This window comes from Pinus tabuliformis, chromosome 5_1 (genome assembly GCF_031772625.1).
Source record: "Pinus tabuliformis cultivar Carrire ecotype Pingquan chromosome 5_1, CPIR1, whole genome shotgun sequence".
NCBI lineage: Eukaryota > Viridiplantae > Streptophyta > Pinopsida > Pinales > Pinaceae > Pinus > Pinus tabuliformis.
The window spans coordinates 661,730,871-661,802,959 of record NC_142305.1 but is presented as its reverse complement, the minus strand read 5'-3'; the positions used below and the strand labels follow the sequence as shown (position 1 = coordinate 661,802,959).

Here is a 72,089-nt window from a genome sequence, read left to right as displayed (position 1 = left end):
GGATATTGTCATACTTAATGTGACCAAAATGAGCATGCCATAATAAACTCGAAGAAATTGTATCACTTTGTTGTACTAAAAGAGTAGAACTATCAGGATAATTAACTACAGTAGATGATGTACCATTTTGTTTTAAAAGTGTACCTTCTTTAACACCAGTCATAATGACTACATTACCATATTCTCTATGTATCTCAATGATGCCATCGAGGATATGTATGGAACACTCTTTTTGTCGAATATGTATACGAGACATTAAATTTCTTTGAAAATATGGAATATAAAGAATATCATGTAGAACATAATCTATGAGTTTTAGTATCTTCAAATTAACATATCCAATCCTTGAAGGCTTAATTTGAGATTTGTCAACAAAGTAAACTACATCATCAACTTGGTCACTGAATGTTTCAAATAAATATCTTCTAAAATTCATATGACATGTATCTCATGAATGTGAAATCCAACTGTCTTTCCATGAAGAAAATGCAGTACTAAAAACATCATTAATGTTGAAATTGCTAAGGATGCTTCTATTAAAATTCAATCATAGGTTATATAATCCAATTGTTTTATAAATATAAATCCTAAGGTTTAATATTATTTCGTGGGTTTAATATATAATATTCTATTTTATGATATTAATGGCTAACGTGTATAATAATATATTAGACTTTATAATTCAAGGGTTTATAATATTAATCTTAGGTTTTATATATTAATATTAGGGTTTAATATTAATCCTAGGGCTTATAATATTAATCTTGGTGTTTAATATTAATCCCTTAGGTTTATAATATTACTAATATGTTAGGTTTACTAATCCCTTGGATTTATAATATTTATCTTTTGGGTTTATTAATCCCATAAGTTTATAATATTAATCTCAAAGGTTTATAATATTTATTCCCTGTGTTTACAATGTTAATCTCTCGAGTTTATAATATTAATCCATTAGGTTTATAATATTAATCACTTAGGTTTATTGATCAATTGGGTTTAAAATATTAATAACCTCTTTATTTTATAGTATTAATCCCTTGTGTTTATAACATTAATAATTCCTTGGATTTAATAATCTCTTGCATTTATAATAGTAATCCCAAGAGTTCATAAAATTCGTCCCTGGGGTTTATTAATATATTTTTTTTTTAATATTGATCCCTTGGCTTTATAATATTATTCCCTTGCATTTACTAATTCCTTGGGTTTATAATATTAAACTCTTGGGTTTATTGGTACTTTGGGTTTATAATGATGGGTGCAATATCAATTTCTTGCATTTATTAATCTAAGGGTTCATATTCCTAGGGTATAATATTATTCATATGGTTTAATACAAATTCCATGTGTTTCTAATCTTAGTCAACCATGGTCCAATCTCACATTGTGACAAAGATTGTCTCAATATGAAAATCAACCATTCTGAACCATGGTGAACAATGGTCCAATGTCGCATTGTGGCAAAAGTTGTCTTAATGTAAATATCAATCATGGTCCAATGTCACATTATGACAAAGATTGTCTCAATATGAAAACAAACAATGGTCAAGCATTGTCAACCATCGTCAACCATGGTTGATCATGGTTAACCATGGTCCAATGTCACATTGTGACAAATATTGTCTCAATATGAAAATCAACCATGGCCAACCACAAACACCTGTGGTCCAACATCATATTCTCACAAAGATTGTGTGAATGTTAAAATAAACCATGATAAACCATAGTAAACCAGATTTGTTTCAAGGTTTATAGTATTTATGAAACAAGGTTTATAGTATTGATCTATGGGTTTATTTACCTAGGTTTATAATATTAATCCCTTGGCTTAATATTATTCCCTTGGGTTTATAAGCCCTTTCTTTTTTAGTATTGATCCCTTGGGTTTATTATTTCCTTGGGTTTATAATATCTATTTGTTTGATTTATTATTCTAAGGGTTCATATTCATAGGGTATAAAATTATTCATAGGTTTATAATATTAATCCTTGGGTTTAATATAAATCCCTTGGGTTTATAATATTAACAATCCATTGAGTTTTTAATATTGACCCCTTAGGTTTATTGATCCCTTAGGTGTCAAATATTTATCCTTTATGTATATTTATCCCTTAAGTTTATAATCTTTATCCCTTAGGTTTATCATATTTATCCCTTCGGTTTACTAATTCCTAGGGTTTATAACATTAAAACCTTGGGTTTATTAGTCCCTTGGATTTATAATTTAACCCATTGGGTTTGCAAATACCTTCTTTTTTAATATTGATCCCTTGAGTTTGTTGATCCCTTAGGTTTAAAATGTTATTCCCTTATGTATATTTATCCCATGGGTTTATATTATTTATCCCTTAGGTAATATTTATCCCTTGGGTATACTAATTTCTAGGGTTTATAATATTAAACCCTTAGGTTTATTAGTCTCTTGGGTTTATAATATTAATAATTCCTTGGGTTTATAATTTAATCACTTGGGCTTATAATATTAATAATCCCTTGAGTTAAAAATATTAATCCTAGGGTTTATTAATCCATTGGGTTTGTTGATACATTAGGTTTATAATATTTATCGCTTGGGTTTACTATCTTCTTGGGTTTATAATATTATACGTTTTGGTTTATTAGTCACTAGGGTTTATAATTTAATGACATTGTGACCAATATTTTTCAATATGAAAATCAGCCATGGTGGAACGTTGCATTGTGACAAAGGTTGTCTCAATATGAAAATAGACCATGGTCAACCATGTTTATTTTAGGGTTTGTAGTATTTATCTTAGTGTTTCTATGTGTTGCGTGTATAATTTTAATCTCTTGGGTTTAATATTATTCCCTTGGGTTTATATACCTTGGCATTTAAAATATTGATTCATAGGATTTATTAGTCCCTTGTGTTTTTAATATTGATCCCCTCTCTTTGTAGACTCCTCAGGTTTATAATATTTATCCTTTGGGTCTATAATATTTATCTCTTAGGTTTATAATATTAATCCTTGCATTTAATATAAATTTCTTGTGTTTATAATCATCTTCAACAATGGTCAACCATGGTCCAACATTACATTGTGACAAAGATTTTGTCAATATGAAAATGAACTATGCTCGGACGTTGCATTATGACAAAGGTTGTCTCAATATGAAAATGGATAGTATTAATAATCCCTTGAGTTATTAATATTGATCCCTTGGGATTGTTGATCGCTTAGGTTCAAAATATTTATCCCTTAGGTTTATATTATTTATCCCTTACATTTATAATATTTATCCATTGGGTTTATAATATTTATCCATTAGATTTACTAATTTCTTGGGTTTATAATATTTAACCCTTGGGTTTATTATAACATTATGTTTATAATATTTATTCCTTAGGTTTTTAATATTTATAATAGCCACAATAAATATATGTTATTAATAGTAAGTCAATGTTATTATTATGTTATATTTCAATTATATTATAGTTTTAAATATAATTATTAATATATTAGCAAAATTTTATGTAATAATTAATATTAGATTAATATACAAAATGTTAATATAATAACTATAATTATATCCCTTGGAATTTTCTATCCCTTGGGTTTCTAATATTTTTCCCTTGGGTTTATAATATCAAATGCTTGGGTTTTTTCATTCTTCAAGTTTATAATATTAATAATTCCTTTCATTTATCATTTAATCCCTTGGTTTTATAAATCCTCTCAGCTTAAAATATTAATTCCTAAGGTTTATTAATCATTTGGGTTGTTAGTATTAGTTCATTGGGTTTATTGATTCCTTGGGTATATTGATCCCTTGCATTTTTTTTTTATAACATTAATGCTTTGGGTTTGTAATATTAATAATGTCTTGGGTTTATTGATCTCTTTTATTTATAATATTAATAATCCCTTGGTTTTATAAAACCCCAATATTAAGGGTTAAATATTTGTCCAACTATTTATGATTATGCCAATATCACAATAGAGTAATATAATATGGAAATCAAACATGGTAAACCATGGTCAACCATGTTTATTTTAAGGTTTATAATAGTCATGTTAGGGTTTATATACATTGGGTTTATAAATTTTATCCCTTAGGTTTATACTATCAATCCGTTGGGTTTATTGATCTAAGGGTTGATATCCCTAAGGTTTAATATTATTCAACAATGGTCAAGAATAAACAACCATGTTCGACCAAGGTCAACCATGGTCCAACATTGCATTCTGTCAAGGATTGTCTCAATATGAAAATCAACCTTTTCTCAACCATGTTTATTTTAGTAGCTTTAATATTTATCTAAGAGTTTTTATACCTTGGGTTTATAATATTACTCCCTTGGGTTTATAATATTACTCCCTTAGGTTTAGTGTTCTTCTGCTGGGTTCAAAATCCCTTGGGGTTTTAGTATTAATCCGTCATGTTTATTATTCCTTTGCTTTTATAATATAAATCCCTTGGGTTTATTATTCCCTTAGGTTTATAATATCAATCATGATCAACCATTGTCAATCATAGCCAACCATGATCAACCATGGTTGGATATCACATTATGACAAGGATTGTCTCATCATGAAAATAAACCCTGTTTAGTTTAGTGTTTGTAACATTCATTTTCGATTTTAGAAATGTTTGGTTTATAATATTAGTCCCTTGGGTTTAATACTATTTACTTCGGTTCATAATCCCTTGGGGTTTTAGTATTAACCCCTTGGATTTATGTTTCCCTTGGGTTCATAATATCAATCCCTTGGGTTTATTATTAACTTGGGTTCATAATATCAATCATGATCAACCATAGTCAACCATAATGAGCCATGGTCAATCATGGTCAATCATGTTCGGATGTCACATTATGAAAAAAATTATCTACATATAAATATCATGGATAATTATGGAAAATCATGGTCAACCATGGTTGATGATGGTCAAACATGTTTTATAGAATCAAACATGGTCAACCATGCTCAATCGTGGTCAAACATTATTGACTGTTGTGTTGTGACAAGAATTGTCTCAAATGATCAAGCATGGTCCAATGTCGCATTGTGACAAAGATTATTTGGATATGAAACTTAACCATGGTCAACCATGGTTCAACATGGCATTGTGATAAGGATTGTCTCAATATGAAAATCAACCATGACTAACCATGGTCCAATGTCACATTGTGACAAAGATTGTCTCAATATGAAAATTAACCATGGTCAACCATGATCCAACATGGCATTATGATAAGGATTGTCTCAATATGAAAATAAACCATGGTCAATCATGTCTATTTTAGTGTATATAATATTTATCTTAGGGTTTACATATGTTGGGTTTATAATATTAGTCCCTTGGGTTTAATCTTATTCCCTTGGGTTCATAATCCCTTGGGATTTTATTATGAATCCATTGGGTTTGTTTTCCCTTGGGTTTATAATATCAATCCACTAGGTGTATAAATATTAGTCATGGTAAACTATGGTCAATCATAGCCAACAGTGTTCAACCATGGTCAAACCATATGGATATGGAAATCAGCCATGATCCAATGCTGTGTTGTGACAAATATTGTCTCAATATGAAAATCAATCATGGTCAACCATGGTTAACCATGGTCCAACGTTGCGTTGTGACGATGATTGTCTTTATATGAAAATCAACTCTTGGGGTTTTAGTATTAATCCCTTCGGTTTATTTTTCCTTTGGGTTTATCATATCGATTTCTTGGGTTTATTATTCCGTGCTCAACCATGGTTTATTATTATTTCAACCAAGGTCAACCATGGTCCAACATCGAATTATGATAACGATTGTATCAATATGAAAATCAACGATGGTCAGTCATGTTTATTTTAGTGTTTATAATATTTATCTTAGCATTTATATACATCGCGTTTATAATATTAGTCCCTTTAATTTAATATTATTCCCTTGGGGTTTTAGTGTTAATCCCTTGGATTTAAAATATCAATCGATTGGGTCTATAATATTAATCATTGTCAACCATGGTCAATCATAACCAACCATGTTAATCCATGCTCAAAAAAGGCTAGATATGGAAATCAACCATGGTCTAACATTGCATTCTAACAAGTATTGTCTTAATATGAAACCAACCGTGCTCAGCCATGTTTATTTTTAGTACTTTTAATATTTAACATGGGGTTTTTATACCATGCATTTATAATATTAGTCCCTTCGGTTTAATATTATTCCCTTGGATTCATAATCCCTTGGATTTATGATTCCTTTGGGTTTATAATATCAATCTCTTATGATTATTATTCCCTTATGTTTATAATGTCAATCATCGTCAATCATGGGCTTTTACTATTAATCCCCTAGGTTCATAATATCAATCCCTTGTGTTTATTGTTAACTTGGTTTTATAATATCAATCATGGTCATCCATGGTGGGATGTCACATTGTGACAAAAATTGTCTACATATAAAAATTATGGACCATCTTGGTCAACCATGGTCAGGCATGGTTGATCATGGCCAACCATGTTTTATAGAATCAAACATGATCAACTATGGTCAATCGTGGACAAACATGGCCAATCTTGGGTTTTTAGTATTAATCCCAATGGTTTGTTATTCATTTTCGTCAAACATGGTGAATCAAGTCAACCATGGTCAACCATGCTCAAATGTCGCTTTGTGACAAAGATTGTCTCAATATGAAATTCAACCATGGTCAACCATGGCCAACCATGATCCAATGTCATATTGTGACAAAAAATTGATTATTATTATTATTATTAATTATTAACATTATTAATTAATATTATGTAAAAATGAATTAATTATTATTAAATTTATTTGATTAATTAATATTCATATTATATTATATACCAATATTTAATTAAAAAATATTATTATTGTTTAACAATAATGAACTATTTACCTATTATTTATTCATTTTTATTAGTAAATTATTAGTATTTTTATTATAACTTTTATAATAAAATAAAATACAAATATTTATATTTTTTCTAAAAATAATAGTAAAATTTATTTATTTATAATAAAATAAGTAATTTTTTATTTTATTTTTTATAAAATGAGTAATAAATTATTATTATTAATTAGTATTACTAATATTATTATCAGTTAATGTTATTATTATGATATATTATTATTATTATTATTATTATTATTATAATATTAATGGTTAATAATATTAATTAATTAACTAAATAATAATAATAATAATAATTTATTCCTCATTTGATAAAAAACGTAAATAAATAATTATATTATATTATTATAATAACAATATGATATAATTATTAATATTAATATTAATATAATTATTTGTGGAATTGAGGCTTCTGTGATCCATATCAAGTTCTGAGAAGATTTTTTGGCGTAAATCACATTAGAATGCTTTTGTCGACGCGTTTCGAACCAATGAGTGTGGTTCATCGTCAGGACAAGTTGAAGAATCAGATCCTGGCTGCATGATAAATAGATAGAGTAGAACATCCAATGGCTAAATTTGACTAGGCAATGACTATATTGACCTAGGCAACTAGACTGGCTAATGACTATATTTGACTGGAAAACAACTAACTGGACTAGATCAAGGGATAGGGATAGGAAAACAAAATTGGTTAAATAATAAGTGAGTTGGTTATATGCCTATTACCATATTTAAATAAGGTAATGTGTATATAGGAATTAATTAGACTTATATAAAGGTTATATAAATAAATACTAAGTTAGTTGATTTAAGAATTAGTTTAATAACTATTATATATAAATAAAAAAGAATCAAAATTACTAATATTAAACTTATATAAAAGTTATATAGATAGAGTTATATAATTAAATTTTACGTAACTTAAATGTAACTTAGTTTTAATTATATTTAATTTAAAAGGGTTAACATTAAACCCATATGTAATTAATAGTTAATTAAACTTTAGATTAATATCTATTATCATAAGGTAACATATTTAATTAATATGAATCAAAATTAAATTTATAAAAAAGTAATATAATTAGACATTTAATATTATTTTAGAATTATATAATTAAGTATCTAGTTAATTAATTGTAAGTTATTTTTAATTTTATTTAATCCAAAATGGATTAATGTTAAATAAAAATAGTTAATTGTAAGTTAATATTTCCATAACAACTAACTATTGTTAGACCTATTATTAGATCTCATTAATAAAACTATCAAAGTCAACTTAAACATTAAACCTAAAACTATCTAGAGATTATAATAGGAATAATCCATTAAATTGATAACTTATTAAGATAGTTGAATAATGGACCTTCTATGGAGGTTCATTTGTAAGGGGACCATTCATGAGAGACGCTTATGTAAATTTTCTTTCTTTTACATTAATAATTTTCCTGAAGTGGTCGCGTTAGCTTAGGCCATGGAATATTTTCCTCTTTGAGGGTTTTAACCACATCAAGAATACTTGTGTATTGATATATGACCTATTTTTGAGCAGTGTCCTTTGGTGTTCTATCTAAGGAACTTACCCTGTAAATTCTTACATGGTATTAGAGCTATTTGAGTGCCGCATCCATTGGTGATCCAAATGTGAAGCTGGTACAACTAAATATAACAGTCGTTTCCTAGATCTATTGTTTCTGACCACTTTTCGGCCGAGAGGACTGCTCTATTGTGTTAGGAGAATCTGTTAGCGTGAGGAACCCCTTTCGTTTTACGCGAAAAGGTTTATGGTAGCGCTACCTACATCATTTTTAAGATCTGGAGGTATACAATCTTTATTTGCAGTTTTAGTTATTTATCTCTTTGTTTACTTCGGTTTACTTATCTCTCTATTTTTATTGCCGGATTTATACCTTTCATTTCTGTGTATTCTCTTTACCCCGTGACTCTATGAGATCTGGGAAAATTAGAAACAAAACAGAAGGATTTTTCCCATGCATATGCTCTTTTCTGTCGCGCCTTAATGCGATCTCAGAAAATCGTAAACATTGAGGAAAATATTTAGTTTCAGGTAAAATCTAACTTCAAGTTCTAAGGTTTGTTTTTTTTCATGTCCTTTTTGGGTTGTGTGTTTTTTCTTTTTGTGGGAAAAAATGGCTTTCTCAAGTAAGCACGTACTCCAAAGATCCAGTGACTAAAAAAAAAAACCTTCCTCTTTTCCAAAAATTACTAACCTTTTAAACTAGCTCACTTGATCCAAAGTTACTTTATGAGAATAGAGGTCTTGGGTTCAAGTCTTTTTTTTGTTTAGTTACTTTTTTAAAAAGCACATGTAACTTATGTTTTAAAGTTACTTTATGGAAAATTATTCTCACCCATTATAAAAAGTGATTCACTTATAATTCTAAAGTCTCTTTATCTTTTATTTAAGTTAAAATTTAGTGGGTGGCTTATATAGTACCATTGTAAAAGTGGCTTTCACCAATTTATAAACGTGGGTCACATAAATTTCCTTTTAAAGTGAGCTAATTAGATTAAATTTGGAAAGAGGGGAGATATTTTAAAAAAAAATAACATTATCATTCACTTCCGCACATTTATGTACTTTGTCGGCATCTTCAACAACTTTTTTAAAAAAAACCAGAACTTCTTCACCCATAAGCCATTTTCGGAGATGTTTTTCTTAATCGGCTAATTTTTCAACATCTTTCCATTGGAAAACTTAGTTCAAAATCTACAGCTTCAATTTCCATTAAAATGGAAAGTCCATGCGAATTTATCCTTGACAACACCAACTACTTCCAATGGGTGTCCTACATGGAGGACTTACTTAGAAGTAAAGGTCTTTATAGAATAACCTCAGGCCAAGAATCTAAACCTAATGATGAAGATAAGGTAGTCAAATGAGAAAATAAGCAAGACAAGCATGTGGGTTGATAGGGATGTTTATTTCTCTAGACCTTAGATTCCATATCGCAAAACTTGATACCCTTGATGAAGTAATGAAACAACTCAATAAATGTTTTGGAATTAAAATTGAAATTAAAGCCCATCAACTCGAAAATGAGTTGCTTACGTTGGACCCCAATAATTTTTCTTCCATTGATTTTTTTTTCCAAGTTCAAGACCCTTATACTTCTTTTGGATGGTGTTAAGGTTAGGAAATAATATGGTAGCCTTATCTATTGTATTCTTAATAATTTAGGACTAGCCTACTCTGTGTTTGTTTCCACCTTCCATTCTACTAGAGAAGTCTTTATTTCTCAAGGAAAAGCCTACAAGTCCCCCTCTTTTGATGCCTTTCGTGATTCTTTAATAATAGAACAAGAAAAAAAATCTTACATCTTGTTCTTCTTAATTCTGAAAAATCTTCTAAGAAAGTCTTAGCAGCGTAGCAGTAACCAAATTCAAAGAATCCTAAGAAGGAGTATCCTAAAAAGAATGGTACTAAACCAAACAAGGGTCCTAAACACTATCAATCTCAACAAAATGAAAAAGCATATCAACAAAATGATAAGGAAAATAAAAACAAAGGGAAGAAGACTAATAGACATTGCAACTTCTGTAATCAAGATGGCCACTTAGAATGTAAATGCTTTAAGAAGATGGAAGACTTCGAAGCAGAAATGAAGAAACATAACATCCATTTGGAGCACTCTTCAACTTCAACTTCATCTTCAGGGATAACACTTTTTGCATGTGGTTGTCAAGCATCCCATTCTGGTTATGCACAAAATGTATCTTCTTCTTCTCATTCTCATGTGTGTCTCATTGATTTTGGAGCTTCTTATCACATGGCCAAAACCAAAGCCATGCTTTCTTCCTTAAATGATTGTAACACCAAAAATATATATTTTGGTGATGATAGATCTCTTAGTGTTGTAGGGACTAGAACTATTCATCTAGACAATGGTCAATTTAATGATGTATTATGTGTTAAAACCTTATCCTGCAATCTTCTATCTGTATATCAGATAACTCATTCAGGTGAAGCAAAACCGTTGAATTTTCACCTCATGATGTTGTAATTAAGGACCTAAGAGATCCTATACAGATTTTAGCTACTGGAATTAGTGATGGTTCTACAAGGTTGTATAAGTTTAATAACTTTGGGTCATAAACTCTTCCCTCGATATTTGTTGCTCATAATGATGAAGTGAGAAAACTTTGGCATGAGCGATTTGGTCAGTTAAAAAATCTCTCCCTTCAAAATCTATGAAAGAAAATATGGCGACAGATCTTCCTATGGTATCTTGCAGAGATGGTGTTTGTTCAGGATCTGTAATCCAAAAACATCATCGAGACAGTTTTGAAAAACGTGCCTCTTGGCACATCTCATCCCCTTTATAGCTTGTGCATAGTGGTTTATGTGGTCCACTTCCAGTTGTTTCATTCTCTAGCTACAAGTATTTCTTAACTTTCATTGATGATTTCTCCAGACACACTTGGGTATACTTCTTAAAACTCAAGAGTGAGTATTTAACATGTTCTTGGCCTTTAAGGCCTTTGTTGAGAAACAATCCGTACATCAAATTCTTAAGCTAAGATCTGATAATGGCGGAGAATATGTTAACAAGAATTTCATCAACTTTTGCCCTGAGCATGAGGTTCAAATGCAACATATTGTTCCATATACTCCACAACAAAATGGTTTATCTGAAAGGAAATATCACATCTTAAGGGAAATGGCTAATTGTATCCTTCAATCTAAAGGACATAGTCTTAATTTTCAGGCAGAAGAAATTAACTGTGCAAATTACATATTAAATCACACTCCTACTAAGGTTTTAAATAATATCACTCTAGAAGAAGCATGGAGCTCAATTAAACCATATGTAAGTCACTTTCATGTTTTTGGAAGTGAACCATAGGCCCATATTCCAGATGAGAAACATAAAGCCTTAGAACCTAAGAGTGAAAATTTTATATTTTTTGGATATTCTTAAGATGTCAAAGGATATAGACTTCTTCCACCTAAATAAAAAAATCTTATGATTAGAAAAGATGTAAATTTTGCTAAAAATATATCATCCTATGAGCCTAGTTCGGCAGATGTGCCACCTCTCTCCATCCCTTCTACTTATGAAAATATTTCTTCTTTAGATGATGACAACGAGGATGAAAATCCTTCCCCACCTTCTCACGGTCCTCCTTCAGCTCCTCATCTTCAAAAATGGGTCTGTGTTACTCAAGATGCAGCAGGTTCTCTTACAGGTGATCCTACAGATCAACGACGTACACATTCTCAGTTCGTAGAGCCTCTTCTTTACTGGCTCAAGCTTCAATGAATTATGATCTTGAGAACTTTGCAGAAGCTTTAGGCCATCCAGATTGGGGTGTAGCTATGAATGACGAATATCGTTCATTATTGGAAAATGATACATGGGATCTTGTTCCTCTTCCAAAGGGACAAAAGCTTGTTAGATGCAAATGGGTTTACGGAACCAAGTTTGGACTAGATGGAGAAGTTGATAAACATGAAGCTTGTCTTCTTGCTAAGGGTTCTTCACAAGTTGAAGGCATTGACTATACTGAAGCCTTCTCCCCTGTTGCCAAAATGAACTCTATCCACTTTGTTCTTTCCCTTGCTACATATTTCAAATGGGAATTCCATCAGATGGATGTTAAATATTCCTTCTTGCATGGGGACCTACATGAAGAAATCTATGTTGAACAATCTCCTGGCTTTATACTAAGAGACTCCAGCCTTGTATGTCGACTTAAGAAATCCCTTTATGGTCTCAATCAAGCCTCTCAAGCTTGGTATGCCAAAATGGATAGCTTTCTTTTAGATATTGGCTTTTCTAGCTGTCATTCTAAAAATACTGTCTACACGAAGATAGTGGGTAAGTCTCTTATCATTCTTGTTCTTTATGTTGATGATCTTATCCTTACACTAGTAGAAAATAATGAAATTAGTGACTAGGTGACTAAAAAGATTAGTCATTGTGATTATTTCAAGTGAATTACTACTAAATTTGAGCAATTTTAAGTGACCGAACTAAAAATGAGTAACTTAAATGACTAATTTAGCCTAGGGATAAACTATACGACTAAATAATAAGTGACCAAACTAAAAGTGACTAATTTAAATGACTAATTTAGTCTAGGACTAAAATATATGACTAGATAATGAGTTATAAAACTAATAATGATTAGCTTAAATGATTACTATAGTCCAAGAATAAAAATATGACCAAATAACAAGTACAACAAGTATATGAATTACTCATTTATGTTAGTAATTTTTAATTATGTCACTTCAAAAATGGAAAATTGCAATTTTGATATTGAAGTGTTACATTTCACTACATGGGTCTCTGAATCCATCTACATTGTTAAAATTTAGAGACAAAGGGGTCTCTAAATCCATCTACAGTGTTAAAATTATGAATACCCTTTTGTATCTAAATTTTAGCACTGCAAATGGATTTAGAGATCCCCTTCTTTGAATCCATCTGCAGTGTTAAATTTAGAGACAAAGGGGTCTTTGAGTCCATCTTTAGTGTTAAAATTTAGAGACCCATTTAAGAGGGTCTCTAAAACCATTTGCAATGTTAGGTACATAAAAATGACTGAAAATGACTAAAATGTTATAGTCATAACATCTGACATAAAAATGACTCAAAATGCACACACATTATCTTGAATCCATTCTAACAAAAGATATTATCCATTTCATTCTGAATAAAAGGTGATATGAGATTAATTTTGCTATGAAATGTTTGATTTAAACCATTTACTTGTAATAGTTCATGAATCTTAATGAAGAGCATTTTTCATAAATCCTTTGGAGTTAAGATGTTGCACATTACCTTCATTTTGAACATATTCTAGAATATTGGCCTTGTTGAAATCACCTTGAATCATAACATATGATAAAAAAGAAATGCTAGTAAAGAAACAAAATTGCATAAAATATTTTCTTTATTCTATGCTATTGTTTCCTATGCTACCACCTTACAATGTTTACTTTGAAACATGTTGCACAATTTCTAGTTTTATATGTTTTATGAATATAGTGTTTAGATTTTATATAGACTAATTTGTTATTTCCTTCTTGGGTGATATTCTTATACACTCAAAGACAAAAGAGGAGCATGAGTGACATTTGAGGATGGTGCTATATGTGTTACAAGAGAAATAATTGTATGCCAAGTTGAGCAAGTGCACTTTCTATCAAAGAAAAATCCATGATTTAGTTCAAAATGTCTTAGAGGAGGGCATAACAATATTGGACCTAGGGAATATGAATTAATCCATCAAAGGTTGGCCATCACCAAAGAATATTTCAAAGGTGAGACTCTTTATTGGTTTACCTAATTACCACATGATATTTATTCAAGGTTTCTAGAAGATTGTTCATTCAATTATTTCATTGAAACATATATGAGTACAGACTGAAAGGACTACAAATTGTGAAGATAATTTTCAATATCTGAAATATTTATTAACCAATGCACCTATTCTAAAGAATGCATATCCAAAAGAGGATATTTTTAGTGTGCATAAATGCATGTAAAGAAGGAATTGGTGGACCCCTTATGAAAGATAGGCATGTCATATGAATTGAAGAAAATTAAAGTACATGAAGGAAATTATGCTACCCATGACTTGGAGCTTACAACTATTATCCATGCATTGAAAATGTGAAGACAGTATCTTATGGGATGAAATTTGAGTTGAAAATAGACCATAGCAGTTTGAAATACCCATATAGAAAAATTAGATGGTTGGAATTCCCTAGTGAATTGGACTTTGAAATCAAAAACATTAAGGGAAGCGAGAATAAAGAGGCTAACACACTCAACATTAAGAGGGTGCATGTAATGCATGATTCTATAGCTATTATCATATACAACATAGACTTAAAAAGAATAATTTTGGAAGATTATGATCAAACTAACACTATTTACAAATTAAAGAAGGCTTACAACAAGGTAATTCACACCAAAAATTTAAATACTACATGCTAGAAGAGGATCGAAACCTCTTGCAAAGGAACCCAAGTTTATGATCCTAATTCTCAATAACTGAGAAATTTAGTGATAAGAGAACTATGTGATGCACCATATGTTGGACACTAGGGTACCAAAAAATTATTGTAGCTATAAGAATCCAATATTTTTTACTTAATATGAAAAAACATGTGGTTGATTACATAGCCAAATGCATGTAATGTTAGAAGGTAAAGGCTAAACATAGACATCCAACATGATTTCTATATCCATTGTCCATTCCTAAATGCAAATGAGAAATTGTTACCATAAATTTCATCGCCAAGCTACCAAGGATAACAAGGTGAGATGATTCCATCATGGTATTGATGGACAAGCTTACGAAAGGAACACATATTATTTCAATTAAGTTGATTGATAAAGAATCCAATATTGTGGAAATTTATATAAAAAGGAAATTGTGAAGTTATATTTTGAGTTGGGATAACCTAGAAAACAAAGTGATTGTTGGGATATATATTATAAAAGAGATGTAAGAACATATGTTAAAGATATGTAAAAATATAAAGGATACGATATAATATAGGTATAAAGTTGCGCAAATAAAGGAAGAATGCATACATAATTTAGATTGGTTGGGCATGTGCCTAATCCTAACCTTGTGATTGATTAGACTATGGTATAGGTGGAGCACAAAGAAGACTTTTGGGTGGAGCCAATATGCATCTTTGACTCAAAATTCAAAGTGCTCCTATACAAATCCATTATCTTGGTAAAGGTCCAATAGACCTACTGCAATCCTGAAGATACCACATGGGAGCATGAAGAGGCTATGAGGGATGACTACCCATATATTTTTCATATTTTTAGGAAATATGAATGTGCATTTGTGCATAAATGACTAAAGACTCCATTTTTATAGATAGGATTACTAAATTCCATAGCTTGTATATTTTAATGTCCAACTAGTTATTGAGACCTCAAAGGTAAGTGGGACAACCTAAAGGATTGTGATGGAGAGAGGTGAGTACTCTTCCTTGGATTATGTTGGTTGAGGGGAGTGAGAGTTGGGCATTTGGAATTCCTATAGGAGTTACTAAATTGTAAAATTATAGAGTGCTAAGACGTAATTTTTTGTGTATATACATGTAAACCTATATGGTGATGTGCATCAAATATAGTGAAAAAGTGTAGTGGGAGGAAAATGTAACACAATGGTTTTTATCACTATATTAGAAATGTATATTTTTAAATATGATGAATGTGTAAATTCCAAGATATATAATATGTAAAAATGTAGAAAAATATCGTTAGCATTATTGGATTTCAATGGTTTCATTATGTAAGGTGACAAATGTGTGAAACTCGCAATAATCGGGAGGAGACATCAAAAAAAATTATCCATGTTAAGGGTTGGTGTGGCCTAGGCCTAGTGTGATAGTCAAGTGATTTTGATGGCTTAGATTCCCTAGGTTATGGTTTCTTATATCACATGCTAGTCCCACAAGTCATGGACACAATATTAAACAAAAAATTATATGTAAACTTTTATATTGAAAATAATAATATAAATTACATCACTGGTTATAAAATGGACAAGAGCATATTCATGGAGGGCCTATCATTCCATAAAGGAGGGGGATAAAAATGGGTCCAAGGGTAAATCGTACATGCCTAAAATCCCATGTTATTAGCATAAATTAAATGTCATTACCATATAATCCCCATTTGACTTATTAAAACCAATCATTGAATGCATTTTTGAGGTTTTTAGAAGAGTAATATCAATTAGTTATTGAAGCATGGGCTAAGTACATTGATGAGGGGAGTGGTTTTATTGAATGCATGTAAGAGGTGGGTGAGAGAGTCATCTCACCTAGATGTGAGAACATGTGATGAGTAAAATTATCTTTTGAATCGTCCAAGTCAGAACATGCATAAGAAAAGGAATTTGAGTAGAGGAGATAGCTAACTTTAAAAAAGCAAGAGGACAAAAAAAACTAGAGTTTTGGTGCTATAAGAGGAGAAAATGCAATTTGCGTTGAAAACCAATCTCTAGCATTGATATTTATGATAAGGACTAGATTTTAATGTTTGTGAAGGGTTCTCATTTAGACATCACTCAATTTCTTATGTAAAGGTTGATTTTGTGAGTGCTCCACTAATAGATAGATTTCCTAAATCCCATAACTAAGAGATTCCTTACTAAACTATGTTAGAGCCCTAGAGGGGATGGAGATTGTCTAAGGGACTATGATACATAGAAATAAATATCATCCTTAGATTGTGAAAAATGATGGGAAAGAGAGTTGGCTAGTAGGAATTATTGTAGGGGTCACATCACTCTTAATTTACTAGGTATTGGTATCTTAGTGTTGACTATAGACATCCATAGGAGCATGCTCACCTTTGTGGAATCATAGCCCTAGATTAGGGGTGGCCTATTGTAGAGAGAATTAGTCCAAAAATAATTATGGTTGGATGGAATATTTGATATTTGTAGTTAGTTGTGTAAAACATTTATAAGGATAAATGTTCCAATCACTCTATTACTTAATATGTAAATGCTATACTTGAATGTTATATTCAATTTATGTTATGTATGTTTAAATGTTGTTGTCCATGATTAATTCATATACATTCTTTATTTTTGACATCATGGACAATCACATGAGCCTATATGTCAGACAACATACATTCATTTCTTTCAAAATGGTATTGGAGTTGGATTTATGGTAACATGCCTTAGACTAAGGGTCTAGGTATGTCATTCATCGTCTTATTGGTATGTTGTCAAAACCTATCAAATTTTCAAGTAGAAGAATAAGTGTGATGAGGTTTAATCACATTTATCTCAGGATTCCACAAAGAAATTAAATCATAAATGAATCTAAAGAAAAATTATTGGTTCTTGTTCATCTCACAATGGATTTTTTATAGTTTTACAAATATATCATCAATTGAAGAGTCAATCCTTAAGTTTAGCATGCATACAAATTAAAGGCTAGAGGAAACAACAAAATATGAAACTAACTAACAAACTAGACTTTAAGATCTAAAAAGGGATCCTTCATGGGAGGTGAACTACTAGTGATGATGCTCCTTGGCGATCATGGCCTAATGTGTCACATTAGGTCCTCCAAGCTTAGATGGATATTTTCCCCACTTTCTTCTCAATTTAGTGATGCAGCTATGTATGCGAAATTGCTACTAGATAGTTTATCACTAAACTTGTGAGCACTACTAAAAATGATATGATGAGCAAGGTTACAATGATGTGTGCAAGCATATGAATCAAACCCTACTCAATGTGTAGATGAAAAAAAACTACGCTATGAAAAATAATGAAAAATATGTTGTTGTTGTAAGCTACTAAACACTACTAACATCATAGTGTTCCCATCATAAAATTCTAATATATAAAATCAAATAAAGATCTTATCCAAGATGTAAAAACTCATCGTGTAAGTATCTCACTCTTACACCAAAAATATTTAGTTTTTAAGAATATTTCGACCTTCAAAATGATCAACATGCATACTTTTGTGACATTTCACAATGAATAAAATTTATTATTTTACACCCCATTTAAAAAAAAAATGTCTAAAGGAAAAAAAATGTCAAAAATATTCAAATAAATTTAACACAGATTACTGAAAATTGAGTGCCTAAAAATATCTATCCATCGCATAATTTAACACATTTTTCTCAAAATTGGGTCTGTTGTTAAACATATTTTACCATGCTATAATTCCCACCAAAAAGACAAAGGCCAGAACAATAGTTTTGCACAGCGATATCAATCTCCAATCCCTGGAATATATGGAAACAAGAGGTCACGCTTGTCAATATTTAGGATATCTAGATAGATTCCCATTCTTCAAATCGATTGAACTCTGATGCCTTAGCTACAGATTTGTTCACTTTCACACAGATTGTTCTACATTTACATAGGAAATTCAACAGTTATTCAGGGATAGCTAGGGTTTCAAGGTTGAATTTCGATACGGCGGATGGAGGAGGATCTCTTCAATAGCTCACCCCACAAAACATCTATTTGTTCGGTGCCTATTTTTATATCTCCCCAAATATTGATCTTGCGAAGCTCCACCACAAAGAATGAAGGTGTTACTTCTAAAATCTTGACATCGATTGACAAATGCCCCTTCAACGCCTGCTCAGGTCTCTGTAACATCATCTTGCAATCCTCAGATTTCTTGACTCTGAATCTCAGTATTTTGGCAATATCCTCACAGCTTCGATATTATGCTCTAGGATTGTTGAGTCGATGTGAGCCACAATTCCTGCTTTAGGGTTTTGTCCTTGAATAACCTTGAGAGGTCGAATGCAGGGGAAAGAGCGATAATGTCGAACGCATTGAGGAAGGCCAACTTTGGAATAAGGAACACCGAATCGACTTCATTAAGGAGGCTGACATTGACATCGCAGTTAGGCTACAGGGGTTCAGAGTCCTGCCGAAACTACGGGACCTCCATTAGCTCGATGAGGGTTATCCTCGTCTCAAGGTTGGGATCCAGGAACCGAAGAATGAGTTGTCAGACATCAAAGGAAAACTAGGGTAGGAATTTGAAGTCCCCCTTGTGGATCTTCTTATACAAGGCCATCAAATTGAAGAAAAAAGAACCTCTAAGATAACCTCTAACATTACTAGTGGAAAAATTGAACAGATATCGGAACAGTAGCCTTCCAAATCTCCATTGAACGTTGTGAATGAAAATCAACCACAAAAAGTGGTAGCAGGTAAGACGCGTATGGCACATATGTTATTTTGAATAGGGGTTGGTTACATAGAATGTGAAAAGGTAAATGAAGTATTTTAGGTATAAAATTGTTTTAACATGGTTTCATTCCGCGTACAGTTTTGGAAATAGTGAAGAAATTATCTCTGTAAGGCTTCCTCCAAAAGAGAAAGGAGAGGTAATCAAACTCACCTACAATTTCTCCTCTATGTATTTAGATGATTCAATAGGGAATGAAATGAATAGATCATTTATCGATTATTTTTAATTTAAGTTGAGATTATTGAATACACAAATTTGTATTGAAGTGACATTTTTTTTTGTGGGAACTCAGATTGAACAACATGTCTCCTTACAGCACATTGGATATGGTGACATTACAACATGGTGGAGATGGCAACATTGCCTTTGAAAGTAGCAAAGGATTCCGATGAGAAGATCATACTATCATTGGGTTGTCCGTGGCAACAAATTTAAAATGTGGGGGGATGCTATTGACATTTAATGGCATCAAGTGGGACTTTTTTTTCCCTAATCTGTTATTTTCTCCCTTCTAATGAAAGGAATGAACGCGCTTTTGTACTGCCAATGACAGAAACGCATTTTCCATACTACAGACCGTGAGTAGAGTGTGACAGGTCAAGCTTCTTATGCAAGGCCATCAGGGTTCCCAAGAATGGAAACAAACCCGCCAGGAGAACAAAAAGTATGACCCTGCAAGACAAAATGTCAGCCTTGGCACCGTCATAACCCTCCTTTTGGTATCTATTTGAGAAAATCTTGAATATTATACTGAAGGAATGACTATATAAAAGTAATGGATACCTAATGGACTCTTGCAATGGAGGCCTGGATCAGAATAGGTTTGCTCCCGTTTTTTCTATTAGAAGCATGCTCATATGAAAATACATCGAGAACAAGCCCAACAGCATATACTCCCACACCAATAAACTGTCCAATTTTGTATCTTGTATTCAAGAATATCCAGGTAAGGAACAAGACACAAGGAATTGTCTAGCATTCCAGCAACATGACACAAGTTATTGATGTATAGTCATATGCCACCACCATCACATAGTTAGCCTGAACATCCACAAAATCCAACAAATCATAATAGTACCACTGAGCCCAAAGCCATCTACTATGATATATTAATTGACTCCTAAACACAATTGACAGAAGAAGATAATTCAAGGATTGTGAGGTCGGTACAATAATTCCTCTATGCGTAAGCTCATTTGAGGAGAATCTAGTGGACGTTATCAACAGAGAAGCCACCTACCTGACCCAGAAGAAGGGCTATCAATGTCTTCTTAGAGCAGACTTTTTCGAAATTTAGACCACAGAATAGAAGATGTGAGATGCAATATGCAAGCTGGTTGATGAGCCCCAGAAATGGGCAATTATATGGGCTCATTTTGCCTCTTAATTTGACTTAATCCACAATTTTCATTAGTTTATTGCATGTTTTTTATTATATTTATGCTAATAGAGTGAATTGGGTTAGTCATTATGCCAAAATGTCTAATGTGTGCTTTATGCATATTTTTGGTCAATTTTGAGATAAAATCAAAGGTTTAATGAGCATTTGGCAGCCAAATTCAAGGAAGAAAAAGGGAGAGGATCTGTAGGAGGGTGTCCCCTTCATTTATGAACCCTTACCCCAAATTCTCCATCAGAAACTTGGAGCACAAAGGTCCACTTTCCAAGGGGCAGCCGAGCAAGTCAAGTAGGACTGATGATATCTTCAGTTCTAGGAAGCCGAGTTCCTTAATTTTAGGAGGATTGTTGGGAGTCTCCATTTGTATAAATAAGAAGGCTTAGGGCCTCATTTTCTTTAGTTAAATGGTAGCCATTTCATAGTCTATTTTCTAGCTTTTGTGCAGTGTTGCACTCAGCTCATTTTTGAGCTCTTTTTGCAAACAATTTTGTGATGTAACTATTATTTTTTGATCAATGAAGATGAATCTAGCTTTGAACCAGCACTGATATTTCTTAGGGGGCTATAGCTCTTGGGGTTGGGCCTAACACAAGTGCCCAACACCTCCTTTTTGCATTTATATGTGTTTTTCGTGCATTCATGAAATAGTTTCTATTGTTTAGATTAAATCTTGCTTTGTTACCTAGGTTGTTTTTTATGATTAGAATAGTTGTTCTAGTTTCAGGATTGATTAGATAGTTTACTACAATAATCGAAGAAGATTCAAAAAAGACCACCAAGTAGGCCTTCATCTCCTTTCTCCCTCTGTGGGACCATGAATTGAGACTAAGGCACTCTTGCTGCCACCAAAACACCGTTTTTGCTTTCCAATGCAATTGCTAAGAGAGAGATTTTGAGTTGGATAAGTTAATGTTAGTTGCATTTACATGATTAGATCTATTCTTGTTCAATTTCCATGGATTTATTGCATCAATTCCTATCCATAAGGTTTTGTTCAGCACTTTTCTGGTTTTTAGGTCATAATTAGGTTAAAATAGGTAAAACTCTGTTTTCTTAATTCTGCTTGAATTAATTTTCAGAAGCAGGTGTGCAGCTCACTTGAATACCATCCCAACTTATCATCCTTTCATCACACAACCTGCTCCAGTCCATCTCTCAAGACTTTTTCCACCCACTCGCCACACTTTCCCAAAAAGCCCTAATTTCTACATTCTTGTGCAAAATTGCTTCCTTGACCTTTTGAACAAATCCTACCATCTCTCTCATGTCTGACCTTCATTGAAAGAGTGCTAGAACCTTTGACACCTCCATCTAGCCTTCCTTTCCCTTTTCCCACCATTTTTCCTCCTCCAAACCTTCAAAAATCACTTTCGGTCTCCTCCTGTAGAACTTCCTGTAGAATTTTCTATAGATCCCCTATAGACTTCCTGTAGAAGTTCATTTGAGCAATTTTTCGAAGTCTAATCACAATGGAAATCTCCCTAAGGGTGCTAGGGACTCCTTAGGTCCTATCCACGCCTTCCTTATCATCTGCAACAACCAACTCCATCTTTGTTCACTGCCAAACCTTTGCACAGTTACAAATAGCTAAAACGCAAACATAATAATTCTGCATAAAATTGCTCAAAAGTAAAAAAAGATTGTTCTTCCACATTTTCCTTCAGAAGTAGCTTAAGTACATGTATTTTACCTTGATAGTAGTCCATGGCATCCATTTGAGTAGTTTCAACTCTTTTCTTGGCAAAATTAGGGTTAGTGGGTAAAACTAGGGTTTGCTAGGGTTTACGTTTCCTTTCAGTTTTCATTATCTTTCTGCAAGTAGAATAGCTTCCTTTGAGTTAGATTTCTTCCATCATAGTTAAAAGTTTCTTTTGAGAACTCATAGGAATTGGATTAAGCTCCTAGAGAACTTGCACCAGCTGATCAAGTGACAGTCTACAGTAAGAGCTAGTACTTGTGCATATAGCACCATCGCTTCCAAGTTTGTTACAAACTACCAAGTTGATAAAAGTAAAGTAGGGAGTCCCAGGAGTTGAAGCATCATTACTGCAATACTAGAGCTCACCATCTTTTTGGCACCATTGTCGGGGAAGCATCAGAGTATTTTGTGAATACTGCTTTTCTTCTATTTTTCTACTGCAACATTCTGCTAAGTAGTTTATTTCAGCAAGAGTAGAGTATTTGTTTCATTTCAAATCTGTAATTTCAATTCTACAAAAGTAGATTAGAAATTTCTTGCTTTCGTTTCAATTCCGCAATTTCATTTCAACAAGCGTAGATTAGCATTTCCTGATTTCATTTTAATTCTGCAATTTTCATTTCAGCAAGGTTTATTTTAGTTAGTTGCAATTTATTATTCAATCCATTTCAGTTTTTGTAGGTACAAGCAGAAAAAGAAACAAAAATTTTAAAAAAGAGATCTCCTTTCATGCCTCATAGGAGTAGAGATAATTCAGAAAGATGTTTGCACAACACCTCCACTGCTTCACACAGCCAACCTTCTCTCTTCTTCGGTGGCTGCAATCAAGAAACAGCCTTAGGTAACAGCCAGACATATTTGAAGAACCTATAGGGGAAGAAGAAGAAGAAACCCATTCCTCTGGAGCCCATGGCTGAAAACAAAAATGTTGGGAGCAATACCTTTTCTCCCAACTCATCCCTTAGAGGTGAATGTGAAAATCTTCTTGAAAATTTCAAGAGCAAGATAAGGAAGATGCTTGCCATGCATATCAAAAGAATAAAAGAGGAAGCAGAGAGGGATTTGGCCATCTTTTGTCCCAGGTGCACTATAAAGCATCCTAGGAACGAATGTCCATTGCATTCCATAGAAGTGTGTTTTGTCTATGAAGAAGACCATCCTACAAATGAGTGCCATTCCTTCCCCGGATTTGAAGCTATGTACCAAGGGGATATAGGAGCCACTGAACCACTCTATTTCATGAAACAAAGGAGGCCACATGGGCCCATACCTTACCAACAGGGAATGCAAGGGACCTCCCAGAGCTATTACAACCCCAACCAAGCCACTTTCACGCCTTCTTGGGGCCCCCTTGCTCATCCTTCCTGCTCCACACCCCCTCCTTACTCATATCCTCCTCAATACCAAGCTCCTCTAGTTGCTCATTCATTTCATCCTTATGCTCAGCCACAGCCTCAATGGAGTGCACCTCATCAAGGGTGGAGGCACCAGTATAACTCTCCCCCCACTCCTTTTCCTCCACCACCTGCTCAATTGCAATCGTCGCCCCCTGCTCCACCAAGGCAACCCCAAATGCCTGCTCAACAGAACCCGAACCCAAATAATAGAAAGGCCCAGCAAGTATATAGTGGGGAACCACCATTTCCAAACCCACACATTGGAGTAGCTCAACCCAATCGCAAAGTTGAGGTACAAAACTTCCAAACAACTCCTCTTGAGCTCAATGATATTCACCATACCTTAGGAAGAGTATTGCAAAGAAGAGATTATATTGATATTATTGAAGGACCACATCCAACAGAAGAATATGTAAAAGGGAAGATCAAATAACCATGGGATGCACTTGATGAAGAAAAGACATTAGAATCATAGATTTAGAGAGCTCCCTCATGGTTACCATCAAATCCTCCATGTATTCAAGAGAAAAATCAACAAAAAGAGGAAGATGTGAAGGTCATGATAGAAGAAGACATGAATAATTATACAGATTAGAAAAAGGACCAAGGACATCACAACTATATTCAAATATGGTTCCAAACAGTCGCTAATTCGCAACATCACTCTCTTCCTCAACTATGCTTGATCCCTTCAAAGTCAAATCATTTGGTCTCTGATATCCGGATACCTGTCAAAGCATGCATTTCAATCCTCCACATTATTTTATCTATCATCTCGATGTGCACATGGCTCCATTGGAAGTATTCTTATACTTGAAATGATTTTGTTTTTCAATTAGGGTAGGGTAGAGAAAAAAAGAAAAAAGAAAAAAGAAAAAAAATCTAAGGTGAAAACCTCCTCGGAGGCGCCTCAGATTGGCTCATTGATTGAAAACCTCCATGAGGCGGTCAATGGGTAGGAAAGAAGAGAAAAAAAAGAGAGAATAAGATCCCTAGGTGAAAACCTCCCTTGGAGGTTCCCAGGGCAGGCAATTAGGGTGAAAACCTCCTTGAGGTGCCTTAGTTGTTTTCCAAAAAAAGAAAAAAAAGAAAAAAATGAATTTCCAATTATATTACGGGTCTGCAGGAGAACTTCAGGAAATAGCAGCAGGTGCCAAGAAAGCTCTGAAACCAATAACAACACCTATCCTACCATCCCTCACCCTTCTCCATCATTTTTGACATTTTTTCCACCTTACTGTGCTTCTTTTCTGAAAACTGTGTTTTCTACAGGAGGCTCCTGTAGAAATTACAAAGAGCTAGAAATGGACTTCAAAAGAACTTTGGGGAACAGGGAAGCTTCATAAAGGGTTTATAAATCCCCCTACAATCTTCAAACCTCTCTCCCATAAATTCCAAGTCTGCATTACAACCCAAGCTCATTTTTCTTACTCTGCAAAAACTGCAGAATGCTCTGATACAAAATACATAAAGCAGAAATTTATTTTTTTCCCCTAACTTGAAACCTGTTCATCCATTTAAAAATTGTTTCATGGGGAGTTGTATAGGGATGATGGCAACATACCCAAGCAATTTCAGCCAATTTCAGTGAACAGTTTCCAAGAAATAAACCTCCAGCACCTTCAGTCATTTTTGCATTTTCTCCATATCTGTCCATCCATTTAAAACCCTATTTCATGGAGAGATTCATATGGATGATAGTAACATGGCCAAGCAATTTCAGCTAATTCTCGTGCACGGTTTCCAAGAAATTGACCTCCGTCACCTTCAGCCATTTTTCAGTTTTTAATGAAATCTGTGCATCCATTGACCATAATTTTTCTATGGGAGGTGCATAATAACGATGGAAACATGGTCCAAAAATTTCAGATCAATCCAGTCTATCGTTTGGGAGCTATGGACAAAACAAGTCACTGTGCTGCAAAAATCTAGCATCAGCAGCGTGAGGGTTCAGATCTGAAGGTTCAAGCGAACTCTTGAAGATCAAATGTAGCCAATGGACCATGCACAAAGCATAGCCACATATCGGCAACTATACAAGCATGCATTTATAGAAACAAAGGCATGTAGTATAAGGAAAGGCCACAGGACCTCACAACAAATGCATTCGACTTCCAGGTAAGTGACTAAACCCATTCCTCTATTGCATGAATGTAATTTAAAAATTGCATGGATAGTGAGATGGTTGTGATTAAATGAGATCGGTGGCTAGCTAACTGGCCACCCTCATCCAGTTCAGACAGCGCCTTGTCCAGTTCTACAATGCTCAGCCAGAAATCATACAGCACACGTGTCTAGTCAACTCACGGGAAATCTAAAAAATAGGTAGTGGCAGATGTTTTGAACTCCAGCATAGGTAATGGGAATTGATTACAGGCAGAAAGCATAAAGTCTCATGATGGCACTGCAGTAGGGACCAAAAGTCCAAATAATGCCAACGCACATTTTTGCCAGCTCACCATCAGTGGAAATATCTCACAGAAAACATAAGTACTCTGCCTTGAACTCATTCACCACCTTTGTTTCCATTTCATTGTCGTTCCTGTAGCTGCAACAAGCTCTATACCACCTCCAGAGCCTTTTAACCATCGTTCTCTATCATTTTTCTGCTATCGGCATTCTACAGGAAGCTGTAACAGTTCTATAGGAAGGCCAGTGACCATCTCCGCAGGGGAAAATTCAGGATTTTATGTCAAATTCGAGCTTGAAAAGAGGTAGTCTTAGGAAATCGCTCTGCATATGATATATTTATATAAGGTGGTGGATTAAAAACATAGTATTGGGCTGAAAGAAAGGAAAGTGAAGCTTAAAAGTCTGCCTGTATTTTTTTCTGAGTTCTACACAGTCTCTCCTTTTTCTTCTCTACATTCGAAGTCTGTATTCTTCTTTCTTACATTCTACTGTAAAGAAAACACATGCAACCGTAGAAACCAGCCTGTGTTAAAAAACTGAATTTGCATATCTGTTTAGTCTTTGAAAAAAATGCTGTGTTATTTATCCACTGTTCTGTCAAAAGAAAAATTTCTTTCCAAAAGCAGAGAATCAAATTCAGGATAAGATTAGTTTGAAACAAGGGAAATATTGCAATTTGATGTTGTAATGAGAAAGCACATGGGAAATCACTTATCTGGTTTCAGAAAAAGATAAAATTCAACTATCCCTCTGTTTTCAGTATTGCCTGCTTTCTCACTTGATCATTTAAAAAAAAAAAGTACTCAACACCATGCCAGGAGGTTTCATGAGAAAAGAACCTTTGAAATCTAGCAAATTGTACGAGCACCCTGAGGTGGTGGCCCTCTTCACTAGGGCAAACTAGATACCCTTCTTTGAAAGAATTCAGGGATATGATGAGGAGGTGATCGAAGAATTTTTGATGTATCTAAGACCCCATTCCAAAACACATGCTACAGTCAGTTTCAGGGGTCTGACCCTAGAGTTTACACCATATTTTATTAGCAGAATCACAGGTCTTCAACTTGGGCTCCCCTGGAGCAAAGAAGAAAACCCATTAGGACACGTTTCTAAAAAGACATTTTTTTCAACCTGAGAAGAATCCTATAGAGGATAAAAAGGGGGTCAGAAGGACAAGCTTACCTCCTCCATGGAGTGAGGTCAGCTACCAGATCATGAAATATGTCACTTGTGAAGGCAATTTCAGTATAATTTATGGTTATCACTTCAGGTTATTGCATGAATTGAAATATGGGATGGACCTACCTACAGCGAGAAAACTCAATCTCCCATATTTCCTCCTCTAGTGTTTGTCAGAATGTGGCACCAAGCTAAATGCAGGGGTCCTAGACCAGCTGGCCCACCGTGGGCTCATCAAATTGCTGGTAGAAGATGCCCTACACACATACACCATCCCCATAGCTTGGGAAATTTTCAGGAATATGTCCAAAGAAGATGACTTCAAAACTTTGACTGAGGAAATTAACCCATCAAGTAGTGAAAAGGAGGAGAAGACAGAGGAACCTGGAAAGGAAATTCATGAGGAAGCACAAAATATTCAAATAAAAGAATAAAAAGAGGAAAACAGAAAGAAGATGAGAAACCGAACAAAACCATAGTTGAACCTAAGGCAGAAAAGAAAACATAATCAAAAGCAGAGAATAGGAAGAGGACAGAAGATGAGAAGATGAAGCCCATGAAAGCTTAGAAAAGGGCTGCCATAGAGAAGGAAAAAACTCATCAAGCAAAGGAAAAGTGAACACCAGAGATAGCAGAAACAAAATCAGAGATAGCAGACAAAGGAAAGACAATAGAAAGAAAGGAGGAAACCGAGAACAGAAAAGGAAAAGACTAAAATAGAAAAGAAAAAGACTAAACGAGAGAAGAAAAGGACTAAAGCAGAGAATGTAGGAATTGAACAAGATGAGAAGGAAAGCAAAACGGAGCTTGAGGAAGCAATGGTAACAGAGGCAAAGAAGGCAAAAGAAGAGGAAAAAGAGTAAGAAGAAAGAAAACAGTGGGAGGAGGTGGATAGAAAGGCAAGATTCCATGATAAATAGGAGGATATCACATCAGAAGCATGGGATGTCATGGAATTCATCAGAGCCCTCAAGGATGAAGAGATATATTAGTTACTTAGAGGATGAGCAACACCTTCAGTAGGGGGTGATGATGAGCCTCAAAAATGGGCAATTATATGGGCTCATTTTGCCTATTAATTCGACTTAATCCACCATTCTCATTAGTTTATTGCATGTTTTTTATTATATTTATGCTAATAGAGTGAATTGGGTTAGTCATTATGCCAAAAAGTCTAATGTGTGCTATACATAGATTTTTGGTCAATTGTGAGATAAAATCAAAGGTTTAATGAGCATTTGGTAGCCAAATTCGAGGAAGAAAAAGGGAGAGGATTTTTAGGAGGGTGTCCCCTTCATTTATGAACCCTTACCTCGAATTCGCCATCAGAAACTCAGAGCACAAAGGTCCACTTTCCAAGGGGCAGCCGAGCAAGTCAAGTAGGACTGTTGTTATCTTTAGTTCTAGGAAGCCGGGTTCCTTAATTTTAGGAGGACTATTAAGAGTCTCCATTTGTATAAATAAGAAGGCTTAGGGCCTCAATTTTTTTAATTAGATGGTAGCCATTTCATAGTCTATTTTCTCACTTTTTTGTAGTGTTGTACTCAGCTCATTTTTGAGCTCTTTTTGCAGACAGTTCTGTGATGTAACTATTTTTTTTTTATCAATGGAGATTAATCCAGCTTTGAACCAGCATTGATCTTTCTTAAGGGGCTGTAGCTCTTGGGGTTGGGCCCAACCCAAGTGCCCAACACCTTCTTTTTGTACTTATATGTGTTTTCCTTGCATTCATGAAATAATTTCTGTTGTTTAGATTAAATCTTGCTTTGTTACATAGGTTGTTTTTGATGATTATAATAGTTGTTCTAGTTTCACGATTGATAAGATAGTTTGCTGCAATAATTGAAGAAGATTCACAAAAGGCCACTAAGCAGGCCTTGATCTCCTTTCTCCCTCTGTGGGACCACGAATTGAGACTAAGGCACTCTTGATGCCAACAAAACACTATTTTTCTTTCCAATGCAATTGCTAAGTGAGAGATTTTGAGTTGGAGAAGTTAATGCTAGTTGTATTTACATGATTAGATCTATTCTTGTTCAATTTCCATGGCTTTCTTGCATCAGTTCCTATCCATAAGGTTCTGTTCAACACTTTTCTGGTTTTTAGGTAAGAATTAGGTTAAAATAGATAAAACTCTGTTTTTTTAATTCTCCTTGAATCAGTTTTTAGAAGCAGGTGTGCAACTCACTTGAATACCATCCCAGCTTATCATCCTTTCATCACCCAACCTGCTCCAGCCCATCTCTCAAGGTTTTCTCCACTCATCCGCAACATTTTCCCAAAAAAACCCTAATTTCTACATTCTTGTGCAAAATTGCTTCCTTGACCTTCTGACCAAATCCAACCATCTCTTTCGTGTCTGACCTTCACTGACAGAGTCCTAGACCCTTTGACACCTCCATCTAGCCTTCCTTTCCCTTTTTCCGCTGTTTTTCCTCCTCCAAACCTTCAAAATGACTTTCGACCTCCTCCTGTAGAACTTCCTGTAGAATTTCTTGTAGATCCCTTACAGACTTCCTGTAGATGTTCATGCGAGCGATTTTTCAAAGTCTGATTGCAACGGAAATCTCCAAAAGGGTGCTAGGGACTCCTTATGTCATGCCCCTACACCTGCGGTAGTCTTCCAAGCACTTATAGCAAGGTGCGGAACCACCGAACGCTTTCTTTTCACCAATACTAACATTCGTGGACTATGCCTACTTTCACATTGACATACCTGGCTTGTGTTTCGCAACCAAGTAAAATGCAATTATCCTTTATACTTAATGAAGCCCATACTCATTCATTATCATCATGCAATTATACCAAGAACAATAACAATTGCAACAAGTATAAAGGGGAGGGGCAACTCCCCGTAATGTGAGTCTGCCCGACAATTTTATTAAGAATATTAGATTACAATACAAGTGTGTCTTGGCGGAACCAAGTTTCACACTTAACCGAATAATACAAAGAGAGGAAAACCTGCCTTTACAACATCTTGTGCATCTCTTGCACAAAGGACGGTGCTCACCCGAGCCACCAAGAATCCTTGCCAAGTCTTACACCAAGATCACACCTTAGAATCCACCCCGGGCACACTTGCCCAACCTTCGACCTGATCACAAGACTTCACCAAGCGTACAGTCCTCCTTAAGGTAATGCGCATGAGATATGCGCAGTTCCCTCCTTAACTGCGCACTTCCTTCTTGTCTTATGTGAAGATGTGAAGAGTGAATGCAAAGGATAAATGAGCTCTCAAGCTCTTACACTTATATGCTTCTTAACTTTTCATGTGTGGGTTTACATGGGGTGTGCAGCCCCTTGGCCGACCCCCAAAACCACTACAAGTGCCCACAACGCCCTTGTAACATGCTCCTTTCAAGTCGCACTATAAACTTTCCAACACTTAGCCGCATTTCCAAGTGTCGCACAACGTTTTTGCCTTTCGTCGCATAAAACGTCACATTTCTTCCGCAACACCGTCGCACGCCCATGTCACTGCGCCCGCCCGTCGTGCAGCCCTCACCCGCCCGTGGTGTAGCCCGTGCCCACTTCGTGCGCCCGCGCCCGCCCGTGCGCCCGCGCGCCCACCCGCGCGCCCGTCGACCGCCCGTGCACCCGCGCGCCCGTCGACTCGCCCGGCGCCCAACTGCGCCCGCGCTCGGGTAGAACTCGAGGACCTTACATCCTCCTCCACCTAAAATCGTTGTCGTCCTCGACAACATACCATCTCGGTAGCCATCCACCAAGATCATCATCATCCACGATGTTGACTTCTCCACACAAAGCAAACATCCTTGCAACATATGTAGAGCCTCATCTCCATCATGCCTCGACTTAGTGACCAACTACCACCAAGCTCACCATACCAAGGTATGCACCTCAACGGTATGCTCTCCATCAGATGTCATCTCGATCCATGATTACCGACCCTGTCTTCATCATGTGTCCTCATGTGAACTGCTGCCATGATACTCCAACACGATGCCAACACATCTCTGTACACTACTAGTCCCCATGTTTGAACTAGTCAGATGGCTAGTCCAACTGTCATGCTCAAACCATGAGAGTGAACATCCTCATGCCACCATCAGTCGTTTCTCAAAACATCTGCCACATCCTTGACTCCTCAAGAATCCATCTCCATAATCCATCCTCAGGTCCATGGAAACTCCATCCATCCCATCTGCAACATGTTGTTCATGATGTTTGGTGTCTCCTTCATATGAAGAGACCATCTCATCAAACCAACTCTCGATGTGTCACATCTAGGTCCATGAAGCAACCCTTCACCATATCTACAATGTGCCATCTCTCAAGTCATCCACAGAAACAAGTATGCCCTTGTCTCGTCTATCCATGTGCTGCTCAATCAGCTCCCATGTGCCAAAAGTAGTTGAGTCTCGGCTCAACCCATGCCCAAGTCAAGGCATCATCATCATCGTAACTCCATCACTCCAAAGTGTCTCATATCGATCCTCCACATCAAGTCACTCTTCCAAGCCATGCCCATACATGTACTTTGGAAGTATGCATCCCATACTGCATCAAAGTCTCTTGACCTCAGCTCCTCAATGCATCAAATCCTCTAAGTCCACCATGTATGAAGTCCCTAAAAGTCACAAAAATCTCATGTCATCATGAGCTCCATGAGTCATCTCCAACCAACATCTCCATGTAGTAGGAATGCTCCATAATCTGCTCACAACTCCATCCGAGTCCATGGTCTTGTTGCACATGAGTGTACAACCTCTCCATCAACTCATAAGTAGTAAGTCTCCATGTCTCCAACCTGATGTCCATGACTAAGTGGCTCATGTAGTCCAACCAAGTAGACTCATCACAACCATCGGCCATCCTCATCCAAGTCTTCAATCTTCGGTCTCGTGAACTCGTTCACCCAACCATATCATCATGTCATGAGTCCCTCCATCATAGCTCCTCCACCAAAGTGTCCACCAAGACTATCTCTCGGTCTCGGCCATGAGAAGTCGACCCAAAAGTGTGCCCTCCAATCTGTCCATGAGTCATGCCGGGCACTTAGCTAATTCTCCATGTGGCTAAAGCATGACCCATCCATCCACAACGATCATCAAGTTCCACCCTTGTCACGGGTGTTTGTACCTTCTACCATAAGGCCACAAACAACCCCAACAAGTCCTGCAACAATCAACAATCCTTGCTTCTCCATACAAGGTCTCATCCTAGTCATCCATGGTAAGATCCTCCATAGCATAGGCAAACTGGCTTTGCCTCTCCCTGCATACAGTCCATCCACCAAATGCCCAAATGAAACACAAGTATCAATACTTACTTCATCATCATCATGAGGCTCTTCCTCATTCATCCATGTCCACAAACTGCATGATCCTGGTCCAACTTGATCATCCTCAAGTTCATCCTCCATCATGGTCATGTCTGCAACATCCTCAATCATCACGGCTTCCTCTTCCTGGTCAGCACAATCTGCAACTTCATCTTGCTCCATTGTCCAACCAAGTTGAAGAAGTTCATCTTCAATAGTCTTCTCCAAGACTTCAAGTTCTTTTTGGATCCGGGGATTCTCTTCTTTCAACCTCTTCAACCTGTATAAGGTAAGCAAGAGCTTCCCTTCACCTTCTCCCAAACTTGCCATGCCTTGTCGTTCAGCTTGGTCCAAGCACTAAGCTTCACCTCTGCTAAACCTGCTTCCACTGTCACGAGCAACCCTGCTCAAACCAAGTCTTGAAACTACCTTCAAATGCTTCAACACCTGAACCTTGTTCAAGTCTCAATATCACCTATCATCAACTTCAAACCTTCACGAGCAAACCTTGCTCTGATACCACTTGTCACGCCCCTACACCTGCGGTAGTCTTCCAACCACTTGTAGCAAGGTGCGGCACCACCGAATGCTTTCTTTTCACCAATACTAACATTCGTGGACTACGCCTACTTTCACATTGACATACTTAGCTTGTGTTTCGCAACCAAGTAAAATGCAATTATCCTTTATACTTAATGAAGTCCATACTCATTCATTATCATCATGCAATTATACCAAGAACAATAACGATTGCAACAAGTATAAAGGGGAGGGGCAACTCCCCGTAATGTGAGTCTTCCCGACAATTTTATTAAGAATATCAGATTACAATACAAGTGTGTCTTGGCCAAACCAAGTCTCACACTTAACCGAATAATACAAAGAGAGGAAAACCTGCCTTTACAACATCTTGTGCATCTCTTGCACAAAGGATGGTGCTCACCCGAGCCACCAAGAATCCTTGCCAAGTCTTACACCAATATCACACCTTAGAATCCACCCCGGGCACACTTGCCCAAACTTTGACCTGATCACAAGACTTCACCAAGCATACAATCCTCCTTAAGGTAATGTGCATGAGATATGCGCAGTTCCCTCCTTAACTGCGCACTTCCTTCTTGTCTTATGCGAAGATATGAAGAGTGAATGATGGATAAATGAGCTCTCAAGCTCTTACACTTATATGCTTCTTAACTTTTCATGTGTGGGTTTACATGGGGTGTGCAGCCCCTTGGTCGACCCCCAAAACCACTACAAGTGCCCACAACACCCTTGTAACATGCTCCTTTCAAGTCGCACTATAAACTTTCCAACACTTAGCCGCATTTCCAAGTGTCGCACAACGTTTCTGCCTTTCATCGCATAAAACGTCACATTTCTTCCGCAGCACCGTCACACGCCTGTGTCGCCACACCTACCCGTCATGCAGCCCTCGCTGGCATGTCGTGTAGCCCGCGTCCACTTCGTGCACCCGAGCGCCTGTCGACCGCCCGTGCACCCGCGCGCCCGTCGACTCGCCCGACACCCAACCGCGCCCGCGCTCGGGTAGAACTCGAGGACCTTACACCTTAGGTCCTATCCACACCTTCCTCGTCATCTGCAACATCTAACTCCATCTCCCTTCGCCGCCAAACCTCTCCACAATCACAAATAGCTAAAGTGCAAACATAATAATTCTGTATAAAATTACTCAAAAGTACAAAAAGATGGTCCTTCTACATTTTCCTACAGAAGTAGCTTAAGTACATGTATTTTACCTTGACAGTAGTCCATGGCATCCATTTCAGTAGTTTCAACTCCTTTTCTGGCAAAATTAGGGTTAGTGGGTAAAACTTTGGTTTGCTAGGGTTTTCGTTTCCTTTTAATTTTCATTATCTTTCTGCAAATAGAATAGCCTCTTTTTAGTTAGCTTTCTTCCATCACAGTTAAAAGCTTCTTCTGAGAACTCATAGAAGTTGGCTTAAGCTCCTATCGAACTTGTGCTAGCTGATCAGGTGAGACCCCGCAGTAAGATCTAGTACTTGTGCATATAGCACAGTCGCTTCCAAGCTTTTTAGGAACTACCGGGTTGATAAAAGTAAAGTAGGAAGTCCTAGGAGTTGCAGCATCATTGCTACAATATTGGAGCTCACCATCTTTTTTGCGCTGTTGCGGAGGAACTGTTAGAGTATTTTGTGATTACTTCTTTTCTTCTAGTTTTCTACTGCAACATTCTACTAAGTAGTTTATTTCAGCAAGAGTAGAGTAGTTGTTTCATTTCAATTCTCCAAAAGCAGATTAGATATTTCCTGCTTTCATTTCAATTTCACAATTTCATTTCAGCAAAGGGTAGATTAGCATTTCCTGCTTTCATTTTAATTTTTTAATTTTCATTTCAGCAAGGTTTATTTTAGTTAGTTGCAATTTTTTGTTCAATCCATTTCAGTTTTTGCAGGTACAAGCAGAAAAAGAAACAAAAATTCAAAAAAAAAGATCTCCTTTCATGCCTCGTAGGAGTAGAGATAATTCAGAAAAATGTTTGCACAACACCCCCACTGCTTGACACAGCCAACGTTCTTTCTTCTTCGGTGGCTGCAATCAAGAAACACCATTAGGTAACACCAGAAAAACCTATAGGGGAAGAAAAAGATGAAACCCATTCCTCTAGAGCCCATGGCTGAAAACAGAAATGTTGGGAGCAGTACCTTTTCTACCAACTCATCCGTTAGAGGTGAATCTGAAAATCTACTCGAAGATTTCAAGAGAGAGATAAGGTAGATGATTTCCATGCATATCAAAAGAATACAAGAGGAAGTAGAGAGGGCTTTGGCCATGTTTTGTCCCAAGTGCACTAGAAAGCATCCTAGGAACGAATGTCCATTGCACTCTATAGAAGTGTGTTTTATCTGTGAAGAAGACCATCCTACAAATCGGTGCCCTTCCTTACCCGGATTTAAAGCTATGTACCAAGGGGGTGAAAGAGCCACTGAATCACTCTATTTCATGAACCAAAGGAGGCCACATGGGCCCCGACCTTACCAGTAGGGAATGCAAAGGACCTCCCAGAGCTATTACAACCCCAATCAAGCCACTTCTATGCCCTCTTGGGCCCCCCCTACTCATCCTCCCTGGTCCACACCCCTTCGTTGGTCATATCCTCCTTAATACCAGGGTCCTCCAGCTGCTCATTCGTTTCATCCTTATGCTCAGTCACAACCTCAGTGGAGTGCACCTCATCAGGGGTGGAGGCCCCAGTATAACTCTCCCCCTACTCCTTTTCCTCCACCATCTACTCAACCACAACCATCGCCCTCTGCTCCAACAAGGCAGCCCCAAATGCCTACTCAACCGAACCCAAACCCAAATAACAGAAAGGATCAACAAGTATATAGTGGGGAACCACCATTTCCGAACCCGCACATTGGAGTAGCTCAACCCAATTGCAAATTTGAGGTACAACACTTCCAAACAACTCTTCTTGAGCTCAATGATATTCACCTTAGCTCAAGAAGAGTATTGCAAAAAAGAGATTGTATTGATATCATTGAAGGACCACATCCAGCAAAAGAAGATGCAAAAGAGAATATCAAAGAACCATGGGATGCATTTGATGAAGAAAAGACATCAAAATCTGAGATCGAGAGAGATCCCTCATGGTTACCATCAAATCCTCCATGTATTGAAGAGAAAAATCAGCAAAAAGAGGAAGATGTGAAGATCATGATAGAAGAAGACATGAAGAATGATACAGATCAACAAAAGGGCCATGGACATCACAACTATATTCAAATATGGTTCCAAACAGTCACTAAGTTGCGACATCACTCTCTTCCTCAACCTTGCTTGATCCCTTCAAAATCAAATCATTTGGTCTCTGAAATCCGGATACCTGTCAATGCATGCATTTCAAGCCTCCACATCATTTTGTCTATTATCTCGATGTGCACATGGCTCCATTGGAAGTATTCTTATACTTGAAAATGATTTTTTTTTTCAAGTAGGGCAGGGTAGAGAAAAAAAAGAAAAAGGAAAAAAAATGAAAAGTAAGAGAAAAAAAATCTAAGGTGAAAACCTCCTCGAAGGCGCCTCAGATTGGCTCATTGATTGAAAACTTCCATGAGGTGGTCAATGGGTTGGAAAGAAGAGAAAAGAAAGAGAAAATAATATCCCTGGGTGAAAACCTCCCTTGGAGGTGCCCAGGGCAGGAAATTAGGGTGAAAACCTCTTTGAGGCGCCCTAGTTATTTTCAAAAAAAAAAGAGAAAAAGAAAAAGAAAAAAATGAATTTCTAGTTGTATTGCAGGTCTACAGAAGAACTTCAGGAAACAAAAGTAGGTGCCAAGAAAGCTTTGAAAACAATAACAACACTATCCTACCATACCTCACCCTTCTCCATCATTTTTGACATTCTTTTCACCTCACTGTGCTTCTTTTCTGAAAATTGTGTTTTCTACAGGAGGCTCCTATAGAAATTACAGAGAGCTAGAAATGGACTTCAAAATTAGTTTTGGAAATAGGGAAGCTTCATAAAGGGTTTATAAATCCCCCTGCAATATTCAAACCTCTCTCCCATCAATTCCAAGTCTGCATTATAGCCCAAGCTCATTTTTTCTTAGTCTGCAAAAATTGCAGAATGCTCTGATACAAAAAAACATAGAGAATTTTTTTTTTTTCCTTAACTTGAAAACCATGCATCCATTTAAAAAAATGTTTCTTGGGGAGTTGTATAGGGATGATGGCAACATGCCCAAGCAATTTCAGCCAATTCCAGTGCACAGTTTCCAAGAAATCAGCCTCCATCACCTTCAGCCATTTTTTCATTTTCTCCATATCCATCCATCCATTTAAAAACCTATTTCATGGGGAGATTCATATGGGTAATAGTAACATGGCCAAGCAATTTCATCCAATTATAATGCACGGTTTCCAAGAAATTTACCTCCGTCACCTTCAACCATTTTTCAGTTTTTCTCAAAATCCATGCATCCATTGACCACAATGTTTCTATGGGAGGTGAATAATGACGATGGAAACATGCTCAAAAATTTTTATATCAATCCAGTCTACTGTTTGTGAGCTATGGACAAAACAAGTCATTGCCCTGCAACAATCTAACATCAGTAGCATGAGGGTGCAAATCTAAAGGTTGAAGCAAACTCATGAAGATCAAATCCAGACAGAACAGAACCTACACAAAGCACAACCACATATTAGAAACCAGACAAGCATGCATCCACAGAAGCAAAGGCATGCAGCAGAAGAAAAGGCCACAACACCTCACAGTAAACGTATTCAACTTCCAGGTGTGACTAAAATGGTTCCTCTATTGCATGAATGTAATTTAAAAACTGCATGGACAGTGAGATGGTTATGATTAAACGAGATCGGTAGCTAGCTAACTAGCCACCCTCGTCCAGTTCAGACAGTGCCTCGTCCAGTTCTACTACGCTCAGCCAGAAATCATATACCACACGTGTCTAGTCAACTCACGGGAAATCTAAAAAACATGTAGTGGCAGATGTTTTAAACTCCAGCACAAATAATGGGAAGTGATTACAAGTAGAAAGCATAAAGTCTCATGATGGCACTACAGTAGGGACCAACAGTCCAAATAATGCCAATGCACATTTTTTCCAGCTCACTGTTGGGTCCCTATAATACTAGTGATTACCCCATTATTATTGTAGTTATACCCCTTATTTATATTGTTGTGCCCCTATTACCCCCATATTGTTATTTATGTGCCCCATAGAATCCCTCTATTGTTATTTTTGTGGCTTTATATTATTATTGTTAGGTCGGCTGGATTATATGGTGACTCCTTAGACTCCTATATATAGAAAGGGGGTTTTGTCATTTGTATCATCCAAGAATTGTTCATTTATGTAATGTAAAGGAGGTTGCCCCCTCGAAGAGGCTGAATTCTAAGGCGTTGATCTTTCTTTTCTATCTTTTCTTGAGCTGGTTTTATAACATTTGGTATCAGAGCTTTGGATTCTAGGGTTTCGCTACTCCAAAAAGGTCATCGTGGAATTTTCACTATAACTTTTTTTCTGTGACATTTCAGAAGTCACAAAAAAAAACCCATTTGAGAAGAAATCGCGCTGAACCTTGGGTCCAAATTTCAGAGCTTTTCGTGCGATATTTGCGGAGATATGATCTGAGGAAGTTGGTCTTTTTGCAGACTCCTGAATTACATTCAAAATAGGTGACCTGGGAAAAATCGTCATAACTTTCTCTCTGGGGATCGGATTGAAGTTTCGTAAGAAGGTACAGAAAGAGGATGGACTGTAGTTTCTTGTGGGTGTTTTTCAGATCTAAAGGTCGAAACAGTGACTCGCAAAACGTCATACAAGTTAGCTCTACTGAACTAGTCTATAATCAAGTCACTGTGGGAGATTTCGCATAACTCTTCCTTGGAGAATCCAATTTGGGTCAGACATGTGGCATTGGAAAGAGGACACAGAGAGCTACTACAGGTCACAAGCTTAGAACTAGATGATTGGAAAGTACAGAGATACATCAGAGGCAATATCGAGCTCCTACAAAGTGAAAAAAGGTGTGTAGATTTTTTTTAAATTTTTTCTTAAGCTTGGTTTGAAAATTTATTTTGAAGGAATTCAAAGGGAATAGTAGAGCATTATTATCGGTAACTGATGTCCCGAGGAAAGAAAATGAAAACACCTAGTAAGGAACCTGAAAGCTCTAGCATGACTCATGAAGAAGAGGAAGAAATGCTACATGATATATCAAAATTACAAGAACAAGTGCAACAAATGTCACGCTCATAAAAGTTAACAGATGCTAAGATAAATGGCGTGGAAGCTAAGATAAATGGCGTGGAAGCTAAGATGAATGGCATGGAAGCTAAGATGGACAATTTGAAGATAGATTTGAACACAAATTTGAAGACAGGCATGACAGATTTGAAGACAGATTTGACTAATTTTCTACAAGAAATACTTACTAATGGTGAAAAGGTAGTAAAGGAAACTCATGATGAGAACAAAAGAAATGTTAATCATGATTCCATAGACGCTAATGTTGGATCGAAGAATCACCACATTCCAAAAATCGATATGAGGAAGTTTGATGGCAAGGATCCCGCCACATGGATATTACAGATGGAGCAATTCTTCGATCTCAATAATGTGCAAAATACACAAAAGGTACGTATGGCAACTTTATATTTGGAACCAAATCAGTTTGTATGGTATCAATGGCTTTGTTCTCGTAAACAATTTATCACTTGGGCAATTTTTACGGAAGAATTGATAGCACATTATGAGGATACAAAAAGCAACACTTTTTTTAGCCAATTGATAAGTCTCAAACAAAAAGGTTCAATAATGGAGCACATTGAGGAGTTCCAAAAATTGAACATAAGGGTAAAAGATATTCCAGAGGAGCATAGGATTGATGTGTTCATAGGGTCTTTAAAGGATAATATCCAACATGATGTGCGCCTTTGGGAACCTGATTCATTAGAGAAGGCATTCAGGTTAGCAAGAAAAATGGAAAGCAAAATTATGGCAACTAGGAAGCATACCATTCACAACTATAAAGACGGAAGTGTTGTTGCCCATAGTCTTCCACAACCTACAAGGTTGACACCACAACAATTGGAAGAAAAAAGAGAAAAAGGGCTTTGTTACAATTGTGATAGCAAATACACAAAAGGTCATAAGTGTGCTGAGAAGAAATTATTCTACATAGATTGTGAAGAGGAAGAAGAAAAGGAGCAAGAAAGGTCAAAAGAAGAGGATATATTCCAGGAACAAAGCCTAGATGAAGAACAAATAAATCCGACCATATCTTGTAATGCATTGGCGGGAATTACCACTCCTCAAACCATCAAGATAGAAGGACAAATCAAGAAGAAAAAGGTAATAGTGTTGATTGATTCAGGAAGCACCCACAATTTTATTCATTGTAGGGTAGCAAAAGAATTGAATTGCTTCCTATATCCAGCACCAGAGTGTCAAGTGATGATTGCAAATGGAGGAACAATAAATTGTTCTGGAAAGTGCCATAATATCAAGCTATCCATGGGAGAATATGTATTGACTAGCCCAATGCTTTCCATTCCAATGGGAGGTGCTGATGTTGTACTAGGAGTCCAATGGCTACAATCCTTGGGTACAATAGCTTTTAATTTTCAAGAACTTTTCATGAAATTTTCTATGGAAGGAAAGGAAGTTGAATTAAGGGGTATTGCAGGGAAACCAGGAAAGATAATCAGCTCTAATGGCATGACAAAGCTTCTAAAAAAGGAGCAAAGAGGTGTAATTGCACAATTATGTTCGCTAGATGTTTCCACATTGGAATCATCTATTTCTCCAGATCTCCAAAAAGTCTTGGACAATCATTCCAAGGTATTTGAGACTCCCAAAGGTCTCCCACCTATGCGTGATCATGATCATGCTATTCATCTGATTCCAGGAAGTGTTCCTCCAAACATCAGGCCGTACAGATATCCATATGTCCAAAAAAGTGAAATTGAACGTATGGTTGCAGAAATGCTAGAGGCTGGTATAATTCAACCGAGTCAAAGTTCTTTCTCAGCTCCAGTAGTATTGGTGCACAAGAAGGATGGATCATGGCATGTGTCCAGATTATAGGGAGCTCAACAAGCTCACTATTAAAGATAAGTTCCCCATTCCTGTCATTGATGAATTACTGGATGAATTGCATGGATCAATTTACTTCACCAAGTTGGATCTTCGTTCGGGATATCATCAAATCAGAATGAAGATTGAAGACATTCCGAAAACGACATTTAGAACTCATGAGGGTCATTATGAATTTTTGGTCATGCCTTTTGGCCTTACCAATGCACCTTCAACATTTCAAGGTTTGATGAATTCAATTTTCAAACCATTCCTTAGAAAATTTGTGTTAGTATTTTTTGATGATATACTAATCTACAGCAAGTCTTGGAAGGATCATGTTGAACATGTTGACAAGGTGCTACAACTATTGGAGGAGAAACAATTATATGCAAAAAGATCCAAATGTTTCTTTGGAGTCCAGGAGGTGGAATATTTGGGTCATATTGTATCTCATGAAGGAGTTAAGGTAGACCCTAGCAAAATTAAAGCCATTAAGGAATGGAAAATCCCCACATCCATAAAGCATCTGCGAGGATTTCTTGGGTTGACAGGGTATTATCGCAAGTTTGTTAAGAATTATGGGAGAATAGCAGCACCTCTAACAACATTATTGAAGAAAGATTCATTTTCATGGACTCCGGAAGCAACAAAGGCCTTTGAACATCTTAAAGAGGCAATGTGCCAAGCACCGGTCTTAGCTACACCGGACTTCACAAAAACCTTTATTGTGGAATGTGATGCTTCAGGAAATGGAATTGGTGTTGTTCTAATGCAAGATGAAAGACCCATTGCTTTTGAAAGTCGTCCAATCAAGGGAAAGTTTTTAAGCAAAGCTATTTATGAGAAGGAAATGTTGGCAATACTCCATGCACTTAAGAAATGGCGACCCTACCTAATGGGAAGACACTTCAAGGTAAAAACGGATCATGATAGCCTTAAATACTTTTTAGAACAAAGATTATCCTCTGAAGAGCAACAAAAGTGGGTCACAAAGATGTTGGGTTATGACTTTGAAATCATCTACAAAAAAGGGAAGCAAAATGTGGTGGCAGATGCACTCTCAAGAAAGGATGAGGATATGGAAGCATTGTTGTGTGCCATTTCTATTATCCAACCAGATTGGATAAACGAAGCAAAGGAGGAATGGAAGAATGACGAAGAAGTGTGGGCACTTATTCGAAAGCTACAACAAGATTCCAGTACTTCTGATACATTTAGCTGGCAAAATGATTCGTTATGGTACAAAGATCGCTTATACCTCTGTAAGAATTCCCAGCTAAAACAAAAGATTCTTATGGAATTGCACACTTCTCCCTTAGGAGGGCACTCAGGATTTTTAAAAACTTACCACAGGGTTAAGAAGGAATTTTTTTGGGATGGCCTTAAATCAGATATTCAAAAGTTTGTGGCGAAATGTTTGGTTTGCCAACAAAATAAAGTTGAAACAATTAAGACACCGGGTCTATTACAACCTTTATCCATTCCAAGCCAACGTTGGGAGGAGGTTTCAATGGATTTTATCACAGGTTTACCCAAGTCTGAGGGAAAGAGTGTCATCATGGTGGTAGTTGACAGACTTACCAAGTATGCACACTTTTGTGCATTATCACATCCATTTAAAGCCAGTACAGTTTCTACTGCATTTATGGAAACATTTCAAAAGCTACATGGAAACCCAAAGATTATTGTAAGTGACAGAGATCCCATTTTCACTGGAAATTTTTGGACAGAATTATTTTCTTGTCTTGGTACTCAGTTAGCTCATAGCTCATCTTATCATCCTCAATCTGATGGGCAAACTGAGATAGTAAACAAATGTTTGGAAGGATATCTTCGTTGCTTTGTATCTGATAAACAGACACAATGGGTCAAATGGTTGCCTCTGGCTGAATGGTGGTATAACACTTCCTTCCATACAGCAACAAAAATGACCCCATTTATGGCACTTTATGGGTACCAACCACCATCAATCACATCATATTTAAGAGAAAATTCTAAGGTTCAGGCAGTGGAACATCACATCGAACATCAACAACAAGTCCTCCAACTCTTAAAGGATAACCTCGTGTTGGCACAAAATAGAATGAAACAACAGGCAGATCAACATCGCAGTGAAAGAAGTTTTGATGTAGGTGATTGGGTATTCCTACGGCTACAACCATATAAGCAAATGTCCCTAAAGCAAGCTAAGAAGGATAATAAATTATCACCAAAGTATTATGGTCCATACAAGGTGTTGGAAAAGATTGGTACTATGGCATACAAATTGGAGCTTCCTGCAGCTTCTCGATTGCACCCAGTTTTCCATGTTTCATGTTTAAAGAAGGTTATAGGCGACAAGCTCCCAGTTCAAACAATATTGCCAGAACTTGACGAGGAAGGAAAAATTATATTGGAACCGGAAGCAGTCACAGAAACAAGAACTCGACAGCTACGAAATCGATCAATTTCAGAGTATCTTATCAAGTGGAAGAACTTATCTGCTGAAGATTCCACATGGGAGGATGAGAATTTTATGCAGAAGTATCCAGAATTGCTCAAGCGTTGAGGACAACACTTTTTGAAGGAGAGGGGCATGTTGGGTCCCTATAATACTAGTGATTACCCCATTACTATTGTAGTTATACCCCTTATTTATATTGTTGTGCCCCTATTACCCCCATATTGTTATTTCTGTGCCCCATAGAATCCCTCTATTGTTATTTTTGTGGCTTTATATTATTATTGTTAGGTCGGCTGGATTATATTGTGACTCCTTAGACTCCTATATATAGAAAGGAGGTTTTTTCATTTGTATCATCCAAGAATTGTTCATTTATGTAATGTAAAGGAGGTTGCCCCCTCGAAGAGGCTGAATTCTAAGGCGTTGATCTTTCTTTTCTATCTTTTCTTGAGCTGGTTTCATAACACTCACCATCAGCGGAAATATCTCACAGAAAACATAAGTACTCTGCCTTGAACTCATTCACCACCTTTGTTTCCATTCTATCATCATCCCTACAACTTCAACAAGATTTATACCACCTCCATAGCCTTGAAACCATCATTCTCTGTTATTTTTCTGCTATCGGCATTCCAATAGGACGCTGTAACAGTTCTATAGGAAGGCTAGTGAGCAGCTCCGAAGGGGAAAATTCGGGATTTTATGTCTAATTCGAGCTTGAAAAGAGGTAGGCTTGGGAAACCGCTCTACATATGATATATTTATATAAGGTGGCGGATTAAAAACACAATATTGGGTTGAAAGATAGGAAAGTGAAGCTTAAAAGTTTTCCTGTATTTTTTTTTGAGTTCTACACAATCTCTCCATTTTCTTCTTTGCATTCGAAGTTTTTCTTTTTATTTCTCACATTATACTATAAAGAAAACACATGCAACTGTAGAAACCAACCTATTTGAAAAAACTAAATTTTCATATCTGTAGAAACAAGGGAAATATTGCAATTTGATGTTGTAAGGAGAAAGCACACAGGAAATTCCTTATCTGGTTTCAGAAAAAAGACAAAATTCAACTATCCTTCTGTTTTCAGTTTTTCCTTCTTTCTCACCTGAGCATTTAAAAAAAAACACTCAACACCATGCCAGGAGGTTTCATGAGAAAAGAACCTTTGAACTCTAGCAAATTGTATGAGCACCCTGAGGTGGTGGCCATCTTCACTAGGGCAAATTGGATACCATTCTTTGAAAGAATTCAGGGATATGATGAGGAGGTGACCGAAGAATTTTTGATGTTCCTAATACCCCATTCCAAAACACATGATACAGTGAGTTCCAGGGGTCTGACCCTAGAGCTTGCACTAGATTTTGTTATCAGAATCACAGGTCTTCGACTTGGGCTCCCTTGGAGCAAAGAAGAAAAACCATTAGGACAGCTTGCTAAAAACACATTTTTTCAACCTGAGAAGAATCCTGTAGAGGATAAGAAGGAGGCCAGAAGGACAAGCTTACCTCCTACATGGAGTGAGGTCAGCTACCAGATCATGAAATATGTCAACTATGAAGGCAAGTTCAGTATAATTTATGGTTATCACTTCAGGTTATTGCATGAATTGAAATATGTGATGGACCTACCTGCAGCTAGAAAACTCAGTCCCCCATATTTCCTCCTCTAGTCTTTGTTAGAATGTGGCACCAAGCTAAATGCAAGGGTCCTAGACCAACTGGCCCACTGTGGGCTCATCAAACTGTTGGTAGAAGATGCCCTACACACATAGACCATCCCCATAGCTTGGTAAATTTTCAGGAATATGTCCAGAGAAGATGACATCAAAACTTTGATTGAGGACATTAGCCCATCTAGTAGTGAAAAGGAGGAGAGGACGGAGGAACTTGGAAAGGAAATTCATGAGGAAGCACAAAATATTCAAATAAAAGAAGAAAAAGAGGAAAAACAGAAAGAAGAAGAGAAACTAGATAAAACCACAATTGAACCTAAGGCATAAAAGAAAAAAGCATCAAAAGCAGAGAAGAGGAAGGGGAAAAAAGATGAGAAGAAGAAGCCCAAAAAAGCTTAGAAAAAGGCTGCCATAGAGAAGTTAGAAACTCAACAAGCAAAGGAAAAGTGAACACCAGAGACAACAAAAACAAAATCAGAGACAACAGACAAAGGAAAAACAACAGATAGAAAGGAGGAACCCCAAAACAGAAAATTAGAAGACTAAAACAGAAAATAAAAAGACTAAACGAGAGAAGAAAAAGACTAAAGCAGAGAATGTAGGAACTGAACAAGATGAGAAGGAAACCAAAACAGAGCTTGAGGAAGCAAAGCTAATAGAGGCAGAGAAGGAAAACGAAGAGGAAAAAGAGGAGGAAGAAAGACAACAGTGGGAGGAGGTGGATAGAATTCAGGATTCCATGATAAATAGGAGGATATCACATTAGAAGCATGGGATGTCAGGGAATCCATCAGAGCCATCAAGGATGAAGAGATAGATTAGTTGCTCAGAGGATGAGCAACACCTTCAGTAGCACGTGATGATGAGCCCCAGAAATGGGCAATTATATGGGCTCATTTTGCCTCTTAATTCGACTTAATCCACCATTCTCATTAGTTTATTACATGTTTTTTTATTATATTTATGCTAATAGAGTGAATTGGGTTAGTCATTATGCCAAAAAGTCTAATGTGTGCTTTATGCCGATTTTTGGTCAATTTTGAGATAAAATCAAAGGTTTAATGAGAATTTGGCAGCCAAATTCGAGGAAGAACAAGGGAGGGGATTTATAGGAGAGTGTCCCCTTCACTTATGAACCCTTACGTCTAATTCTCCATCAGAAACTCGGAGCACAAAGGTCCTCTTTCCAAGGGGCAACCGAGCAAGTCAAGTAGGACTGCTGTTATCTTCAGTTCTAGGAAGCCGAGTTCCTTAATTTTAGGACTATTGGGAGTCTCCATTTGTATAAATAAGAAGGCTTAGGGCCTCAATTTTTTTAGTTAGACGATAGCCATTTCATAGTCTATTTTCGAACTTTTGTGCAGTGTTGTACTCAGCTAATTTTCAAGCTCCTTTTACAAATAGTTTTTTGATGTAACTATTATTTTTTTGATCAGTGAAGATGAATCGAGCTTCGAACCAGCACTGATCTTTATTAGAGGGTTGTAGCTCTTGGGCTTGGGCCCAACCCAAGTGCCCAACACCTCCTTTTTGTATTTATATGTGTTTTTCTTGCATTCATGAAATAATTCCTGCTGTTTAGATTAAATCTTGCTTTGTTACTTAGGTTTTTTTTTTATGATTAGAATAGTTGTTCTAGTTTCAGGATTGATTAGATATTTTTCTACAATAGTCGAAGAAGATTCAAAAAAAGGCCACCAAGCAGGCCTTGAACTCCTTTCTCCCTCTATGGGACCATGAATTGAGACCAAGGCACTCTTGTTGCCACCAAAACACTGCTTTTGCTTTCCAACGCAATTGATAAGTGAGAGATTTTGAGTTGGAGAAGTTAATTTTATTTGTATTTACATGATTAGATCTATTCTTGTTCAATTTCCATGGCTTTCTTGCATCAATTCCTGTCCATAAGGTTATGTTCAACACTTTTCTGGTTTTTAGGTTAGAATTAGTTTAAAATAGGAAAAACTTTGTTTTTTTAATTCTCCTTGAATAAGTTTTCAGAAGCAGGTGTGTGGCATACTTGAATACCATCCCAGCTTATCATCTTTTCATCACCCAACCTGCTCTAGCCCATCTCTCAAGTTTTTCTCCACTCATTCACCACACTTTCTCAAAAAGCCCTAATTTCTACATTCTTGCGCAAAACTGCTTCCTTGACCTTTTGAACAAATCCAAACATCTCTTTCATTTCTAACCTTCATTGACAGAGTCCTAGACCCTTTGACACCTCCATCTAGCCTTCCTTTCCCTTTTCCCACCATTTTTCCTCCTCCAAACCTTCAAAATTCACTTTCGGCCTCCTCCTGTCGAACTTCCTAAAAAATTTCCTGTAGATCCCCTACAAACTTCCTATAGAAGTTCATGCGAGTGATTTTTTGAAGTATGATCGCAATGGAAATATCTAGAAGGGTGCTAGGGACTCCTTAGGTCACATCCACACCTTCCTCATCATCCACAACAACCAACTCCATCTCCCTTCGCCGCCAAACCTCTGCACAATCACAAATAGTTAAAACACAAACATAATAATTCTGCATAAAATTGCTCAAAAGTACAAAAAGATGGTTCTTCCACCTTTTCCTTCAGAAGTAGGTTAAGTGCATATATTTTACCTTGACAGTAGTCCATGGCATCCATTTCAGTAGTTTCAACTCTTTTTCTGGCAAAAGTAGGGTTAGTGAGTAAAACTACGGTTTGCTAGGGTTTTCATTTCCTTTCAGTTTTCATTATCTTTCTACAAGTAGAATAGTCTCTTTTGAGTTAGATTTCTTCCATTACAGTTAAAATCTTCCTCTGAGAACTCATGAAAGTTGGTTTAAGCTCCTAGCGAACTTGTGCCAGTTGATCAAGTGACAGTCTGCAGTAAGAGCTAGTACTTTTGCATATAGCACCGTCGCTTCCAAGTTTGTTAGGAACTACCGAGTTGATAAAAGTAAAGTAGGGAGTCCCAGGAGTTGCAGCATCATTGCTACAATACTAGAGCTCACCACTGGTTTATCTCCACCTTTTAGAATTATGCACAATTGTCCTTTAGCTAGGGCCTTGATTATGGTTCCCCAAACTTTTTAATTATTTACATCATGTTGTCACTGTGTTTCTAAATTTTCTTTTGCAACTATTTTGTGATATATTATCATTTGATCAAGGTTAATCTTTTTTCTCATGTTAGATATGTGACATGGTTACAATTATCTCAATGTGACTGTGGTTGTCCCAAAGTTGGACAAGGCTTCATTTTGGTCAATTTTTTTCTCATGTTAGATATGTGGCATGGTTACAATTATCTCAATGTCACTGTGGTTGTCCCAAAGCTAGACAAGGCTTCACTTTAGGCAGATCCTAGGTGTTTAACTTTAGTATCTCTCCTATTTGTTAACAGATCTTCAGTACGTTTTATTGATTCATTTGAATCATTTCAACATTGGGTATTGCATGGAATTAATTACTTGTGGGGGTGGTTTATCCTTCATGTTTCCTTTTTCAAAAATTAATCTTTAATTCTATGTGAAAATTGAATTTGAAGACATTTTTGAAGTGGATCAGGTTATCACCTCTCTTAGGGGCAAGTTTCAAATAGTAAAGAAGCTTCCTTCAAAGCTGAAGGCAAAGGCAGAAGATGGGGTAGTGTGCACCATGCCTCATGTGAGCTGGCCAAACATGTCCTATTACCTGCATCAGGTTGGGTATCGAAGACTATCATTTAATACTCTGGGCTTTGCACAAAAGGATACTAAAAAAGTTTCCTACCATGATGCAAATCCTCCCCCTTATAAGAAAGCACAATTTTTTGCATTTGAATAAGGCATATGCACATCTAGAAAAGGATAGCCTGCCGCTTGATGTTTAAAAGCTATGATAGCCTACCACTTTTTGTTTAAAAGCTATGTTGTCATGTGAATTACAACACTCTGCTTTTCACTTCAAAAATTGATCGATTGGGTCATTTTTTTTAAATATTGCAACAACATGGTCCTTTTGTGGCTCTTCATCTTTGTTATGAAATGGATATATTGGTTTTTTCTGGTTGTACTCTTCGTTGTACCGATGAATAAGTTGAGGAACTCACCAGACTGAGGTATATTACATGTTTGGAAATCATAATATTTTCCTGGTCAAGTCAAAATCTGTTTTGTTAACAATGTTGATTCTATTATCTTGTTGTATTTCTTTCCTAGGCATGCCTACCCTTGGTGGAAGGAGGACATAATTTCTTAAATGAAGAGGAAGGACAAACTGTGTCCTATAACACTAGAGGAGACTCCATTAGTACTGAAAGCTTTTGATTTTGATAGAAATATTCAGATATATATTGCTACTGAAGAAATCTATGGGGGAGAAAGAAGGATGCCCGCCCTCTATTCAACTTATGCAAATATTGTAATTTGATTGATTCACTCAATTCAACTCAATTTCCTTTGAAGTTGGATTTTCTTATGTCATGCACTCATGCTGATCAACAAAAATCTGTAGGTGAGGAAGGAGACTTTTCTTGGTCCTATGGATTTAAAGCCATTCCAAAATCATTCATCTGAAATGGCTGCATTGGACTACATGGTGTCTTCGGCCAACTATGTGTTTATTCCAACATATTATGACAACATGGAAAAGGTTATGTAAGGGAATTGTAGGTAATCTTATATTGTTTTGCATATATTTGGAAGAGAGGATATAGTGGTTACCTGGTGGTACAAGTTGTAGTGGTGACAAATTTAGTTCTCTTAGAACAGACCTTTGTAAGTAGTGCTAAGAAGCCTTGGGAATCGGGTCATAGGTATTATTAGTAATTTTCCAGTTAGTTGTCTACATTATTAATTATATGTTGCCCTTTTTTTTCTTCATTTTGTTGGATACTTTCTTGATTGAGTTTCAATTCAATGTAAATTGTGGAAACACTTTGGACACATTAATCTTGTTATCCTAGTGATGCATCAACATTTGAGAATTATTGTTATATTAATATTTTAGAATAAATATCCCTAGTTGTGAAATCCTTAAACGAACATCTTAGAAGCCCATTTCTAATCAACCCTGAAGGGCCTCGATTTTAACTTAAAAAGTCACTCTGAGTTGGAATTATTTTTTGAAGTGTGACAAATGCCTTGGAGATTGATTGAGGGATATCTTAGAAAGTCTTTGAGTCTCCATCTCAAAAATACTTGGAAGCAAATTTGCATGGTATTGGGAGAGGGGTACGTGCTGGAAACATGATCCCCACCTCATCCCCCATCACAAAAGTAAAAATACAAAAAAAAAATGAAATAGGGAAACAATATCTATTTGTCTATCTATAATATAAAATACCACAAGAAGAAAGGATAATTGAGTAAGAAAATTTAAATGTAGCCTCCAGTAATATCTATGTTGTCCAAAATGTACATACCATGCTTGTTGTAGCTATAGAAAACACTTTTGCCTAAAATTTGTTGAAGAAAATGTGAAGAAATGAAGTGTGGAACAATGTTGTTGCTCACAATTGTCTTCTGGTTGTGACTACAAAACCAGATCACAATGCTTCACACACAACAGAAGTGCTTCTTGTTTGTGTAGGAGATACCTTTGCTCAAATAGTCTAGAAGAAAGTGTGAGGAAATAATAAGTGGTAAATTTTATTTAGAACAAAGAAAGGGTGTAAGGGTTTTCTAGAAGCTTATTCAATGTGAAACTAGTGTCAAAATTTATGTCAATGCCAATTTAAAACACTTGGGTAGGTTCCTATGGTCAATTTCCCTGTCAAAACACAATTAAACTAGATTAAGACGTGCCCATTTTTCCTTGAAATGCCACTTTCCATTTTAGATGGCATTTCAGAATTGTGAAACATTATTTGATATGTTTTATGGCATTTCAAAGGTATAACTTTTTTAGATTTGTGCTAACAACTGAAAAAGCTCACAGTGATTCTTATATCTAGGGCATTCCTTAAAAAACTCCAATCATATATAATATTAAACTACCCTTGTATCCCTCTGGTATGGAGCACTTTACTTCTTATTGACTCTTTGACCTTGGAGAATATGACAACTGCCTTGTATCCCTTAAAGCTTGGGTATTCTTCTTCATGTTAATCAACTCCTCATAAAAAGGATCTCAAGTGCAAGCTACAACTTCCTCAAAATGTGGCCACCTCTAAGCTCCAAAAGAGGTGCATTAAAGTAGTGATCCATGTGCACGGGATGGAGTTCTCCTCTAATGTGGCCCTTCAAGATTTTTAACCAACCAACCTTCAAAAATAAGAGTTATGCCTTTGCAACTTGATGAAAATGTTCTTTTCAAAATTGGGTATAGCGTCATATCTAAAATAATGTTCTGATATAACTGTTGGCTGAAAACAATATCTCTAGAATATCATCATATTGAGGCAGTGATAAGGTTTGCTTAACACCTCTGTATATTGTCATCAATATCCAAAGAAGGTAACTGCTTTAACATTGTAAGTAATTTTTGTAGGTTGTAAGCACCCCTAAATCATGATTATAGTCCTGAAAGGGGTCACAAGTTACAACCCTTCTAAATAAGGGTTTTTCCCTATTACTATACGTTGGCTTGGTTAATATCTCAAAGAAGTCATTTTCCATATGCTGGATTAAAAAATAGGAGTGCTGGAATAAACTAGAAATTTGTACCGTGTGTAAAGGTCCACAAGATCCACTTTTGTATCTACTCTTGCTGATGTGAAAGAGATGCCAAAAGAAGGTACAAAGTGAACAATTTCCAGCAAAGTGTATCCATGTGGACATATTGCACATCATTATAAAAGCTACAACAATAAGGTCAACTCAGAAACAAATCTTGGAAATTATTTTAGTTCAATCATTCTAGAAATGATCCCCACCCTTAGCCAGTGATGTTCCTTGGTCAAGATTTCTGGAGTAAGGTAAAATGGAACTTCCTTAAGTCGTAGTCATGACCACTTGCACACCCAATCATAGAATAGCTAGGCCTAAAATAAACTATGGAAAGTTTTGGATGAAATCCTGAGAAGAGGATGGTATAAGTGATGTAATTATTTGCAGACAATTGCACTAGTGCACTGACTTCCATATTCTAGTGCTTCTTATACCCTGAAGCCTACAAAATGGGACATCCCTTGCAAGGATGGAAAAATAACTGGTGTAAAGACCTCAAAACCCGTAAGCTTTACACATTAAATTAGCCAGAGTAATGCAGATATATTGGTATTTCCAATGCCTCAAAGATGGTTTTATGTTGTCTTGTAGTTGCATACAATGCTTCCTTGTGCATCCTATTTGCATCTTTTATTTGCATAAATAGGAACTCTTTTACTTCTTCTCTGTGCTGGTTATTTGTCCACGGAGTAAACAATTCACTTATTGCTGGTAATACACTAGAAAATGAGACTCAACGCCTGTGCCAATAACATGGTGGGAATAATTTTTTTGGTGCCCACCGCTTCTTTTTGTTGAAATGTAACATTTTCTTAATTATTGCATTCAAGTGGAGAATTTCCAAATCTAGAAAGGTGTGAAAGGTTGAACTCATTGTGACAATGAAGGAAGAGATGAATCAAGAGCAAACAATTGGTTAATAATTGTCATTCTAAACTTGATCAATGACTACTCATGCATAAATAGTGAGGGATTATTTAGTGACAACCATCAAATTAAAATTATCTTGGGCTGGTGCATTATTGACAATAGTGGTATAAACGAATTGACTTATAGGACCTATTTCAGCAATAATGCTTGCCCCAAATTTCCATCCACATCCATATGCACCAAGACCAATTATATAATGCATGCCACAAACATCAAATCATATTTTTAATCTGAGGAAATGGGAGGCTAAACCTTGGGCCTCCATGACCATTTTAGAGGGAACTAGTTGAAAATGGCTTCAATTACGGAGTCTCTATAAATCATGGCTGGGTGCACATTGGTTCACTTCAACCTCCACCTAGAGCTTAAGCGATCTCCCACTCTCAACTTAAGCAACACCTTTGTAAACTCTACCTCCTTTGGCCCACCTAATTCTACAGATACACTCTAAGTGGTCATATCTTGAAGCAACTAGAAATCCCCACTGAAGAGAATCATGTGGCTATCTACATTGATACTCACTCCACAATTGTGAAATATGAAGCCCTAGCATGTCATGTGGACCAAGTAAGTAAAGCCCAAAATGGGCATTACATTTTTACCTTTTTTTAGTAACCTAGTATGTTTTGTTGAGTTCTATTTTTATTATGCCAGTATGTTAAGAAATATACCTATGGAATTCTAAGAAGCAGATATAGGTAGGCCTCCATAGTATTTTGACTGGTTCATCCTTAAATAGGGATTCCAAGTTATGCTTTCCCAAGACTATATATTTTTAGTAAACTTAAGTTGTATCGTATGGCCACAACTTTTTTAATATAATCTCTACTAACCCCCACCCCCCTCACCTTGAAAAAAAAACATAAAAAAATAACTAACCTAGCAAAACTTGAAATTTACGATATCCCTTAACAATGAACAGGGATAGTGTTTTTTGTTTCTGTTGGGGGGGTAGGGTTTAGGTTTAGGGTTTTGAACAGTGCCCTTAACTAATACAAACTGCACCCAACCCATTATATGGACTACAAGCTTGCTTGGTTAACCATGAGTTTCCAACAATGACAACTTCAAGTAAAGGTCAATATATACTTCAAAGGAATCCAAAAGTAATGGAATGTATCAATTTCTATACTTACTACCTAGAAACAATTGAAAAAATGATTCCAATCAAGTCAAAATGTTTACATCATATTACTTCATATTCAAGAATTGGATATTCTATGAATGCATCCAGATAAAACCTTTATGCTTTCATTGTTAATCTATTTTATTCATTTGTAACGGTGAGTGCAAAATTTATTTTTAACCTAGAGATTTAAATCTTTTGTAAATGATTGTGTGTGTGATCCTAGGCACAATTGTACTTTTATTTATGTTTGTTTTTATCTCTGCTAGCCAAGCAATGTGCCGAAATAATCATAATACAGTTTGTATTTCTTTACACCAAACACTTTATCAAAAAACTCTATTGTTGTCTCTTAGTGAATGGATTGATTCCAAGATGAATTTTCTCAACAAGAATTTTTTAATGGTAGCAGCAGCGTAGTTTTCATTGAATTTTTGCAGTATGCAATGTCAGTGGCAATATGTAATTCACAATAAGAGCATAAGATGGTAGGATCTATAACATAAGTAGCTACAAAGCTTATATGCAATCATATTTTGTGATCATTTTTCATACCCTCTATTTTGGTAACATTATCAAAAACTTGAAACTTTGCAACAATTTTTTGTATGATCCGTAGAACACCAAATTGATTGCGATAGGTCCGGAGGCAAGTATTTTCCATCATTTTGTACTTGGCACTAAATCAAGCATCAAGTAAGTATTACTCATAGCAGTAATGGTGTATGATAAATAGTATAAATAATTTTTGACAATAATTGCTAACTATCGTTCCCTTAGCAACCAACCTTTCACCTTCCTCCATCTTTCCTATGAATGCCCCATAAGTAGTACAACTCAAAAACAAACCCCTATTCAAAATTTATTTCAATTGGTTGTTTGCATCCTGAATTTCGCTAGCCTTGCAAAGGTCATAGATCATAGAAAAACATATGAACAAAAACAATAATCTTTAAGAGAAATATTCCATTACATTATTAGAATGAAATTTCCTCTAGCAGATCAGGAAACCTTCTTGACATGAAATTTGTGTACTTGGACATCAAATCAGCTATTGTAGTTTTTGATGGATTTTTCCCTTTACTTGATGGCAATTCCTCTGAAAGAGTTGCTTCCACCAATTTCAAGATCTCCTCACTTGATAGATACTTCTCCTTGACATTGGCATTGGTGAGAAAGGAAGAAATATTATTTTTTATTAACTAAGAGGAAAGCTCCTTGGTAACTATGATAGGACCAAGAGGCACTGGACCTGACTCATATGCAGGTACAAAGTTTCCATTCTGGTATCCAACCAAAAAGAGATAAGAAACTTGTCCAATTGTGAGGGTGTTAGATTGAATATGTCATTTTATTATTTTGAGTGCTTTATGTAGCTAAGTGACTCGTATTTTTAGGCCTATCTATACTAATAGAGATTGGATGCACAACCTTAGGATTCCCCTTGGTTCATTAGTGGGCTCCCACTAGCTTTGGTTTGAGATAGCTCATGACATCACATATCTCAAAGGGAATTTTCAGCTATGTGACTTACAAGAGATCAAGTTGGGGGAGCACATTGCCTTCAGATGTTCCATCTAGTAGGAGATAACATTGTTACATATTTATTGGATTTATTCTTGACTGATAACACTTGTTGTTTGGTTTTTTTTTCATGACTCACATCTTATTCATCAATTTTAAAGTTTTGTTTGTTGCTTAGAGTCTATAGTCGAGGGACCATGCACTATGTCTTGCCTAGCTTTCCATTTCAAATCTTAAAAGAGAAAAACAATATCATTTTGGAAATACGTTTTTTAGCGTTTGAAGGACAAGTTTGTAGGATTATCATGGATTCTTACCTTATGTTGGAGGAGAGCTAGCCTTATGTGAGAAGGATGATCACCAAGGTGACAATGGGTGATGTTGTCAAGTAACTTTGGGGTTTATATTTATAATTGAATCTATATTTCGAAGAATAGGTTTTAGAGGTAGCAATGAAGTGCTTTTCTCCTTGGATTGATGGAATGAGTTTAAGCACTTATTGCATTTCTTAACAAACCATCATTTGGCTGATGTTATGGTTCTTTTTCTTTTGAGAAAGAAGCTGACACAAGATATTTGAAAGCTTTTGTGGCTACCTCAAAGGCTAGACCAAAGGAGGAAAGGGAGCCTCCAATCCTTAGGGAAGTCATGGATACCTCTAAGAATAGAGAACTTGAGAGTTAAAACCTAGTTGTGAAAGATGTTGTCTGTATTAAATGTTGGATTTAAACAATCAAATATATCTTTGACATCATATTTAGCTTTGCACAATTTGCATGCTTAAAGTAGGTGTTTTTTTGTGAAGTAACAACCTGCAGTACTTTGTATTAATTGGGACATTGTTACATTCTATAAGTTAAAACATTCTTTCAGTTATTGTGGCATTCATTTTTAACATTTAGAAAGACATGACAATTAAGGTGATTAGACATTTCTATCAATTGTGCCATTTTCCTGAATGCATATATTTGAAATATGTTGTAGTTTTCGTCTGTAGTGTGCTCTTCCAATCAATATCACCTGAGAAGGGATCAAATTGTCAGTTCTACAATTTGAAATAAGCCATTTGGAAGGATATGAAAAATAATAACTAGTTTTATATGTGAGAAGCATTGCAACAAAGCATCTTGTTCTTGTTTCTATTTGGAGCATTTTTTTCGTAATATTGTAGACATTTACTTGGACATTCATATTAGTCAAGCTTCAGTATGCCCCCTAACTTTGATCATCAATCATCACAAGGTTATCTACATCATAAAATTTCATGCCTGTATGTTGTGATAAACACAACGCTTAACAACATTCTTCATGCTTTATAGTGATAAAGATACTTTTGTAATTGTTTTTGTGAAACAGATTACACTTTAACTTTGCTTACATTATCTATTGTAAATTTGATAGGTTGAGCTTCAATATACGCATGATTATGCAGGGGTCAGTACAAGCATTGTATTGACACCATCTCCAATAACACATTCCTCAGGAGTAATTGGAAACGAGAATCTTTCGACAGGGGGTGAAGTTGCTTTCTACATTGCATCAGGAAACTTCTTCAAATATGATGAAGGCTTGGGTATTTCAAAGCTTGATTTTGCTTCTTCTTTGACCTTGTAAGAATTGGTCCTCGCCATTATTGTAAACTAAAATAGTGAATTTTAGTGGGTGTTTTGGTAAAATTTAGGGGCAATAGCAAACCTTTTTATGAAGCATTGCATAGAAATTTTTTTGGTGTCATACTGAAAGTGACTCATGCTTTTCAGAAGTGGTAAAGGTGTACCTTGAAGGCATTTTACTTGCACATCGTTAGTCCTCTAAAAAAGACTGTTGTTGGAGCAGAGATATCACATAGCTTTTCAAGGAACAAGAAAATGTTCACCATAGACACTCAACATGCTTTGGACCCACCAACAACAATTAAGGGGCGCCTCATTAATTATGGAACGACAATTGCACTACTTCAACATGAGTAGAGGCCCACAAGTTTTGTTACTTTTTCCAGTGAGGTGGACACCAAAGCCTTCTACAACCTTGCGAAGGTGGTGTTATATTTGGTTTTGTAGACTTGAAGGATATGTCATGGATATGCACTATTTGGTGTAGGTTTAAGTGAAGGTCTGTGCCAAAATTTGATTGGAATTTTTGAGTTTTTCCTTTCAGAATAATTATTTCAGTTCATGTGTTTTCTTTTGAGGCATAAAGCAGCTCAACACCTTGACTTAATTAGCAATGTAGTTTGTGAAGTCAGATGTTGTAAATTTATAAGGTATATGCTCTTGAAAATGGGTGTTACCAAACATGGTTGGCCAAAGCTTCAATCTAGTTGAAAAGTTGTGAAACATTTTTGGTTTTAGGTAATGGTAAGATTATTAACTGAGCTTTTCAGTAATTGATATGGGTGGGGTTTTGTTTAGGCCCTTCATTTCATATTGTTTCAACATTTGGATGAGGGCTTAGACCTTCCAATTTTGATTGAATTAATAATTTGAGGGTGTGTTGGCTTGCCAAAATTTGCCATGGACATCAATGCTCGACCTTCAACTGATCCAATTGGTTGTCTTTTTTTTCTTGCAAGAAAAGGAGCTGGCACTATTATGTGTGTACCATATTCATTTTTAGCCAATAATAATTTGTTGTTGGCACTAGTATTAACACGATAGTTGATATCTTTGCTTTACTTCATATGATATTTAAATTTGATATAATGTACTTTTTCATAGGTGTATTCAAGTGCCATAGAAAAGTCTGAAGAAGCATCTTTCTTTGAATCATACGAGGTTGCACATTCCATGCATGGCTTGACAGCTACAATAGCAAAGGTATTTTTCCATCTAGTTCAGGATCTTGTGATATTCTTTTTTGCAGTTGGAAAATGGAAATTTGTTAATGAATTGGGCTCTACCTTTTCTTAGAGGCCATGGACAAGGGTATCTCTTCCATTAAATTCATCCAAGATTGCATCTTTCCTCGTCTGTTGAGATATGCCATAACCATGGGCCATCAAGGTTGCTAAGACTTCCACCCACTTTTGGATGGGGTAGATAACTCCATTGGCCACATTAAATTCATCCAATACTTGCATCTTTCCTCGCTTGTTGAGACAGACCACAACCATGGGCCATCAAGGTTGTTAATACTTCCACCCACTTTTGGATGAGGTAGATAACTTCGTTGGCCATATTAATTCAGTAACATGTCTTTAGGTGGCTTTGAACCCAGTTTTGTGTGTTGAAAGTGTTTTGATTTAATGACTTGACCACAACCCACCTAAGAGGATTTTGAGCAGTTCAAATTGATTTGTTTTAATATACAATTTAACTATTTATTTACTGGATAAATTGTGAGACTCTTGTGAAAATATCCTTGATAGATCCCAGGTGAGGACCAGATCCAGGTTTACCATGTCAGAACCTAGGTTCATTAAGATGATGACCTTGGTTTGAAGATATCCACCATACAAACTAGGACCACCCATATTTATCATTGCCATATCTCTTTCATCATCAAGACTAACATACTGAGGAGCTGTAACCTGTGGAGGCCCATGGTAGTCATTGCAATGCAATTTATTAGAATACATGCCATGTCCACAAGTTTTTATATTTAATCTCTGCATCCAATGTGGCCATTTCTTATTATGAGATTTACCACATCCGAAAATGGCATCATTCACATCATTTTGAAGAAGTCTACAAAGGTCAACATAATTTTTTTCACATTTACAACTTCCCTCACATTTGTTGGTTCCTAAAGCTCGAGCACTTTCATAACAAAAACAGGCAAAGTCAAGTGGCAAAAATGGTCCACTCTCTTTTCATTTGCTGATATTAGAATGAAGTTTTATTAGAGGCACTGTTTGTTTGTTTGTTTGTTTTGGTTAGAAAAGGGTTTGCTCTTGGTTTTATGTGACTTTTAATTTATCATATGTAGCATGTTGAGAAATGGGAAAGAATAATGTGTGACATTTATCTTGCAGAAATTGATGCTCAATGAAAGGATACCGAGTTTAACCAAGCTACAATTTGCTTTGGAAAAGGCAGAGGAACATCTTAAAATGTTGCCTAAGAATAAACCATATACAAAGTTTGAACATAATTAATATATGGATTTTTATTTTGTAGATATGTTCCTTTTTATACCTAAGATATCACAGCACGAAAAATATATTGTAGAAATTGTTTGAGGACCTCATTGAGGTCAATTTTTCTGATGTCATTCTTGATTGGTACCTTCTCATATGTTAGGAAGACTTTAAATATGAATTCATATGTTCTCGAAACAAATCAAATTCAAATTTTATAGATAGAAAAGATAAAAGCAAATGCCAGTGTCTTTGTTTGATTGTTACTTGAGTCTATTGTGGGCATGTTACAGGAAATGTGATTGGAAAAAGGATGGGAAGACAATGCAGAGTATGTATTGGATATGATTCTTTTGTTGTTAGAGGTCCTCCAAGCACTTGAGCCATCAACTTTGGAAATGTTTCTAGTAGGGATTCTTATGGTTTTTAATCTTGTGATTCTTTCACCTCATGGCTATTTTGGGAAAGAAAATGTTTTAAGAATTCTAGACAAGACATTGGTGGATTGGTAAACAAATTTTTTATAATTGCAATGTCCATTCCATGATATCCTCTCTTTATTGTTTGATTGTATTTTGAACATTTCTTATGATTTTGTTTTGTCTTTTAACTATGAAATTGAAAATACTTGGTATCATGTCAATTTAAACAACAGCCAAAGCTTGAAGATGAAATTAGTATTACACGATATTGATTGGAATCCTTATAACTATTTTGTGTTAAAAGATTTTCATGACTATCAGAAAAGTTTACTTTCATGTTGTTATTTGAGCACATGTTGTTTATATACTTGACCAAGTTCATGCATTAGAAAATGAAATGTTGTTGCGAATAAAATGACAAGGATTAAACATCACATCTTAGATTAATTGTTTTCACAAGTTACTTATAGCTTGAAATTTTTAGCATCTAACTTAGTTGGCATGATTGTGCCTAAGATTTCCTTGAAGGTTGAATACTAAGTTACTAAGGTGTTATTCTATATGGGGACATTTTATTTTCTTTGTTTATATAGGTCATCTGGCCACATTATAGTTTCCACTATCGCCAAACAGAAGAAAACTTGTTTGAGTTTCTTGCTTGTATGGGGAAAATAGATTTGACATTACTGATGTTGAGGTATATGTCGTATAAACTCTTTATAGTATACTTTAGTTTATAGTTTACTATTCATTATATTTCATGTATTACACTTTTCATTGTATCTTCTTTTGTTTTCAGAAAATGAACTCAGAATCGATGCTAAGAAACAAGAATTGAAGAAAGAGGCTAAGAGCATTAACATTGGAGAGACAAATGCAAAAAGAAAGAGAGAAGAGAACCGATCTAGCGATATTCTTAGATTCAATATCTCACATAAGACACACATATAAGCACTGATGGTCAAGTCTTGAGAGTTGGTGAATTCACTAGTAATGCGTTGGCAACACAATGATATGTTTTGAAGTGATGAAACATCATTTCATGTGTAAATTATAGTTCAAACAATATTAAGTGAGAAAATCATATTGTAATACTTTAACATTTCATGTAATATAATTTATGTGGTTGAAATTATTTATAGATGCAATTGATATTGTTTAGTATTGTAATTAATATATGAAACTCTGCATTTTCATATTAGATGAACATGCACATTGTATGACATTTTTTAAATTTAGTTGCAAAATCATACTAATTAATTTATGTTGATTAATAATGGACACATAAAATCAATCTAAAACTACTAAATTAGTAGTTTATATTGATTAATGACGAACACAAATAAAATGAATATACGACTAAATTAGTCATTTATAATGATTATTAATGAAAGTAAATTAAATGAATATAAACTACTAAATTAATCGTTTATATAATAAATATGAAACTACAAAATAATGACTATTGCAAATGGTAAATTTGTGATTCCAAATGACGACTAAATTTTTCATATATATGACTATTAGTAGCTAATTTTCAATATCATATAACACGACCAAAATTTAGTCATATTTCTCTGGTTATTAATTCGTTTCAAATAGTGACTAAAATTTGCATATATATAACTATTAGTAGCCAATTTACAGTATCTTATAGCATGACCAACAAGTTGGTCATATTTGTTTGGTCACTAATTGGTTTTCTCAGGGGACCATATAGTAATATATTTTGTTGTATATTTGGTCATTAATTTGGCAATTAATAGCTAAATCAATGCCCAAATTTATGACTAGATATACTACTAGATGATAAAATTGAGACAACCAATTAATGACTAAGCTAAAAACGACTAAAAGTTGATCGCCATATAAGATACTGTAAGTTAGCTACTACTGGTCACCGACTGAAAATGGTCATTTATATGCAAATTTTAGTCATTTTTTTAGTAATTAATTAGCCATTTTGTACTAGTGTACTGGTAATGATGCCAACCTTATAAAACATGTGATCTCCAGTCTTAAAAATCAGTTTGTATTGAGATACATAGGACACTTTCATTATTTTCTTGATCTTCAAGTCTTGCAATCCAAGGAAGGTATTTTCCTTTCCTAGTCCAGGTATGCCTATGATCTTCTACACCACATTCACATGGAAGATTGTAAGTCAGCCCCTTCTCCCTTTCAGTCTGTAGCCAAACTTTCAGCCACTTGTATTTCCCTTGAAGTTGATGCTACCTTATACTATCAGCTTGTAGGAAAACCTTTCTATTTGACCCATACCCATCCTGATCTTTCCTTTGTTGTTGGCATTATTGCTTGGTTTATGAAAAACCCACATGAAAGTCATTGGAAAGCACCTAAAATAATACATATTTATGTTTAAGTTCATTTTGGGATTTATTACAATGAAGAATAATCTCCTCTATTGGTTGCTTTCATTGATTCTGATTGGGTTGGTTACCCTGATGATCGGAAGTCTACTATAGGTTATTTGTTCACTCTTGGATCTGGACCTATTACTTGGGATTGCAAGAAATAAATTTCCATTTCTCTTTGTTCAAAAGAAGTAGGGTATCATGGTGCCATAGAAGTTAGTAAGGAAGCCTTGTGGCTTCATCAAATCCTATCAGAGTTTGGCTTTCAATGGCCACATCTGACTACACTTTGGTGTGATAATCAAAGTTCCATTCAACTATGCAAAGATCCAATCCAACATCAACGCAACAAACACATTGAACTACACATGAACGGCATCAGAAAGACCATTCATGATCATGTTCTTGAAGTGTAATATTGTTCAACCAATGATCAAGTTGTAGACATCTTTATAAAGGCTCTCACAAAGGCGAAGTTTACTAAAATTAGATTTATGGTTGGAGTTCAGGAAGTTGTCACTAAGGGTGGATAGGATCTAATGCCTCCTTCCTTCTCCTATTGTGTCATATTTGTACATCCTTCAATCTTATCCCAAGTTGTTCTTAAAGCGGAATGTTAGGATATTCTGACACATAGGAAATAGTTAAGTATAACTTGGTCTAGTGTAGAGTTAGGTAAAATGTGTTTTTACTATGTCCTTTTGCAACATACAATTTGATTTTCATGATATGATCTAGACATGAATTGATCCAACGGTTCATTCTCTCCTTGGTATTACCGAAACTTGATCTGTGGCTTAACACCTAATTGGTCCATGATCTCTATTTGAAGATCATGGGGGGTAATTTGTAAGGGAACTATTCATGAGAGAAGCTTATGTAAATTTTCTTTCTTTTACATTAAGAAATTTCTTGAAGTGGCCGCATTGGCTCACACTGTGGACTATTTCCCTCTTTGAGGGTTTTAACCACGTCAAGAATACTAGTGTATTGATATGTGATCTGTTTGTGAGCGGTGTTCTTTGGTGTTATATCTGAGGAACTTACCCTATAAATTCCTATAGGAAACTGACACAAAGCAACAAATTTGGCTACAACTTGTTGAAGAATCAATAGAAAGTCAACTACAGGTTTGAGAGTAAATTAGAAAGACTCCAGGTGGAAAACAAAGCTTGGAGAATCCCACTCAAATGTGGATGATGGTCATAAAGACTATAAAAGTGAAACCCATCAGATATACATGCATATGGATAAAGAAGACATAGAAAATATTGTAGAGTGAGAAGTTGAAGCCTCTACGTGTGAAGTACAACAAGAGCATATAGATGCTCGAGAACCCCATTGTAATGTGGATGGTGAAGATGATGGTGAAGGTCACTGTGATGAGACATATGTGGATGGTGACTGAAAAGTGAGTTGTGTATTGGTGAATCCAATAATAGACCTTGTTGATGATGGTGAATCTTCCAATAAATAAGTGAATAACATGTGTGATCCATTTGGTATGATTGTAGTTGATGATGACCTTTTTGCATCAAAGTTTCAGGCACTTAAGTTTGAGAATAACAAAGAATATTTTTCATATGAAGTAATGGTTTGTAGAGCTTAAATTTCATCTCTCATGAATCCAAAAACAAATGATGAATTTGGTGAAGTTGAAATTGTTAATAAGCGCATGTATGCTCAAATATCTCACCACAGAGTGGACAAAAATTATGTTGATGAAATTTGTGGTCTCTTCTTTGAAATAAGCACTCATTCTGGAAATTTGGAAAGTGTTATGTTTGATGAAGAATTCAATGTTGAAGCTATCACTCTAGCAAAAAGTTATGAATAAATAGTTATAATTGCTCATGAAGCAGTGCGAGATCTAGCAACAATTGATGATTAAGAAGAGGATAAAGTGATTCATGAGTTTTTTATGAGAATATCCACTAAGAACATAACAATGGAAGAGAGCCTCATTTTAGTTGAAGAATAAAAGAAGAAATAAGAAGTAGAAAAATATCTCACTACAGAGCATAATGAAGATGTTTTTAACATTGGTTTTCATTGTGCAAGTAGAAAAGACAAAAAGAACCTTTCAACAATGGACTCAACAAGAGATCAAATTCTACTATCAAGAAATATGGAAAAAAGAAGATCAAGAATATGAAGCAGAAGAAGCATGGAAAAGTTCATAGTTTGAAGATGAAGAGTTGTGGTAGTAGTCCATGGGTGAATGAATCTTTAAAGAGGAAGCTATAGAAGATAGGCTCTAAAAGCCTAAATTTTTTTTAGAACAAATATAAAAGAATTCAAAGAAAAAATTGCAGTAATAGGAAGTGAAGAAATATGGAGCTTACATCAATATAGCACAACGAAAAATGAAGTAGTTTCAAGGATATATAATATGGAAGACATGAACGTGGAGAGGGTTCCAACAATAAATGAAGTGTTTGGTATGGTAGTAATCAGGTATTTATAACTTCCTACGAGTTTTCTATACTTTGTTGCATCCTCAAATTATTTTCCTTAAAGGATTGCACTCAGCCATGCCAAACATGTTCACCAGATCTCCAATGTACTTCTTTTGAGAGAGTAATATAAAATGTGGATGTTGGGTTACTTCAGTACCAAGATAGTAGTGAACATAGCCCAAATATATCATTTCAAAACCTTTCGTCAGTTCATTCTTTATGGATGCAATGTAGTTCTTATTGTTCCCCGTCATCAAAAGATCATCTACATACAGCACAAGGTAAACATCTATTTAGTCGACTTTCTTGAGAAACAAAGTTGCATCATCCATATCATAATGTTTGAAATTGAGCTTCAGAATATGCTCAGTCAACTTCTCATACCATGCTCGCGGTGCTTTCTTGAGGCCATACAAGGATTTTACAAGCTTGCTTACAATTTGTTTCTAACCCTTCACAACAAATCCTTGTGGTTGGGACATAAAAAAAAGTGTCTTTCATATCTCCATTCAAGGAAGTAGTTCTTACATCCATTTGATGGAATTTCCAACCATTCTATTCTACAAAGGCAAAGAGTTTCTGGATGGTAGCCCATTTTGTTGTGGGGGAAAAGGTATCCTCATAATCGACCCCTTCTTTCTATCCAAAACCTTTTGCTACAAGCTTGGCTTTATTCTTGTCAATTGAGCCATTTGCTTTATATTTTTTCTTGAAGAACCACTTGCAATCTATTGGTTTGTTTCCTAATAGAGGATCAACCAGCTTCCAGGTGGCATTCTTTGTCAAAGCATCATATTCATTTTGCACCACTTATTTCCATTAAAAAATGAGAAGTGACTTCTTTGAAGGAAGTTGGTTCAAAATCTGTAGAAAATTTAGTTCACAATCATAAGAAACATCCTTATTAACAGGTGAATCAGGATCATCTACATCACCTTTATTTTGTTTGGTTGACCTTCTTTTTCTTGTCTTTCCATCCTCATTAAGATGAATACTTTCAAGTGTCTTTATGATTCATTTTGGAGGACCTTTCTGAGATGGGCTAGGCTTCTCAATTGACTGAGAATGGGCTGAATCAAGATCTATCCTCCTAATTATGTCAATCATATCACTCAAAGTATCATCTTGGTTAGTGGATGGAACTTCATGTGGGGGAGAGAGTGCTTCAGAAGGAGATTCCACAGATTGATCCAGTATAGGGATCCCCACTTCAAGATGTCGAATTTCATTATCAAACTCTTGAAAAGACTTTTCATGTTTCAATATATCCAAGCGATCAATTTGTCGCTCAACAACATTGTTAGTCTTGGAAGATTCAAGAAAGATCACATCTCTAGATATTATAAACTTTTTATTCACTTCATCATAAAGAGGATATGCTTTAGAGGTATTTGAGTACCCCAAGAAGATAAATTTGTGATTCTTTGCATTGAGTTTGTTTCTTTGTTCCTTAGGTATGAAGGTATAACAAGCGGAACCAAAAACCCTGGGATCCCTAACCAAAGGAATGTGGCCATAACACGTTTCATAGGGAGTCTTGTTTCTAATAACATGAGGTGGACACCTATTCTTTATATACATAACATATAGAATCACATCAACCCAAAACATCACCTTAACATTCTTGAAAAACATCACTGAATGTAGCATATGTAATATTGTCTTGTTCATTCTTTCAACTACTTCGTTTTGTTGGGGATTATAAGGAACATGTGTTTGATGTTTGGTCCCATGATGTTGAAGATAGTTTTAAAATAAATTTGAAGTATTATTTTCCATTATCATTATGAATAGATCCAATATGAGATTGTGCATCATTTTCAATCCATGCATGAAAGTTCTTAAATGTTTCAAATGGTTCATATTTGTTCTTCAATAAATAAACCCAACACATTCTGGTGTAGTCATCAATAAATGTCATCATATATTTATTTCCATTTGTAGAAGGAATAAACGTAGGGCCACACAAATCAGAGTGAATGAGTTCCAATTTTTTATGTGCTATGGAATGAGAATCACCAAATGATTGTTTGTTTTCCTTTTTTGATATACAATCATCACATGCTTAAGTTTTAGGAATAGTTGGAAAAATGGCACCACCATTTTTCTTCAACAAATGAAGTATGTCATAGTTCAGATGTTCAAATCTAGAATGCCATAAAAGACTTGATGGAATTATACCTTCATCATAATGATAATTGTATGAAAAGTTATGTCCACGAGCAAAGGTTACTTGCAGCATCAGAAGTATTTCTTCTTATATACCAGTCATGACAAGTGAGTGATCTAATGTTTTTCTGACCTCAAGCTTTCCATCAAATATATGAATTTAGTGTCCTTGTTAGTAGATATGGAACAAAGACAACAACTTTCTCCTCAACTCCAGGATGTATAGAACATCATATAGAAGAAAGTCGAGAAGTCGAGGAAATTTGAGCCTGATGGTGCCAAGCCCTATTGTCTTGAGTTTTGACTTGTTTGTAAAGTATACTGCTCCATCAACATTATCAATGAATTCTTAAAAGAAGTCTCTTCTAAAATCCATGTGTCATGTTTCTCTTGAATCAAGCAACCAAGCTTCTTCCCATGAAGCAAGTGGAGCATTATATAAGTCTTTAGTTACTCCAATGTTGCAATGTGCCACAACATAATGAGATTTACCTTTCCCTTTACCATGAGTTTTAGCATGTTCAATTAAGTTTTGTTCAATGCCACATGAGGGAGAGGATTATACGCTAGCAATATTTTTTTATAGCATTTCAAATCAGATGTGAATGGATAGGACTTTGTGAGGGTTTCTGCGAGGCTCAAGGGTTTCTAGGCTTTTATAATTTATCAAAATGGTGGCATGAGGAGGCGTTATCCAATGCAATATGGATAGAGGAGGTGGATTCACTTTTAGGTTTGGATATAGTGAATATGTCAATGGTTGAAAGGTTTGTTTTAGCGGCCAACGAGGACAATGAAAGTTGTTATTTGCTGAGGAAGAGAATATTAGACTCCTCTTCTTTGGTGAGAGCTATACACAAGAAGGGGGCACTGGAAAATGCAGTTGTGCCTTTCCACACCATCTTTGATGACATTTTATCCTCAATTGGTTGTTTTGTTGGCTAGCTGGTGCTGGGGCACAATATGATGGATACCATCAGGGATGGGGTTTGTTGGTGTGAAGGATTTCTTGATGCCATGGGACCTGTAGTCCTTTTCCTTTGCTTATCTTCTAGTATTCATTGTTGTCTTGAATTGGGGTGGCCATAGCTAGGGCTTCGTGATCATTTTGGTTCCTATCATATCTTCTCTAGGTTATTCCATGTCGGCTCTATTGGTGGCCTTGTGCAATTTTCTTCATGGTTATATATTGGGGTTTTGACTTGCATTGTAATGGTTTGATGCCTATCTTTAGACATTTGAGAGGTGCACCCTTTTCTAATGGTTCTTTTATGTAGGCCTACGTGCCTAGTTTGTTATATTGATAAGTTGTTTCTCATTGTTTTGGAACTTGATAGATGCACTATTTTCTAAGGGTTCCTTTATGTAGGCTTGCTATCTAGTTTTCCAAATTTATGAGTGGCTACTCGTCATTTGCGCTATATCTAGTGTTTCCCTTTGGGGTTTATTTAATGGGCATGTGTTCCCCATAACGTGTTATCAATCATATGTGCATCAGGAGTTATCCTAGCACATATGCTATATGCATGATTATGTAAACATATTTTTATTTTAATGTACTGAAATAAGAATTATTTTATTAGAAGGATGTATTGAGAAGGAGCATTTAGTGAAAGGATTTTATGAGGTGTTTATGAATGTCTATTGAAGTTAAGCTTATTATTTAGTATCCCACAAACATATATTCTATAGTTTGATTAAGTGGAAACTCAGTGCCATGACCCCATGTTCATCTATTACATGATGCATGTTAGAAATCCTCATCCAGGTGTGTCATATGATGTGTGTATCCATGCAATGTGTGTGCTTGTGTCGTCATCTTGATTAGAAACATTATATGTTCTCCCCAAACTATCTATCCATCCATAAGTGAACCCCTTAACATGTGGCATGCCAAAGGTAAACCAATTTCTATGCACTAACTATCAAAGTCAAAATTTATCATGTTGTGCATGCTACATTTATGCACTTATTTCCTGAGAGTATTGTGCAAGAGTGTGTGCAAGAGTATTTCTTGAGAGTATTGTGCAGTCCATATTCAATTAACAAAACACTTTTCTAATGAATAGAAGACCTGCAATACCTTTATAATCATGAGGAAATATCCTCCATCTAATACCTACACCAATTCCATTGATAAACAAGAGACATACTTATAGGACATCTTCCTTCAAACATACTATTTTGTTTTGATCAAGCATATCATACATGCGCTATGCACATCAATTCATATAATCTATGAAAGAATCAATCATCAAGATAGGGTAGACATTATATTAGGTTGTCATCAAGGACAACACTAGAGCCATAATTCCAACTAGCATCGCCATACAAACACACTTCTTTCTCTCCACATCAAATCAACCCTCACAAATCCTCAATCTATAATATATAAAACTCATTCTTAACACCTTCCCCTCAAGACACCTCAGATAGGCTCACTCTCACCTTTGTGGTTGCAAGCCACCATGTTGTTGTGTATTGTGAATATGAAGTGAGATGGTTACATGAGTCATCCTATCCATGCTCAAATTGGTCCACCACAATTTGGGAAGCTCTATCATACCTCCCTACCAAATACATGAGGAGAGGCACATTGGAACCAATTTTTCCATCACACTCCTCCACGATCCACTTAAGTTCTTGATTGTATGGTCACTCACCCCCAAGAATATTTGTGCTCAATCCAAATTCCTCTTTGGCATGCCTATACTAAGGCTGCAAATGCACCTCATCACACAATTAGTATGTGATCTATTTTCTTATATGTTCTTCAAATCATTCTAACATCCTGTCATCCATAGTATTCATCTGAACTTACTGTGAAATTCATGTGCATCAACTAGCATCTCCATGGATATAATTGTGTCCTCCAAGATATCCTTAAGCTTATCAATGTGCCACTTTAATACTTCCAATGTCTCTCAATTTGTAGGTTAGGTCATTCAACTACTTCTCGCCTTGTCCATATGTGTCCCCATGATGCCACTAATTTCCTCTATTAATGAGTCACAAGGAAGACACTTACACACCTACCCTCATCATCCTACTCACAATAGCTCACTACTATAGAAAAGGGGGTTTTAAGACATTAATTTAAGATAAAATTATTGTTTTGTCTTTAAACTAGCACAACCACATAACAAAATGTGGTTGATATACATCAATAGGCCTATTCTCTTTAAACCATTAGATTGGGAGTTGAAAAATATGAAATGGATTTTAAAAACTATTGGAGACATTTCTTTTACCAATACCCCCAGTTAGAAAGATCAAATACCTACAGATAAGATCCAAATTTTCTGCAAAGTATTTCCCCATTCAAAATGAAATCTTCCCCTTATGGAAATTGTTGCATCTGTTTCTCAAAGGAAGTTCTTTGCTACGAAACTGCGTCAAGAAACCAATTCGACCAAACTTAAGGTTCAAACTAGCCCTCGAACCAAAGGGAGCTCCCTCAAGTGTTACGAGGATTATGTTTTAACACTGTTCATTGTCACTAGACAACAACCTTTGAAGCATTATGGCTAGATCAATTATTTGTTGTAGGTGATTGCTGATGACTATCCAATATCTGCTAAAAAATAAAGCCCTCTCTTGCTGAAACTTGATGGAAGAGCCAAGGTCTAATTTCACTTGGAAAACATAGCCTAAAGAGTTCTATGGAGGAAAATAAGAGAAATAAGGTAATTAAGTATTGATACTAAATACTTAAATAGTAAAATATGTAGATGAGTAAAAAAACGTTCTGCAACTAAACAAATATACATTCAAGAGATGAAAAAAGGAGACAATTAAAGATGAAAAGGAGCTATTTCAAACATATTTTTCAATAATCTTATCTCTATAATGATGATACTTTGCAGTGGGCTGTCAAGGAGGTCGATATTCTAACTTATCCTTGCCCTAATTCATATGTCACCATGAACATATGCAGAAATAAAGTATGAAAGAACTGGAAGAACATATAGAGGAAAAACAAATCCTATCATGAAATAGAGCTAAAATACTTTAATCAAATTCCTATAATAAAATTCTTTACAAAAATGGTAGCGTTATAGCATAAAAAGCCAACCCTTATTTATTACAAGTGATCAAATATATAGAAAAATATATCTATAACTGTTTACTTATTTGTGGGAACCAAAACTTAATGAAAATCATAAAAGTAGACTAAATCTAAATGTGGCTACAATATATCTCAGATGGTAAAATTTGTTAGATTTCTTCTTTGCCTAAAATAGTGAATGTAATCCCATGCTAATCCCTTTAAAACTAGAGTTATTATCATTATTCACTAGATATACTTTGATTGATAATAATTTTGTGCTTGAGAATATGAGATTATCTTTAACTACTTTAACCACTAACTTTGTAACATACCCCTTGGGCCTACCCCGGAAAATTATCCCCTACGATCCGTTGATTAAAAACAAATATTTTATTTACAGTTAAATTTTAATGGTCGTTGTAAGTGGAGTTAACCAATCATTGTTTACACAATGATCATCCCGGAAACTATACTCAAAATCTTAGCTACTGAACACCAACAAGATAATGAACCATATTTCACACTCTTTAGATCATCCCTTAGGCTTAAATCTCAACAAAGCATGGCATGCAACCATCAAAACTCTGATATA

General features: G+C 35.7%; 1 pseudogene; it reads left to right on the top strand.

Moving 5' to 3' along the window:
• Window positions 1-49,000: 49,000 nt before the first annotated feature.
• On the top strand, window positions 49,001-50,354 carry LOC149166726 (rhamnogalacturonan I rhamnosyltransferase 1-like; annotated as a pseudogene).
• The last annotated feature ends 21,735 nt before the right edge of the window (window positions 50,355-72,089 follow it).